Source organism: Ruditapes philippinarum, unplaced genomic scaffold (genome assembly GCF_026571515.1).
Source record: "Ruditapes philippinarum isolate M1 unplaced genomic scaffold, ASM2657151v2 ctg4191_1_1_1_1, whole genome shotgun sequence".
Classification (NCBI taxonomy): Eukaryota; Metazoa; Mollusca; class Bivalvia; order Venerida; family Veneridae; genus Ruditapes; species Ruditapes philippinarum.
Window position 1 is genome coordinate 6,688 of NW_026862758.1, and position 64,793 is coordinate 71,480.

Consider the following 64,793-nt stretch of genomic DNA (forward strand, 5'->3'; position numbering starts at 1 on the left):
ATAATTAAATTGTTCTCTTTCCATATACTTGACTCTGTGTTTTCTATACAGTGAAATAGAACTGTTTTACACATGAAACTTGATATATTGATTTCCCCGTGAGGATTGAGGAAGGATTTAAGAACCATTTTCAATAAAACATAGCACCTTATTTGCGTTATATTTAGATTGAACGTAAGGCATCTTTCTGCCAATGTTGTAGATATTCTCCATTCCAGGTCAGGATATTTACTGACCTTACTTCCAGTTGGAACAACGAAACACCCAGTACTGGCTATATATCTTCTCATGTCTTGTGTTGGCCATCTGCCAATACCTTGTCTATCTAACCAACCTGATGCTGATTGAGGCCAGGATTTACAAGAAAAAGCTGGCACAGTGTCTGTATCACACATTCCATGCCCTCCTTGTACAGGATATGATGGTCCATGTTTGAAAATACACTGACCGGAAGGTCCATGTTTTAAAAAACCCTGACCGGAACCATTAAATATTGTGTTTTTTAACAATATTCTTCCTCTTCTATTATTGATATGGTGTTCTTTAGGAATGACAGTGGCAGGACGAGGTTCGTAACAATGGAGCAGTTGTAGGAAACAATAACCAGGGGTAGTATTCTCATCCTGTATCATGAGATAGTTTTTCTTGCCATGTTCCCACTCTGACCAGTCTTGTATTATATTGAAATCATGCACACAGACTAGTATATCAATGTCTGAATTAAGTCCAATAGTAGTTGAACCTTCAGTCTGGCTCCCTAGATGATATTCAGTAAGTTTTAGATCAATTGACCTGTTTCTGATGTTACTCATAGTCTCTTTCAACATGTACCTTCTTCTCCTTCTCATCACCATTCTTTCATTGACACCAATGTCATCTAAAACCTCTGATAACATCAATGATAGGTTTTCTCTGTAGTCAGGTTCTTGAAACATTCTGTAACAATTAGTAAAGGGGAAAATTGTTTTATTCAGCAACCAAGTTTATTTCGTCATGTTACTTAACTGTCCTTGATGTCCTAGAACAGAACAGCACCGGATAGCCAGTACAGGATAGCAAATTTTGAAATTTTACATAATTTTAGGTAGATATCAATAAATAAATGAAATTGTAGATTTGTTTTCCTTTTATCTATTTGTTTTGTTATTTTTCTATTTCATTTCATGAACATTTTGATGTCTTAGTGTCTTAATAGATGAGTGGATGTGTGATTTATTAATTTCTTAATACTGAATATTAAAGTTAATCCTGGCAAAATATAACTGAATGTCTTTTTACCATGGTGGATTTTCTTTCAGTCTATTTTGTGTTACAACTTTTCCAGTATCAATTTATTAAAAAAGTTTCTTACTTTCAATTTTGTTTAAAAAAAAAACTTTATGAAAAATAAATAAATAACTTACCAATATTTTATCAATAGTAAATTGAACTAGTTCTTTAAAATAGTGAAACATTTTTGATTTCCAGAGTTACATTAATTTTATACTATTTTTTTTAATCAATACATAGTTATAAATTTGATTAAATTTTGTGTAAAAATTACATTATATTAAATTGTATTAACTTGAAGCAGAAGCTAAGACAAGGATACTTGAATTTAATATAAACATTTGGCATTAAATTCTTACATAATTAAATTTTCAATGAAATACTTTGTTAAAATATTATTAATTAATAATGTAATAAATGTTGAAATATGTGTACAAAAATAAATCACAAACTTACTTTGAAAAGATGATTTCGTACTATGTCACGAAAAAATCAAGAAATTATATTATTCTGTTTCGCAAGATCGAAAGAAATTTTGCTACTTTTACTTCCTCTGATGATGTGAGGAGGGAAATAACGCATTTTATCATCCTACTGTTTTATAAGAAAATTTTATTGTTTCCTCTGTTGAAAAAAAAACAACAACAAAACATTAACAACATACATGAAACTATAAGGACTATAAGGACTTAAATATAAAGTACTATCTATTAAAGCAATAAAGAAATTATTAAGACAACATATGAATTAAAATTATGTAAAGAATATTGCATGTACAAACATGCTTTCAGAGATTAGGTATATAAAAATGTTTTACAGACATGCCTAATTAAGATTTTAAGATTATTGAAAACACAATAAATTTAGAGAGAAATGCGTTATTATTTAAATAACTGACAGAGTATTCATCAAGCTAACTTAGATATGAATATGGTACAATGTATTATTGTTTATAAATTGAAAAATAGAAATACCAAAAAAAAAAAAATGAAGAAAGATAATGACTATTTTTTTTTTGTAATAAAACTCAGTATTTTCATGAGAAAACACATATACCACTCTTGTGGCTGAGGGGTTGCCTTTAAGGGTTGAGGCATCAAAATTGCAGCCACCGTTTATCCCTGTGTGATCATAAAGGGGGGCTAAATGGGTTTGAATTACTGCACTCTCTGCATCTATAATAGCTCCAGCTGGTAAGGTGGTTATGACCCCTGGTGTTGCTTCAAGTTTGAAACATTTAGGGTAATATCCAAATTCATCTTTCCTTTTTCAGCACAATATGACTTAGCTGGTTGGTGCCCTGTAAAACCAAACCAAACAAAAACTAAACAAAACAAAACTATATAGGTATACAAAATAATATTATGGCAATAGATCTTCTAATAAAATATTGTCCTATATGTTATAAGTTCCCTACTAGTTAAACTGGAGGGGACTTTTAGGTGTACAAACATGTAGATACTTAAAGGGCTATGGGAAGGGTAAATTTCCTTTGATGCTTTTCATTCAGTAAGCTCTTTGGTGGCTAATTTTTCTCTTACTTGGCTAAAAGAACAATAGAGAGAACAAAAGAGTGGCAACTTATATACCAGACTTTGAGCACGTCCATTCAAACCATCTGTCCGTCCGTCCGCCCATACTTCCATCCACAAAACTGGATCCCTTGATAACGCAAAAAGTACTGAAAATATTTTAGTGAAACTTGAAATATGGATAGATGGCAGTCTGAAGATAATGCATACATTTTTCTTTTCTCCCTATGTTGAAACATTTGGTTGTTATGATAACAAATAGATTTAAAACATGGCAAATGTAATACAAAAACTAGATCCCGGGATAACGCAAAAAGTACTGAATTTTTTTTTTAGAAACTTAAAATATGGATAGATGGCAGTCTGGAGATTGTGCACATCTATGTTGAAAAATTTGGTTGCTTTGGCAACAAATGGACTTAAAATATGGCAAATATAACAATACATGTAGGTCTAATTGTGATAACTTAAAAATTACTGAAAATATTTTTAAAAACTTGCAATATGGATAGATATGGAGAGGTTCACAAATCTAACACTAAAATTATTAGATTTACCTCCCCTTATCTTAGAAAAAAATGTTGTTTTTGTATAACTTCTTTATTTCTTAATGCATCTATTTCAAATATGTGGCAATAGTTTCATATCACTTATCAGAATTATCATCCTTAATTGAACTCGGGAAATTTCATGAAAAAATGTGGTTTTCTATAACTTCTTTATTTCTAAAGATGTCTACTTCAAACTTCAAGTACATTTATATGTTCCTTATTTTGACTCAAATCATGTGTGAGAAGATTCAATACCCTAGCTTGACTATTTCCAGCATTGTGCGCCCCCTTTTTTCTATAAATGATTATTTTTTCCTCATTTCTAACAGGATTTACTTCAAACTGCAAATTCCCAGATAATTGTAATATGACAAGGTCTTTATACATGTATCTGCTGTCCACATTTCCAGAATAAACTTCCCTGTCAACTTTGATTTTCCCTTTTTAGCTCAGGGTGAGCTTTTAGAATCGTTGAATGTCAGTCATCCGTCCACATTTGTTCGTTAACACTCTAGCTAGCGGTCACATTTTTGCCTCAATCGCCATCAAACTTTGTCAGGATGCTTGTCTTGGTAATAGCTCATGGGACATCTTGGATGAAAAACAGGAGCTAAAAATAGAGAACACTTGTTAACACTCTACTGGTCACATTTTTTACTCAATTGTCATCAAACTTGGTCAGAATGCTTGGATGAGTTTGATGGGTCAGGTGAGCGATCTAGGGCCATAATGACCTTCTTGTTTAGTATTTGTAGAGTTATTGCCCTTGACTTAATTTTTTTTGCAATTTTCAACTTGTGTCGCATGTAGCTCAAAAAGTATTTGACCTAGAGACATGAAACTTGTGCACCTGGGGTTTCGCTTGCGGATTTATTCTGTTTTGTCAGAGTTATTGCCCTTGACTTAGTAAAAACTATCCATTATGTTGCGATATTTGTTCCTTCAGTGCTTGAGCTAGAATCAACCAACTTTACAGGAATAATGATAAACATCACTGTGAAGCTATGCACGTTGGGTCTTGCATGTGGAATTTTTCAAGTTTTGTTTGAATTATTGACCTTGACTTAGTATAAATTTGCAATTTTCAACTTGTTCATGCATAGCTCAAATTTTTTTGACCTGTAAGCCTGAAAAATTCAAAAATTTTGGTCAGCATGTGTACGTACATATTTTTGGGTTTGCTTGTGGATTTGTTCAGTATTTGTAAAGTTCTTGCCCTTTTCTTAGTACAAATTTTTTAGTTTTCAACTTGTGGCACATGTAGCTCAAAAAATTTGACCTAGAGTCATAAGATTGACAAAACAGTGGCCGGAGTGTGGGGGCACCCGTGCCCTATGGACACATTTCCAGTTATTTATTAAGATGTGTTTGGTATACACTTTTTTAAGGTCTAATGTAATATTCAGGAGGCCTACATGAGTCATAAAATTTATGCCTATATCATTTGGTAAGATTTGTGTGAAAACTTTGTTATAAAATTGCTGCACACAACCTTTACGGTCACAATGACCTAGCGACTAGTCATGACAGGTAGATATTGTTTTGTCACTAGGTCAAAAGTCAGCCACAATAACCTAGCCACTTGACTAATTGACTGCTGATACTGGGCATACATGTTTTACAAAGATTTATCTATGCTCTTTAATGTACTGAGTGAATGAAAGTTGTGTTGCTGGCGTTGTATAAAGCTGTTATTTATGAATGAATGGTCTTAAATTCATACTTGAGCATTACTACTTTAAGGACAACGTCTTAAAAAAAGATCAAACTCAGTTGACATTGACCTATAAATAGCCTTTACCTTGAAGATCAAATTATAGTAATTTCATATTTTTAAGCCACTGCAGCATCTGCGATGCAGTGGCATGTAGCGATTCACGTGTGTGTGTGTGCGTGCGTGTTATATAGATTATATATGAACTTGAAAAATCTTCTTGTTAAAAACCACTGGTCCAATTTCAACCAAACTTGGCAGGATTAATCCTAGGGTGAAGGGCTTCCAAAGTTGTTTCATAAAGCACTTCATTCATTGCAGAAATCTGGTTGCCATGGCAAACACAAGGAATTAGAAAAATAAATCTAAAAATCTTCTTGTAAAGACCCACAAGGCCTAGAGCTTAGATATTTTGCATAAGGCATTGTTTGGTAGACCTCTACCAAGATTGTTCAAATTATAGCCCTGGGGTCAAAATTGGCCCCGCCCCGGGGGTCATTGATTTTCACTATATGTACATATAGTAAAAACTTAAAAAATCATCTTCTCGAAATTGACAAAGGCTAGAGATAAGATATTTTGCACGAAATATTGTGTAGTGAACCTCTAGCAAGATTGTTTAAATTATAGCCCTGGGGTTAAAATTGGCCCTGCCTCGGGGGTCATTGATTTTTCACTATGTTCATATATTAGAACATTAAAAAATCTTATTGTCTGAAGGTACAAGGCTTAGAGCTTTGATATTTGGTATATGATATTATTTATAGGCACTCTACCAATGTTGTTAAAATTTTGCCTCTAGCGTCAAAATTAGCCCAGCCCCAGGGGTCATAGGTTTTCTTTACATGTATATAGTAAAAACTTTAAAAATCATCTTCTCTTATTTACAAAGGCTAGAGGTTAGATATTTTGCATGAAACATTGTGTTGTGAACCTCTAGCAAGATTGTTCAAATTATAGCCCGGGGGTCAAAATTGGCCTTGCCCCGGGGGTCATGATTTTTCAGTCACTATATCATAAAGTAAAACATTAAAGATCTTCTTGTCTAAAGGTACTTATCTGATAATAACAATTTGATAGGTCAGTAATCTATGCATTATGGCAATCTTCAATTGTATAGAAACTATTACTATATAGTGTTGTATTAATGCGGTGGCATAGCATCTTTCACAAATGCAATCTTGTTTTTGCTATAATTGGCTTAAACTGCAATAAATGTGCACACCAGTCTTAAGTTGACCTTCACCTTAATTTGACGTTGATCAAATAACAATTAGCCATAGCTATTTACTTACATATGTGGTTCATACCTTGGACAAAAAACTTTAAAACACGACAAAAGCGACATTATTCTGAAATTACATTAACCAATCATTATTAACTGTCAAGGTCAAACTATTGAAATTTGCTTAAATTGTCGTAGCTTAGTTATTTACTTACCGATTTGATTTATACATGTACTTGGACAAAAGAACACATGAGAAAACCAATACATGTTGAATATTCAGAAAAATAACGTTAAAAAAAACACATGTACACAAAAACAATTTTATTCGGAGAAACTTGATTCTACAGTAGATCTAGTGAACTTTGTAAGTTTGCATATACTTAGCAAAGCAACTTTATATAAGTAACTGTACTTTTACAGTATGGAGACATGAATTTCAACAACATAAATATCAAAGTAGAACTTATTGGATATACAGCTAAGGAGTATCAAGTGTATTAAAGACATTAACCCATTACTTCATATAGAAGTCTGTTCACGCCTTTTCACTCCCTTTTTGAGGCCTCATGCCCTATTTAGACCCCAAACACTTTGTTTTGTTTAGAAATGGTGTTAAAAAATCACTTTTTCGACGCCATCCCCTATCAAATTGATACATCAAGGGGTGCCAGAGAGGGGATGAGTGGGCGGCGTCCACTTTTTGTCCGGAGTATATTTCCTATATTTTTCGCGCACAAAATTTAGGTCCCTGCGGCCCAAGTAGAGGTCATACATAGGGGTCAAAGTTCAGATAAAAATATGAAAATGTGTATTGGGACCATTTAGTCATCATTTATTGAGGGATTGAAACACAAATGGTCATTATCATGACTACTTGTGTGAAACATGTAATTTAGATTAATATATGCAAGGTCAAGGTCACTAAAGATGATTGCCAAGGTCACTAAAGATGATAAAATATAGAGATTTTGTCCAGAGCATATCTCCTACACATACGGAGAGATTAAAATGAAACTTCATACAAATGTTCACCACTATAAGAAGCAGTGTCCCGTGCATGAACCAAGTCTATAGGTCAAAGATCAAGGTCACACTTAGAGGTCATTGCAAAAGGCTTGTCCGGAGCAAAACTTCTACATACATAGAGGGATTTCAATATGACTTGGCACAAATGTTCACTATTGTGAGGCGGAGTGTCGCGCGCAAAATTTAGGTCCCTGCGGCTAAGGTCAAGGTCACACATAGGGTCAAAGTTCAGATTAAAAAAATCACTAGAGATGATAGTATATCCGGATATTTTCAAGATATTGCCGAGAGCATATCTCCTACATATCTGTAATGCCCACATCATTCTCAAAGGCTTCTGCGACGGGCGTATATTGCGACAATGTTGCCCTTGTTTACAGTTTCATTGCAATTTTCAATGAAAACAGCCATTTTTAACAAAATACTAATGATGAAATTGGATAATGCCATTATCACCGTACGGCCGTACTCTTCCGTGTATACCGCCATCACGGCGTTTAATAACCGCGAGGAACGCGCAATACATGGTCTTTCAAATTACTATTTGAAAGACCCTGCGCAATATAAGAGTACAACATTTTAGTACATTTTTTTAGAAACAATAAACAATTAATACACGACAGAGTAGGACCGGAAGGTGTGCGATAATTTTCTATATGTATGTTCTATATTTGAAAATATATACATGTGTATTGTATAAGTAAAAATATTTAATGTATACTGAAAAATATTTATTCGATAATGGGATAGAATCACACTTAGCCTATAAATTTTGCACGAATTTCAAAATAAAGCGTTATCATCCTTGATTAAACTAAGACCATAGTGTAGTGGAAATGTCACTTGTAAATAGTGCATAATTATGCTTGATCCTCCTTATAAATATATATGTATGTCTAAAAAATGGAAATAGATTTTAAAATATTCAGAACATAAATCGTACAATAATGTTGTTTTTTTCATTCATATGCCTAATAATTTAACCACGATATTAAACTATGTGAGGATATCACGTAAGATGACTAAGAGATCATCTACATGACATATACTCTAGGTTTTATAAAAGATGTATGAGAGGATAATGTAAGATGAGCAGAGGATCATTTACATATACATACACATTAGTTGTTATGGAACATACACGTATATGAGGGGTTACCTTAGATGAATAGGAGGTCTTTACGATGCATAAACATTCAAGTTCTTATAAAACATATATTCATAACGGATTAGGTAAGATGACCAGGGGATCATCTAGATGTAAATATACTCTTTTTTTATAATGGAAAATGTATGAGGGGGTCACGTAAATTGAGCAGGGGATCATCTATATGTAGATAAACATTAACACGATTTTTTGATGTACACATACTATATTTATTTGTAAAATATATAATTTAAGGGGATCACGTAAGATGACCAGGGGACTTTGAGATATAAATATACTCTAGTTAATCAACTTTTCAATCAATCAGTCGATCAATCAATCAATCAATCAATCAATCAATCAATCAATCAATCAATCAATCAATCAATCAATCAAACAAACAAACAAATAAATCAAAATACATATTGAACCAGAAATTATTGTTCATGTGCATTGAGACACGCGGTGATAATAATCAAACGTACAGCTAAAAATCTATCCATGCACTTCATTGATTCTCAACTGTATCATATATCATATAGGTGGAAAATTTCTTATACCTATTCAAAGAGACCATGTATTTAAACATAAACTCATCAAGTCAAGCCTCTAAACATGAAATAAAATGAAAGATATTTAGAAACTATGTCAATATTTTTTCTTTGCTTAACTGACATTTAAAATGCTGTAAAAAACAAATGAGAAGTTCAACAAAACACTGTCTGTTTCCTTTAAAATTGTTAACATTTGTGTGTATCTTTGCATGGTATCGTTGTTAAAACAAGCAATGTCTAAACCAAACAAACATCGGAGAATAAATTATTGGCAACTTGTAACTAGAACAGTTGCTTTTGTAAGTTATGTTGTTTTTGTCACTCTACTCTAGATAGGTCGAATATTTCACTATCGCTCACTTTCTTGAATATAAAGTGAGCTGTGAAGGGAGCGTATTGTCAGTAGAAAAAGAAAAGCAATAATATACAGTGCGCATTTGCATGAAACATGTGCAAAAAAAACCCACAAAAAATGATGATATTATGTTTTATTGTGTTCGACGAAGTATCAGTTGTATGGAGTCCATAGAGTAAAAAATATGTGTAATAACTAAAGAGATTTATTTTCAATTTGTGAAGCATAATGTTTTATTTGCAGTCTATTATAACATGGTAATAATACATGTAGTAAGACACACATTTTTTTTAAAAGAAAGTCCGAAATTGTGATAAAAATTTTAAATCATTTATAAACCACACATTTATAAGATTAAAATTGTACTTTCCTTTTCCTGTATCTGCAATATTGAACTCTAAATTCAGCAGAGGTACAAGGGCCATAAAAACTTTAACAATATGCTGAATTTAATTATTTGAAATTCACTATTTAACAAATATTTTCCTTTATATGCCCGGTGACATTTTTCGCCAAAAAGAAAAAATTACGATAAAACTGTTTCTGAAAAAGTAGCAAGTTGAGAAGGTATTTTGGAAAACATAATGTTATTATACCGTTTAAATCGGTTAAAATAGTTTATGTGATATTTAAATCTATTAAAATTTGCGTAATTTAACTTAATATAGACGTTGAACAATATAAGGGTATACTGTCAGAATTTTAAAAGACTGTGCCTTTTTCTGAAAGTTTCTTATTCTTTTTGGGAAAGCCCGTTTCAGTAAAATGGCCAAAGTTATTTTAACACGAAATACTTTATTTTTTCTCACTTTTAGACAAAAAAAACCCTCAGGGGCCCAAAAAGGATTTTAAAAATAAATTGTAATAAATGGGCCCAAAGATAACAGATAAAGCAATTTATTTCGTCACATAAATATCGCAAACACATACAAAGTTATTCCTTTAGGATTATACATAGTTTTTTTATGACATATGCAAAGTGAAAACTGTTAGTATATAGTGTAATCCAATGCTTACGAATATCCTGTATGCTGTAATCAAGGATGCAACAAACAGTTAAGTGAAGTTTTATATAGCATAATAGGTATATATTATTCTTCTTAAACAATTTCAAAACAGGCAATATTATGTTAAATACAACAAATATTTATTCACATAATAATTTAAAGTTAGAATTAATGCATTCATTTTTGAATTTAAAAAAAAACTGGCTTAGACTTTAACGAAAATCAATTTGTAATAATGCTTTTTGAAAATTACAATATTGATAAATCTTCATTTGAGCATCATATTTATGTTATAAAACGATAAAAAATTTCTTAAACTTAAATACACGTCTGTTTTGTTATGTCCCGTAAGGTCAATCTGCAGACAAGTATCGTCATTTTCTTTCTGTCCTTTTCAATGCTATCTTCTGTGTTTACTGCAATTTGTTGTTTTCTGTCTTCCCATGTAATGTTTTGTACTTTCCGTTCAGCATATGTTGCCTGTGCTATTTTTTGCTATTGGACTATTGTTGTATGTTCCCTTATGTTTATGTTGTCGTATGATACGTATCTATCGTCTTGTTGACGGTTCAATTCAGCGTATTTTACGTTACGTAATTGTTGTTGTAAGTTACGTATTTGTTACGTAAATGTTGTATGTATTTCTCGTTTCCTGTTTCGTTGTCCGTATCTTCCGTTTTGTGTTCCTTTCAGCGTCTTTGTGCTTGCCAGTCAGATACAGTTGTGCCTTTTTGTCTGTCTTTTGCCGTTTGAAGGTCTACCGTTACTATTGTATGGTCTTCGGTATGTTCTTATAACTCGTTTTTCTGTTATTATTCCTTGTCCAATAACGTTATCTACCGTCAAGTGTATCGATCCTCGTGTCTGTCCTCCTGTTAGCAGTGCTCGTCTCCGTCCTTTGTTATCGGTAGACGCCTCCGTTTTTCTGTTATCAGTCCTAGCTTCCGTTCATTTGTTCTCAGGTCGTGTTTCCGTTGGTCTTGTAATCAATTCTCGTCTCCGTCCTTCTGTTATCAGTCCTCGTCTCCATCCTCCTGCTATCAATCTTCGTATCCGTTCTTCTGTTATCAGTTCTCGTCTCCGCCCGCCTGTTATCAGTCTTCGTCTCCGTCCTACTGAAATCAGTTTGTGTTTCCGTTCTTCTGTTATCAGTCCTCGTCTACGTTCTTCTGTTATTGGTCCTCGTCTCCGTTCTTCTGCTATAAGTCCTCGTCGATAATCCGTCTTCGTTCCATCTTCTGGTTTTGTTTGTCTTGTAGTCATTTTAGTCATTCGTTCAGTGGAGTAGCGGGGGATCGAACTCACGACCCCTTGATTGGTAGGCAGATAATGTTACCACTGCACCATAGCGCCCGCTCTGAATAATAACTGTTTTTGAAAGTCCTATATACATTATCACTTCAATGGCTATCAAATAATGTATTGCAATTAAATTTTAACACCTCTGCTGGTAGCCAAATCACGTGACTTTTCATATATCGTCAATTTACTCGATTTAAGTAATATTGTTGTAGATAACTTGCTGTTACTTTAAGATACCCTGGAAATTTAGCGGAGGGTACCTGGAATCCTTAGGTATATCAGATTGTGTGATAATCTTCTTGTGGAATTTTCCTAAAACGGAGACTGAATTCCGAAATTTTTAAGAACAGCTATGGTATCGCAAGAACCCGTACCAATCTCTCGATTTTAGACATTTAAAGCAAATAAACGGGCTCTTACGTGTAATGAAACGTTTCAAGTTCCATGAGAAACTTGTCGTTGAATAAAAGAGAATGATATGATCGGCAACATCAAAGCGATGAAAGAAGTGACTGCTACGGCTTAACTTAGGCTATTTATACTCAGATAAAAAATAAACGAATGCGACATTTAATTGTGTCATATTTAATTAGTGTCTTGTACACAAAATTGCATTTTAACCGCAAATTCTATTTGACATGAATATTTACACTGTACAACTTTATAATCTAAAACTTTCCAAAATACTTAACTCGTTGACATACTGCTAGCTTTTAAAGGATGGTACATGCCACTAAACTTTGAGAAAAATTTATCTTATTACAAAATATGTTAAAAACATCGAAAACTTCGTCTGTGACGTACAAATCTTATTTGATGTACTGTTCCTGACAGAAAAACTTGACTTTTTTAGGTGGTTAGGTCTTATTAAAGAGGCAAGCATCTTAAAGGTGTGATGATTACTATGGAGGGGAATATCCGCCAAAATTATATGTATTTTGTTAACATGCTCACATCTGAATGATATCGATACAACCCATGTGTGTTGATTGCATTCTTAATAATACATGTTCAGTTTGTCCAATATGGATAAATACAAGAATGCTAAATTTCAAAGGTATGCATGCCATTGTAAGGAATAGTAAAGAAGATTGGTAATGCATAAATTGTATCATTCCTTATGGCATGTTAAACGTTGCAAAATTCAATTAATATATTTTTGGTCTATATCCAACTCTAATTTTATATTGTATACCATAAAATATTTATTCAATCCTACTGAATACTTGTCCAACATAAAAATATTTGTATGCGATAATTTTCTATATATATGTTCTATATTTGAAAATATATATTGTATAATTATATATATTTATTGTAGTCATACTGAAAAATATTTATTCGATAATTTGAATCATGGGATAGAACACTTAACATATTAAGCCCAGCCTATAAACTAAGCGCGAATTTCTGATAAAGCATCGGCAGAAGATTTGAAGACTGGGGACGGCGAAAAAGATCGGAACTTGTGCTGCGGACCAGCTGCCGATGTCCTGACTAAGCCGAGGGGAGTGGCCCTACAAAGTAGGCTTCGGGTCGACGAGGATGGTGTGCTAGTGTGCGCGAGCCCCTAGCACGGTTAGACGGCTTGAACGACAGGCCTTTTGCTGGCACCAACAACCCTTTTCAGGACTACTCTTTCATATTGTCTCAGGTTACAGTACATTTAGGTTTTCATTAAATAAATATTATAGTATACAACATAAAATTAGAGTTTTACAATTTAAATATTGGATATAGACCAAAAAATAGACTTTTTGAATTTTGCAACTTTTAAAATGCCTTAGATCTCAGCAAGTATACACTTCTATTAATTGTGACTGTACATGTAGGTCATTTTTTATGATTACATGTACATAAAGTCATTGTTTAACTTTATCGAACCATACATTGTGCGTTATCCAAAATTACATGTACAGTAAAAACTCTCAATTAAGACCACCATTGGGACTGAAAGAAAGTAATCTTAATTGTAGGATGGTCTTAATTGTGAATATTCTTATCATAGCTTGCATGGTCTATTTTAGTCATTTTGTATGAACAAACAATATGTATCTTAACCTGCAAATACAATATAAAAGTGTGTTATAATATTTAATCTGATAAGAGGAAAACATATTTCTGAAGAAATTTGACATTAAATTCTTTTTGGTCTGATTTTAAATCTATTATATGATTTTACTATATAATAATGTACACTATTCAGCTATAAAATAAGAAATTAAATCTTCACAAAATAAATATGCTGAAAGCAATATTAAACCACTCTTCATTACAAAAAAAAACCCCAATAATTAACAGTTTTTGGCATCTTGGGATATCAAGTGTCATACCTAAGAGCATTCAAGCAGATGATAACAACAAATTTAAGAATTAGGTAGGTGTTGACTTTATTATCAGTGATCTCAATAGTAGGGTCAAATAAAGAATAAAACAAAGAATTGGGACTGAATCTGGTACTATTAAAAGTGGATAAGCGGGGTGGGCTTAATTCTGAATTATGTAACCAATGGCATAAAGAACAGAAAATTCCGTTCTCTTAAAAAATGGTCTCTACAGCGGGATGGTCTTGAGTAGGATTTTACTGTACAAAGTAACCAGTGAATTTAACATGCGCTTAACATAATCATGTATGACACATTCACCCGAAATCAAGTCAATGTGTGTGTGTGTGTTCAGTTTGGCGTGACTTGAAATAGCTCGGTTTATTTACCCTCATCAATAGGTGTAAACACGCATTTGACAAATTTGTAAACTTGATAAAATATATTTGATTTGATCTGCGTTATATATGCAATATTTATGCTCTTGGCGAGCTACGCAATATTTTTTATAGTGCACGGATATGAGTTACGATTAATGTTTATGGAACAAAGGTAAGTGTGTACACTATGTATAAATATTCTTCAAAAAAGTCATTTAGTTATCAAAAGGTAGAAGTTTATTGTGACGTGTATATGCTACACTTACACGAAATAGCCAAACTATTTTGACGTGCCATATAGCTAGATTCTGGGATATATTTGTTCTGGGGTGGAATATCTCTTCTACTGCCCACAATATCTCAACGCACAGTACAATTAGTTAGATCATAGGAGATTGACAAACGGACACACAGTGATTACAATTAACGTCCTAGTTATTTACCCAGGTTCATTGAAGATTAAATTGAAAATTCAAATATGAAGAACATAGGCATTTCAGAGTTCAGCAGTTTTATTGCAAAATAGATTTAAGATAATATGTTTCTATGTCAAAATATTCAATTGATTTCTTAAAATGTCACGAAATAAAATATAAGTTACATAAAGAACTTCATAGGGAAAATAGAGATAAATGACCAAGTCAGGCGATAATAGGTATACGCTACCTTTTGCATATGTAGACAAGGCAATGAAATGACCGAAAATACTGGCTTATATAGCCACTTCTCTCTGCAATCACACAATTCATGAAAAAGGCATGACTTGAAAATAAGTAACAAAAAGAGGAATGTTACAAAATATTAAGTTAACAATATCGAGAATCAATATTCTGCTTTAAAATGTATTGAAGTGTATTAAGTTAAATTTAATGAACAACCCTCTATTGGATAAAAACCTTACATAAGATATGAATAGCATGAATATCATGAAATAATGCATTAAGTTATATATGCTTACTGTTACTATAGTTTGAAAAGATACTAAATGTATAAATAAGGCTAAGGAAAAATATTCATTGTTTAGATATTATTCTGAAAATAAGATTATATCAGTAAAATGTAATGATAGGCTGTCCTGCTACAAATAATTGAAAAATGTAAGCAAATAATTGAAAAATAACGGGAAATATACCCCTCTATACTATAAACAAACAATAAATAAATTTACATATATTTAGCAGTTGATTGGATTGACGAAACGGGCCAAGTGCCGCCTTTTAACGATTGTAAATCTGTACATGTGCGACGTTGACAGCGGCACCGACACTGCAAGTGAAACCAAACTAGAAAATGATTCTGTATTGGTGTAATATGTCAAAATCAGTATAATGATTTAATGGTTATTGAAGACAAAATGTAAATAAAAGAAACAAAGACAATAGGAAAATACTGATAATTAAAAAGAAACTTATGCATCAATACACATGTCGGTCCAAGTACGACTCGAATACAAGTAGCCAAAAATACTGATATTGCTAAAGAATGTCACCCCACGTTGCTTTGAATCTGTGTCCTTAACCAACCTACAATGAAAGATTCAAGTTCAAGTTTATGTTAGTTAAGTGAACTTGCTAGCTGCCATAGGTGAATATCTAACGTTTGTAATGCAAACAGTATGATCGCTTGATCCAATTGATATGTTTCTTTCGGTATTCATCCAAAATGTAAATTAATCACGTAAAAGAACTTGTAATTTGATTGCCTGGCCGGTCATTTTCAAACTGACATCGATTTATTGCAGATGGTGACACCGCTTTTATCGTACCCTGGTCATCAGATTGCTTAAAAGAAAACAGTTGAGGCAACCTTGCTAAGTAAAGAAAATAGCCCTGTTATTACATACCAGTAAGTTGTATTTTTACATTTTGACAGATAATAAATATGTGACTGATCTCCTGATTTTGTATAAGAACTTGTATTTATTAGATACCCGTGCCACATTTGCGACTCTGTAAAAAATGGTATTGCACGGCCGTATATATTATTAGTTATAAAGATCGTTGACAGGTTATATGGCGCTATATAAACGGCTATTTGTAAATATAACCCGAGCCGTTTATATACGGCCGTATAACCTGTCAACAATCTTTATAACGAATTTATAATACAGCAAGCATCATTTTTAGAGAAAAAAAAATAAGATTTCTTCATGAATCGACAGCAGCCGTGTATATAAAACTATATAAACGTCACGATTATCCAATGAAAAATGACGTTACAAACGTGCAGTATTATAAAATTATTTTGACGCGCTAAATATTAAATTCGTGTAAGTTCATTACTCAATTTATTGAACTCGTTAAATAAAATATTCAAATAGGCTCACCAGAGGCTCGTATGATATAATTTTAGTCTCGTTCAATAAATTCTGTATTAAAGTCCAACATGTATGCTACAATTATTGTAAAGGTATGAAAACATATGAGCCGTGTCACGACAAAACCAACATAATGGGTTTGCGACCAGCATGGATCCAGACCAGCCTGCGCATCCGCGCAGTCTGATCAGGATCCATGCTGTTCGCTTACCAACTCTATTACAAGTAGAGAAACTGACAGCGAACAGCATGGATCCTGATCAGACTGCCCGAATGCGCAGGCTGGTCTGGATCCATGCTGGTCGCAAACGCACTATGTTGGTTTTGTCGTGACGCGGCTCATATATGATACACTGATCAATTAACGGTTTTATAATACATGTATAATGGAAACCACGTGCTGCTGATTGAAATGTTAAGTTAACGCGCGTGTGTGTATTCTAATGACAGTGTATTGATTTTGGATGACGGGTAAAAATAGAAAACTGTTCTTGTTAGATCAATGAATTTATAATGTTTCATGTGTTACATTTTTTTAAATGGATATTGTAGAAAATCAGCAATGCAAAGTCAAAGAAGAAAGGTGTTTACTTTGTACTGTATCTGCGTATTGGCAATCATGATACTCGTTGTCCTGGAGACCGTTTGGAGAGAATTTGGTGAGTCAATTTTCTAATTTATCTTTGTTTGAGTTTTACGATTGCAGGTCATTTCAGTTTTTCTGATCGAAGAAGACCTCATGACCCCGTGCATTATTTCAGAGCACGACGAACTGCTTGACAGTTTCTTTACATGAGGAAATCCAAAGTCCGTGGCTGGATTCGGACCCACAGTAATAGGGCACAAATGGTTTAAAGTCAACGATCTTAACCGCTTGACCAGAGACGCCCCTCAATTTTTTATTAAAATAATAGATTTTGGATAAATTACCACAATTCCTACTCTATGTACATTAAATAGATCGAGTATCAGGTCATTGACTTTTCATACAAAAGGAACATGCTTCCGATTTGTATGTTGGAATTATGGACGTTGTTAAACACCCTATTTTTATGAACGCTTCAAAGTAATTGTGTATATTTTATGTTTGGAAGACAACCGAAAATTCCGGAAACGTAAAAGGGGAAGCTAATGACCAAGATATACCAGGATTTGTTTCCCTTCATAAACTTTAATTGTATTCTGACAGGCCCATGATTCCAGCTGACCAGATGACTTCTTTGAAAAATATTGTATTTCTTTCTTTGTTCTCAATATTTCTTTAGCATACAAAAGTTGCAGCAACGAACAAGTATATCTAATACCAGTTAACAATTATTGAAATATATTACTGCATCATCAACACTACATTTTACTTTTTATGAAAGAAGACTTCGGTGGATTAGTGTCTGTGATTAAGGTAGCATAATCGTCACTTGCTAATTACCATTGTAGTTTCGTTTCATAGATTAGGAACTAGTTAATCGTACCGTGTGAGGAAACTTATATATAGTGTTTAGTGGGTAAATTTACCTAAATACACGGTGCCTATATCACGTGACAATTTATGGTTTGAGTGGTGCAGTAAAATAATACAATTGACGGATTATTTCTATATAATGGAATTGGTTTAAACATATTTATTTAAGCTCGATTAAGAAACAAGTTCTTGGAACATTAAGCACTTTTGAATCCGCTTAATTCCTGGAACCAGCCAGTACTGGTGTCATAAAGAAGAATCATTGTCGTGACCCGAGTAGGGCTCGAAACCATGAACTCTGGGTTGAGAGGCAGACACTTTAACCACTAGGCCACCGCTCCCCTTAAATAATGGAATCAAGTGTAGAGTCGGCTCCATAAAGTCAGTAATACACTTCAGGATAGTATATAACTCGCCAGAGACACGCTTTTTTGGCCCGAAGAGTATTGATCTAAAGACTGCTAACATTTTTTAGAACAAACTTGTGAGCATTGGTCAGAATTCAAGAATTTCTTATGAAACTGCCCGCCGGTAATTACATGATTACTTTGCCATTGATTGCCCTGTGTTTTGATCGGTTTTGTTTTTCTTTTCTCGCGTATGCGCAATTTGTGTAATGCTGGCCCCACCCTTATGTCTTAGATGAATAATGAAAAGCTCACTGAATACTGTTGCAAACTGATTCTTCAACCGAACTTTGCGTCAACTAAATGAATAAATGAATACGTCTTCATTATGGTAAAAGATATAAATATTAAATTCATTTTTCTTTTTTACTTTTAAGGACACGTTGAGGAGAAAGATTCTGATATTCAGTCGATAATAGGGGAAAGGTCTGATTATTTTGAGGCTAATCAATCCAGCAACGCGTTATGGACTCCTAGTTCAAGCCTTAAATATAGAGCTCTAGTCTACACGGCAAACTCCACATTTCTGTTACCAAATCTTACAGTTTTGAACAACAGAAATAATAGCGAAAAGAATAAACCGTTATATTTAAAGGATATATTTCCTCACTTGAAATATCCGCCATTTCAACCAGCCGCGGTTTCGGATTTTCCAACGACGGTTGGACAACAGCCGAGAATTCCGCATGTAATCCATCAGACGTTTAGATCGGAAAGTCTGCCACTTAAATACGCCAGATATGCGAAGATGATGTATGAGATGAATCCAACATGGACGTACTACTTTTGGACTGATGATTCAGCGCGCAAACTGATTAAAGACAAGTACCCTGAGCTGCTAAATGACTGGGACTCTTTTAACAAAAGTATTAGCAAAGGTGATTTCCTCCGCTATGTTGTCTTATATGAATTCGGAGGCGCCTACATTGACTTAGATGTGGAACCTTTAAGACCGTTAGACAACGTGACAAGGAAGTACGCATGCGTCATTCCGACCGAACCATTTGAGCATAACGTGCTTATTTATGACAATCAAATCTTCATGAACAATGCCATAATGTTTTGTAGACCGAAACATCCGTTTTTTAAACAAATGGTTTATCAAATTAAAGATACACTTAAATATGATGATACGACCGACGGAACTGGTCCGGGCTTTGTTACAAGGAATTTTATTAGGTATAACAACATTGAGGAAAATGACGAAAATAGAACGAAAACTGAATTCACGAGTAATTCGCCATATTTCTATAGGGGTGTACTACCGGAGATCCATGACGATGCTATTTATGTGCCTAATACTCATTATTTCACAGATCAGATAGATGTACGTAACCGTAAAAGGTCATTCAAAAGAACTTGCAGTAATTTTGCGGAACAGCCATTTATAACCAAAAGAGTTTGCATAGAAATGAGAAGGAGGGGTATGGTTAGGAAGGATAAACGGTTTTCATTTTTACGACATCGATGGCACCATTTCTGGATGAACTCGGATAATTATAAAAAGCAGTTTCATATAAATATAAAGCAGATTGCCCCGAAACGTATTATATATGGTGAAACTGACAGCATTCTAAAAAGAATTGACATTAAAGACACTCCAATGGACAAACCTAAAGTACTTGTAAGTGACTCGTATAAAAATGTACCGCTTTATTATTCCGATACGAATGCGAGACCATACCGTGTTTCAAATCCTAGATCTACTTTGTTGAAGAAATGAAATGAAAAAAAAATGTTTTGAAACACATGTAACATATTTATTTTGTCATTTTATTATATTAAGAAATGGAAGCGATCTTTTTCTGTAATAGTATTGGTCACAATAATCTTTTTCTGTTATAGTATTGGTCACAATAATCTTTTTCTGTAATAGTATTGGTCACAATAATCTTTTTCTGTAATAGTATTGGTCACAATAATCTTTTTCTGTAATAGTATTGGTCACAATAATCTTTTTCTGTAATAGTATTGGTCACAATAATCTTTTTCTGTAATAGTATTGGTCACAATAAAAACTTGTAAATGTCCACTTCATCAAATATATTATTTAGAAATAATATATCTTTTTTATAATGAAAGCACAATTTTTACATTTTTTATCTCTGGAATGGACGCTCAACTTATATTACATTAAACTGAAATTAGGCATTAATTCGTCCTTGCCCGTGATCCTCGTGCAAAAATTTGCAAATCGTGCTGATTGTCTTCCGCTGTCCATTGTGATGGTAAAATATCATTTCACTTGAAAAAGTTGATAGCGTGTTATATGTGCATCTTTACAATTTCAAATTTATTTTGTATTTTAAATCGGTACATAGAATATCGTCTTTGAAAATAAATTATATGAATTATATTTTGTAAATTTGATATTTGAGAAGTGTTAGAAAAAATTTGAAACTAGATAGGATAATTTCCGCGTAAACAAATGAAGTTTTGGTGTCACGTACATATAGAAGCTTTAGAAATTATTATAATTATTTATAATATTATCCATACCAAAACGCCATTGCAGTCAATTGGTTTAATATTTTGCTGAACATGTACAAGTTAGCTCTAATTTCGTTCTGAAGCTGTATGTGTTTGTTTTATGCGTTTCCTATAAAAGCAGCAAAAAGCATTATAAATGAATGATCTGGTGTAAATGCTGTATGTTGTAAAGTAGGACTTGTAACACCCGGACGATGAAACAGATGTTCATAAAATGGATATGTTCGGAATAGTCTAGAAACCTGCTGAGATGTAAATCATGTCAAATGAAAAGAAGAAGAAGAAGAAAAAAAAACGGTGCCGTATTTGAAAAGACGTAGTGACGTCAATGAAGTCTACCTCACACAATTTTATAGATACGTCATTTAAGTTAACGTTTCATGAGAAACTGTCACACGGACCTTGAAGTTGCACAAAAAAAGATGAACGTTTAAAGCAAGTCATCGTTGAAACAAGCGATTGATATTCTATCATATTTTGTTTTGATAATATATAAATATATCTTTCATCTTTTTTGTGTAACTTCAAGGTCCGTGTGACAGTTTCTCATGAAATGTTAACTTAAATGACGTATCTGTAAAAGTATCCATGCTTGTATAAAATAGCTTAACTTAATAACTTAAGTTATTTTATACAAGCATGGATACTAACAACATTTATTTAATATTTGTTCCTGTACTAAAAGGTTAAATTTATAAAAATGAGACTGTAATAAATAAAAAGATGTTTAAAAGTGTTTTGAAGAATACAAAATAAATTAATTAAATCATGTTCTGCTCAAGTGGTAGGTCATTAAATATATATTTTGTTGGGAGTCAAGTTTCAAACAGCTCGTCTGATATAGTTTGTCCGGAGTCAAAAACAGCTCGTCCGATATAGTTTGCCCGGAGACAAGTAACAGCTGGTCCAATATAGTTTATCTGTGGTCAAGTTACAAACAGCTTGTCCGATATACTTTGTCCGGGGACAATTAACAGCTCGTCTAATATAGTTTGTCCGTAGTCAAAATAACAGCTCGTCCAATATAGTTTGTCTTGGGTCAAGTTACAAACAGGTCGTGCGATATGGTTTGTCCGGAGACAAGAAACAGCTCATCCAATACAGTTTGTCTGGGGTCAAGTTACAAACAGGCCGTGCGATATGGTTTGTCCGGAGACAAGAAACAGCTCGTCCAATATAGTTTGTCTGGGGTCAAGTTACAAACAGGTCGTGCGATATGGTTTGTCCGGAGACAAGAAACAGCTCGTCCAATATAGTTTGTCTGGGGTCAAGTTACAAACAGGTCGTCCAATATAGTTTGTCTGGGGTCAAGTTACAAACAGGTCGTCCGATATAGTTTGTCTAGAGTCAATTTACAAACAACTCGTCCGATGAAGTTTGTCCGGAGTCAAATGACAGCTTGTCCAATATATATTTTGTCTGGACTTAAGTGACAGCTCGTCCAATAAAGTATTCCAAACTCAGTTAATAGTTTGTCCTGTATAGTCTGTCTGGACTCCAATGACAGCTCATTCAGTGTAGATTTTCCGGACTGATGTTATAATACAGTTTAACTGGACTGAAAGCTCGTTCAATATAGTTTGTCCAAATTCGACAGGTCGTCCAATATAGTTTGTCTGTCATATACTCGTCAAAATAAATGATTCCCGTATTGTATTAAATTCTAATCTTATTGATGATTCCAAATATTAATGTGTTTATGTACAAAGTCGTATTCTAAAAACGTAGATGAAGAAAATGTTTTTGAGCTGAAGTTCGTCCTGTATTACCGTTCAACGTGTACCTGACACATGGTTTTAGCCAAGAATTCTATTATGTCAAGCAAAGAATACATTTTTACACTTCTATTGAGATAAAATATTCCTAGAACCGTCATATTACCTAGACTGTAAAATAAATTCCTTAAATGATTGTGTTTGAATTTATCCTCCAACTTATCCGGGGAAACGATAAGTAGTCCATGTGTAAGATTATTTTCGACAAGTTTGTCTAGACATTTCAATCAGAAAGTGAGATTTTCAATTTTAAGGTCGCCCACTTGTTTCGCCGATGTTCCTCAAACATTACTTTGAACAAATTGTTTTTGACTTTTTTTTCTGAAAAAAAAAATAAGATAATCTGTTACGCGAGAAAGACAAAAGAGACAATATATAGGAATCGACAATGTTTAATTTACATAAAACATAAATTTTGTTTCCCGAAAAGGTATCTTAATGTTAATATTTAACTTTTCGTAAATTGAAAGTACATGGTTTTAAAGTATAAACATTATTAACGTTAGAGCAAGATGATTATTGAAACACCAGCGCATTTGGTATGATTCTTTAAACAGTATCAATGATAAGGACCATTTAGGAACATAGTTTAAGAATTCACAGTTACTAGAAAAATAATCTCTGACCGACGTATGCTTTCTATTGAAATGAAATATGGCAACAGTGAATTGGTATATTTAACTTTAACATGATGTTAAGACGAACCCCTGTACCACTCATTGATGAAACGCAATCGTATGTTAAAAGTTACAACTGTCTTGGTCAATGCACGTTGTGAATGTACAATCAAGAAAGACTTGCCAGTGTTTATTTTTTGTTAACTTTATTTCTCTTTTGATCAGGTTGCATATATATGACCTGTCGATAACAAAATTATCTAGTATATGGTAATAATCATTTCTTTAACAGCATTGTTATCAATTCATTTGGCCTACATACATTCCGCCCTTATCTTTATAATATATGAGCCGCGTCACGACAAAACCAACATAATGGGTTTGCGACCAGCCTGGATCCAGACCAGTCTGCGCATCCGCGCAGTCTGATCAGGATCCATGCTGCTCGCTTACAAACCCTATTACAAGTAGAGAAACTGATAGCGAACAGCATGGATCCTGATCAGACTGCGCGGATGCGCAGGCTGGTCTGGATCCATGCTGCTCGCTTACAAACCCTATTACAAGTAGAGAAACTGATAGCGAACAGCATGGATCCTGATCAGACTGCGCGGATGCGCAGGCTGGTCTGGATCCATACTGGTCGCAAACCCATTATGTTGGTTTTGTCGTGACGCGGCTCATATGTCAATCAACTACATACATTCAACAAACATACTAGTCTTACAATAACTTTACAATGGAACTGTTAAATTATTTGATATTGTTAGTTGTGTTAAATTTGTGTCCCGCTGCCGTTGCTAGGAAAGGTAGTCAAAGCAACCATCAGCTCCTACAAAGACTTGAAAATCTTGAGAGCTCTCAGAGGTAGGTAACTAAATTTAACACATTTGAAAGACTGCTCAATTTAAATATTTTGACATTCAAGTCACCCATAAAACAATATTGTAACTTTGGATTTTAGCTCGACTATACGGAGTATATGGAGAGCTGTCCTTCTCGCCCGGCGTCGGCGGTGGCGTCCGCGTCCGCGTCCAGATTTCAGATTAAAGTTTTGGTGCAGTAAAATATTTTTCACTAGAACTTTTTATTTCTTAAGGTATCAACTTCAAACTTCAAATGTATGTTTCTTATCATCAACCATATCTTATGTGTCAAGGTTCATAATTCTAGCAATAATATTTTCAGATTATTCTCCCCTTGAACTTATAATTTTCCTTTAAAATATTATTTTTTACTGTTACTTCTTTGTTTCCTAAGGGATCAACTTCATACTTCAAGTATATGTTCCTTATCATCATCTTATGTGACAAGGTTCATAACTCTAGCACCAATATTTTCAGATTTATCTCCCCTTGAACCTTGAATTTTCCTTAAAAAATATTATTTTTTAATGTAACTTCTTTATTTCTTAAGGGATCAGCTTCATACTTCAAATATATGTTCCTCATCATCAACCACATCTTATGTGACAAGGTTCATAACTCTAGCACCAATATTTTCGGAGTTGTTTCCCCTTGAACTTTGAATTTTCCTTAAAATATATTATTTTTTACTGTAACTCCTTTATTTCCTAAGGGATCAACTTCATACTTCAAGTATATGTTCCTTATCATCAACCACATCTTATGTGACAAGGTTCATAACTCTAGTACCAATATTTTCAGATTTATCTCCACTTGAACTTAGAAATTTCTTTAAAAAATATTATTTTTTAACTGTTTCTTCTTTATTTCTTAAGGGATCAACTTCATACTTCAAGAATATGTTCCTTAGCATCAACCACATCTTATGTGACAAGGTTTATAACTCTTGCACCAATACTGCAAGAATTATCTCCCCATTAACTTAGATTTTTTTACTTGAAAAATGTCATTTTTTACTATAACTTATTTAGTTTTAAAGGTATCTCCCTCAAACTTCAAATACATATTCCTTATCATCAACCAGATCTTATGTGACAAGGTTCTTAACTCTTGAAGCAGTATATATACAACTTCTTTACTTTTTAAGGCATCTACTTCAAACTTCAAATATATATTTCTTATCATTTACACACATGTTGTGTGACAAGGTCCATAACTCAAGTGTGACTATTTCCAGAACTTTTCCCCCTTGAAATTGGATTTTATGTTTACAACTATAACTTCTTGTCATATGAATGTCATATGTAATTTATATCATAATTGATTTTTCTTTCATTGTTTTATATTCTTTTCTGCATCCAGTTTTTAATAAGTCGAGCTTCGCTGTCTCATGTGACAGCTCTTGTTAACTAGTATTGTACACTTTACCGTAATAACTTACGACTTTATATCTTATTTCTTTTTCAATTATAAATTATTTTATCTTGAAGTCAAATAAATAAATTCTTATGTCACATCGTTAATAACTACCACAGTCACACCTGTTAGATTTTTAAACTAAACTTTGCAATTGAAAACTTTTTGTAGATTTAATACCAACAAAATAACTAGACTTGAACACGATTTTAACGCACAGACTAGTACTATAGAGGAACAAAAGAAAGCAATCCACCACTTAGAAGGAACAGTGCGTCAACTTACCGCTACACTTGATAGAACAAACCGTCTTGCTCGGAGAAATCGGCGAAAATACTCGTCAATTAGAAGTTTTATACTTAATAAAGGTTTGAAAGAATGGACTGACATGAATACAAAGAATAATCAAAAGAGCCAGCTTTCATCAAGTCATAATCACAAAAAAAGCAACGACAATCACCACAAGGCTTATAAGAACCATGATAAAGAATTGATCGCATCAAATATCAATCTGCATGGACAATATTCTAAAAATCGTAAATCAAACAAATCAAGTTATCATCAACACAATCAGCACCAAACTGAAAGCTTAAGTACAATTAATAATAGAAATAACAACAAAACCAGTGGTGGGCATTCTTACCATCATAATCACCATGTCAATCACAAATCAAACAAAACAAATACGCACCATAACTCTAATCATCAACACCACAAGTCTGACGACTCTAGCAGTCACGGTCAATCTCGTAAACAGAATCACAGAATGGACTCCAATAAACATACCGGCCATTCCAACCACAGAAATCAAAACAAAAACAGTCATGATCATAAAGTGAACGGTCACATAGGCAAAGAAACACACCATATTAAAACGTCTACGAACGCACATGCCAACAAAAGTAAGACATTGGTTTCAAATGGACCATTGCTGAGTGGATCAAACTCAGCTTACCGCCATGCAAGTCATTCCAAACACACCAACGTTACCGAAATAAATTCCAATGATTTTGAGGACACACACGGCAGTCGTATTGATCACGAACAACAGAAGAAACCAGACTTCTCTAACCGCAAAAATCACGATGAAAACCAAAAAACACGACATTTGAAATCAAATGAAACGCCAGAGCGGCGAAGGAATTTGGTGTCCCCAAGACAGTGTCAGTATCAATTATTTTTACGTTACAATTATGTTTACTTTATGAATTGATACCATGTAATTTTGGTTATACGATGATGTTGTCTCTAAGTTGTTTAATCCGTATTGTTCTTAAAATATTTACTTGACTATTTACAATCAATGCAGATTTCTGCATTCAGTCCCACGAAACATTTTGAAATTGGAATATATCTTCGATTTGCTTTATTGTTTGTTCACAATTAAAATAAATGTTCGAGTAATTGATATAATGACATAAATTTATCACGAATCAAAAGATGAATGCTTTGCAAGAATTTTGAAATTTTATTCATGTAAATTCATTGTTTAATGGATCAACAACATGTTACATGTCTGAGGGTACAGCCTGTGTGGATTCAGGCTTATTTTGTTTTATTTACTTAAAATTGCAACATCTTAATTTTTCAGCATTCGGTGGAATAGCATTTTCTGTCTATCTGGACCATGATGCCACCATTTCCCAACACGAGACGGTCAAATTTAATAAGGTAAACACATTCTTTTGTGTTCTCATGATCTACGTGTTTTCTGTTTCTTAACGTCAAAGTAAAGTATGACTTATTCGACATTATCTGTATTTATAAGACAGATTATTTTTTTCCTTTGACATTTAATTTATATACATATACATCTAGATGTGTTGTTAGAATTCTTCATCAATTTACATAATATTGTATTATTCCCTTGTGGTTGTGAAACAGTCTCTAGTTAAAGATACATCTTTGAACCGCAACTTTTTGTATCTGAAGAATATTAATAGAAGGAGTGGTCTTACGAACTATTTCTTTTATTAATGTATCTACGTGACATTGATTTTACTATATTCCATTAGGACGGGCATTCTTCTGTCTAGAATTTTATGAAAAATTCAAAATTTAAAAAAAGAGCAATATCATGATGAAGAAGGAAATGTGGCTCAGAAAATAAAATTTATTTTCGAGTACTTAATAATCACAGTAGCAGGAAGTATTCTTAAATGAAAATGAAATATCGAATTGAATATAAATCTAAGAGAAAATCAAATCCAAATTTACAGATAATCACAAACGACGGAGGCGGATATAGTGCGCAAACTGGAGTTTTCACGTGCTCTGAAGGAGGGGTTTACATGTTCACGTTTTCTATTGGTCAAAGAGACCAGGATCATTACATGTGGGCGGAACTTATGGTAAACAGTATGAACATGATAGATGCGGTTGTTGATACATATCACCCATCCCAGGTAACTGTTATAACAAACTATGTTATATTTTGTTATATTGTACTTGAATTTGAATATAAAGGTTGACAGATTAAATGTATTTATTATCCTCACATCATTATAAGTTATCACATTATGGTAAATGTTAAAACAATCGGCCTTCCCTGCATTTCGAACAAGTTCTTTATGGACTTACACTAAAGAGTTAAAATAACAATAACACAATCCAAATCTATCGGATACATGTATATTCAAACCAAAGGTAAACTATTTTATAAAGTTTTGTGTCATTTCACAAAACTGCCACAAAAATGCAAACAAGTTTGGCATGAGAACTATAAACGATTCGTGACCACTGCTTATTACGTGGCATTACATATTATGTTATATATTCTTCTAGTTCTTTCTCATTCTGATATTTTTAGGACCTACAGGGTGGTAATACAGTAATTGTTCGGCTCAAGCAAGGGGACCGAGTTTGGATCGATGCCACACATAACGGTAGTCATTTAGAAGGTAGTGGCAGCCTAAGACTTACCACGTTCTCTGGATTGTTCCTTTATGCTTAATATTTATATGTATATGCATTTATACATTTTCAATAAACCATCTTTTCCTCTACCTTATTTTATTTTCTTTGTCAATGTCTTGGTATAATTAGAAATGGTAATATTTTGGTTTAAACATATTTATTCCCAATAGAATATATAATGTGCATACAAAGAATCAACAAACAAATTTTTTTTACATAATGGAAAATAGATAAGAACGAAAGACGAGTCATAAAGAATTTTTCCCTTTTGGCGAACTATATAGTTTGTCTGAAATTAATTAAATATCTACAAAGGAAAAAAAGTATGACATAAAAAACTTGTATAGAGTAGATTAACAGTCAATATTTTGATGTGTGTATATAAGTAAAGTTCTAGTAAGACGTAATCTGCTTAAGCCGGTGTGAGAGGGGTGTGGAGGCATGCAAAATAATTTGCATTTATCACTGTGGTCCATGAATAGCCTCAATCAAATTCAACTGCAATATTTTCAATTTTGCCGTTTGTCGACCTTCAAAGGTTCCCACTTTACATATCTAAATACCCTTTTCGGTTTTTTTTGTGAAACATCGTAAATCATCATAAATAAACATTGACATTGCTGTAAACTGTTGTTGGGTTAAATAAGCCAAATATAAAACATATGGCTTTTGACTTTGTTGTCTGAGACACTATCCACTTGACAGATTCGTCTGATCTTATATAAGTTAATGTGGTCAGGTACCATTATTATTTGTCTTAATCTAAGTTGACTTTGCAAAATAAGTCTTTGGTGTGAACATCTTTCATTTTGATAGCTGCGTCTCAACTTCAAGCACGCCGGTGCCATTTTTAATATCAAATTTGATTTGCAATATAAGTCTTTGGTGTTATCATCGTGTTATTTCAACTCAAACAATGCCGTAGAAAAGTCATGTTTCTGTTGAACTTATTCAATCCTAACACAACGCGAAGAGGCCCTACCTGATATCAACGATTTTCCAGACATTGGTGATATGATAATTACATGTATTTGTGATAATATAACTATCTTAGTTTTTATTTTGAGATTAATTTATTCCAACATAACTTATGTTATATATCAGTTGAAATCTTGCTCAATCAGAAAGTTGTGGCCTGGATGGCTGTCTCGTAACCAAGGGATCCTGTGCTCGAGCCCTGCTCGGGTCCCGACTATAATTATTTATATGACAACACCAAGAAATGGTCTCTGAAATGTGATTGATATAATTTGCAAGCATTTTTACAATCGAGCTAACTTTTATATATCAAAACTTAACTTAGTGAAATTGTCCTTGATTGACCATATTCATGATTTTATTCAAATGAAATATAATAGCATTCTGCTCATACAATTATTGTTGTTATTTGATTAATCATTGCATGCCACTTTGCTCCTAAAATACACATTTAGAACTTCACTTGGGACCAATAGCATAAAACATTAAATTCGAATTTCTTACATGAACCAACTTGGGCACTTTAAACGGAAAGGTATGCAATAGATGAAAACGAAATATAATCAGAAATGATTTTTTAAAATATTTTTTTATTATCTTTTGTGACGTTCTTATCACGATATAAGTTAAAAAAAAGTTTAAAAAAAGTCTTTCGACGCTTTTCTTTTTTTTTGGGCATTTTTTTTTCACAATTAAAATATTGTATATAATAATAAAAAAATTATATAGAGTGAGTGAATGATATGAAAATTTGCATAGTAGCTATTGGTCGAGACCGTTATCAAATGGTATATGAACCTTAAAAGAGTCCCTCTAAAGATTTATAGCTAAAATGAAAGGAAATAACTGTTGAACTATTATAACATGCTTCAACGCACTATTCATTGTTTTTCTCATCAAACGCCGTACACCATTGTATACTGAAGTGTTAAAAAAAAATAAAATATTCAAGTTCCATTTAAACTTATATTGATTTACCGTGTTTACTTCAATGAATATATTTAACGAATAATAGGTCTTTATAAACAATTTGCATAGCCTAGTTATAAAAATAAAAGCTTGTTTAGTTTGACGTATAAACATAACTCTTTGCTAGTATTATTGATATCTGATTACCTTATTTCTATATACCATCATGTTATTACAGTTGAAGGAAAATTCAAGCTTCAAAGGTTAGATAGAAAAAATTAAAAATCTTGTCTATATCTTATTCGTACTGAAATATTAAGAAATAATTAACATATTAATATAAATCTATTTCCATTTAATTAAGCTATTATCAGATTTCGAACCAGTCAGTATCAGTTCATAAGCTATTAGCAGTGGACATTATCATAACACAGTAGAGGTCATATTTCCTGTTTTCTTGGTGAAGGAGGACCAAAGGTGTCCTACCGTGCATTATTTCAGACACGAACGGACATCTGAGTAGAATCACAAACGTTCCGAAAGCTAGTTGATAGCTTCCTCACATGAAGGAATCATAGTCCATGTCGGGATTCAGCGGTGAGGGGCAAGTGGTTTGAAGTCAACGACACTAATCAATCGTCCACGGACGCGCCCTATAATAATAATAATAATAATAATAATAATAATAATAATAATAATAATAATAATAATAATAATAATAAATAATATTATAATAAAAATAATAGTAATAGTAATAATAATAATAATTATTATAATTAAAATTGATGGTAATAATGAAAAAAATAAAGTTATTGGTGATTATGATATGAGTATTTTTATCATCATCATCATCATCATCATCATCATTATCATTATTATCGTAAATGATAATACTGATTATTATAATGGTGATGTTGATGATGAAAATTACAATAAAATTGATGATTATCAATGAAAAAAATGAAGTTTATGTAAGTAAAATAATATGATGTGACAATTTGGCATCATCATCATCATCACCATAATCGTCATCGTGATCATTATTGTGTTGGATGACGATCTGTTAATTACAGTCTAATACAATTACAGGTTACTGTCATCGTAAATGATATTACAACTTTTACTGTTGTTACTACTGCTGCTGATAATGATAATTATATTGATGATGATGATGATGATGGTGATGATGGTACTAAATAACGATGAATTAATCATTGTTAGGAAACTTTACGAAAGCTTAAAATTTGGTCTGCTAGAATATTCAGAGAATTGTTGGCTGATTACGCAAGACTACACTGACTTTTCTCATATAATATTTGAGTGGCTATTTAACACTTGCATGTGTGTTTTTGATCTTGTTATTATAATAACAAAACTTAACTTATCTGCCTATTAATATGAACAATTACAACCAGTTGTCCAAATAGATATTTGTTTACTCCTATTTATTTTCAATACAAATAAATCAACAGAAACGTTTTTTTATCAATGAATACAGGTGGGTGATTTAAATTATTCATACACGGGTCTAAGTGGATAAATTAACACTGTATTTATGCGCGCGCACGCTATTGTTGTGTATCAATCGATATTATACATCAATACAGAAGTAAAATGACTAGCACGCTTACAAAATAACACAGGTATAGTCTGTAATATTCTATACAATATTGTCAACATCGATCTCGACAGGAAGTGTATTACAGACGTGGATTACTTTAAATTACACGGATAGTTAACAAAACAAAGGTAATACCTTTTTTTTCTTAAAATAGATAAACAGCGTCTTATTAAAAAACAACAACAGAACCTAGCATACAATAGGGAAAAAAAAAGATTCAACAATACCTATGCTGATAAAACAATAGAAAACAATATATTGTTATAATGATTGTATTTGACGAGTGCAAATGCATTGATTAACTCATGAGGACTTTAAATAATGAATAATGTTATGTAATGAACTGTTGCGTATTTAATAGAGAAATTACGCGACCGATTTCAAATAACATGACACTGACATAAAAAATGATCTTGACAAAGAAAATAAAAAATCACTTCTTTGTAATGGATACCCACTTAAGAAATGTTTGTGAAAAATTGACAACAGAATATTACAACAACGAATCAGGTGGATAAGGAATAAAAGGTACACACATATGACAAGGCCTGTATGATTTTCAATTTGCGAAATAACACGTGCTCTAATTTGATTCACCGAACGCCTAAAAGAAGAATACGCTGTCACGCTGCTAGACAAAACTCACACCTTGGGTAGATACTTAGGAACACCTCTGTTAATAGATAGTTTGATCTCACAGCAGATGTTACCCAAGAATCACTAATTACTTGTCCATTTCTCGTGTGAATCTATTGTATTTTACATGTATGTATTATACATATATTCTGAAAACAGCTGTTACGTTGATTAAATATGTCAGGGAAGAAAATGGATAGATCTATGTGATTTAGTGTTGACAACAAGTGAGATATCAAATTTTGCCATACGATATCTCATAATCTGTATCGCCCACTTATATCACTAATAAGATATAAATAAAAATATATTTGTAATTTATTGATAAAGAAATGATATAAATTGTATTGATTTCATTCGTTCCTCGCGATCCTGTAAACATTTTGAAATTGTTCAAAGTTTACAATCAGATGACGCCCAGTTTCGCCAGCAAATGAGCGAAATACTCGTGCCTTTAACTTAATAAGCTGCTCAAAAGTACAGAACGCGTACAAGTGCGTTATTAGATTCTCTTTCATGTCGTAGAACGAAAATGTAAAGCAGTCGCAAAAGTCGGTAGGTGTGAATGTCAGCATGACTTTTGCAATATTGCCTATCCTTAACACCATCTTCTAAAGTTATTTAAGACTTTATTATATATACATGACACATATAACGTACAACCAAAATAATATGCAACCATTCACAAAATGTTATTTAGAGACTCCAAAATTGTACAATTCATTATAAAACAGTCTCAACTAATGCTAATCTGCGCTTCTTTTTACATGAGAGAAAAAAAATCATCTGTAGACAATATTCATCATAAAAAAATATGTTTCATAAGAAATATCACTTAATTAGTAACAGTCATTTACATGCAGTTAATCTAAATGTAACGTAGGCTACAAAGTTTATACTTGTTTATTATTACCAGCTCGCTACAATCTCATATTTCCCTAATAGATCAACTACCATCTAAATATTCTCACAAAACAACAACAACAAAAACAACGACAACAACAACAAAAAAAAAAAAAAAAATAAAAAACAAACAAAAACCAACAACAACAACAACAAACCAATTAAGATTTTCAAATTATACCTAAAACCATATCAAAGAGGCGGACTATGGCTTCACAAATAGGTTATACGTACTATTAACCAACGAGACAACACGTATAAAAATAATATTGAACTATGTCTGACGTAGTTAAATAATGTTTGACTAAATAAGTATATCAATCTAACGTTAAATTTGCTCTAATTCCCGTTTTTTTTTCGTTCATAAGATGTTGACTTCGATCAAGTAGGAAATAAATGAGCCGCGTCACGACAAAACCAACATAATGCACGGTGATAGGGCGATTACCACAACTTTTCCGCGCAACGTCAAAATATCATCCTTCTGACCGAGACACCGTATATTTCTGGACAAAATATTAATGGCGGGATAAACAAATTCCAGGTAATAGCTTACAAAATATCTTACTGCTGGACATTGCAAGATTATTCCAATTGTTTAAGTATTCCATCAAATTTTTGAGACAATTTATTGTTAATCTAGCACAATACAGTTCACACAAAAACACATACTTCGAAGAAATAGTGTTTACAAAAGATCGTGTGTACCTCAACATGACTCGTACTTGACATAAAAACATGAGTTATAACGACGATGTCTTTGTTCTATGACCTAACGAGCTTGTATATTTATTATGGTTAACCCTAAGTTCAAGTTCCATACAAAATTGTGTGTTTCTATCGTAAATTTCAAGGAATATTTGTTGAAAAAAGGCCTACTGACCCGAATATTGGAGCACCGTACAACACTGAATTCAAACACCGCATTCTTTTTCCGTTAGACAGATAAATACTGGAACCGTCTTCTTTTGAATTATACAATAATCTTACAAATATGTTTTATAATAACTTTTATTTGATGAAAGTTTGATGAAAGATTATTTACTTGCTGTTATGTTATGTTGCTGATGTATCATACGTTATGTTATGGAAAATTTCTGAAGATCTGATCTGTGTTAATACTACCAATTAGAAAAGTGCAATGGTATCTATATATAGATAAGGATGTGTTTTCCTTTTCGAACTTATTCAAACTGATAAACCCCACATGGAAAGATTGAAGTTCTTGGCAGACTATACCATCAAACAACATCGAGAAACAAAAGGAATGAACTATTTGTTAATGGGAATTTCTTATTGCATACTAATTTGATAAAGTTGCAAAAGTCATAACACAAATTTTCATGGTGTAGTTTTTGCAGGAACCCGGGCAATATTTCCATAATCTCTTCAGTCATCGTCTCCAATGTGCTTTTTTTAAACAATCTTTTGCGAAAGTTTGACTTCATATTCTTTTTCTTATGTGGTGCGTTACGCATATCGTCCTGAAATACAGGGAGGCGCTGATCCATTGGCGTACTGCTGATATCAGAAGACTTAGTTGGGCGCTCACCAGTTGCTGCAGTATCTGCAGCTTTGCGTATTTTGCACGTTGCTTTGGCTTGTTCAGACATAGGTTTGAACGTCTTCTTTTTCTAAAAGCAAACATTAATATCAACAATCAACGCTGCTAAAAAGACAGCAAAATGCGGTGACTTTAAGGAGGAACAATGCGGTGCCCTAATCTTATGATTGACGAAGTTGTGCGGTGCCTTAAAATACACACGTGGAAACATAAAAATCATACCAAATATACAAAAAACGGGTTATTTATGTATTGTAACTTGTTCATACGACAAGAATGTACATATTTATATTGTATTTTGACCAGTTATATGAACTGAACGAACTAGAAATACGTTATAATTCGTAATCAAAAAAGATTTTTTTCAGTATGCCCTAAATGTTTTCACTATCTTGACTTAATTAATGAAGCATTTTGCATGTAGTAAAGATAAATAAGTTTCAAATTAAATGGCACATTCGATGAAAAAGAAAAAAAATGACGATTTTACCTTGTTTTGAGCAAATTATATGCTGTTTTCGTCTCGGTTACAGGCTTGCTATCCATTTTGTACCACAGAAATATACGGTGTCTCGGACAGAAGTAAGATATTTTGACGTTGCGCGGAAAAGTTGTGGTAATCGCCCTATCACCGTGTAATGGGTTTGCGACCAGCATGGATCCAGACCAGCCTGCGCATCCGCGCAGTCTGATCAGGATTCATGTTGTTCGCTATCAGTTTCTCTACTTGTAATAGGGTTGGTAAGCGAACATCATGGATCCTGATCAGACGCAAATCCATTATGTTGGTTTTGTCATGACGCGGCTCAAATGTATTGTAATTGATTAGTTATTGAATCGTAATTGATTGATTTTATTAGATGTTGCTTGGTTTGACACGTAGCTCAAAACAAGGCCTCTTTCTTTTCTGTACACGAACAATGTACGTTTTTATTACATGTATTCATAATTGGTAGCTTTATTAAAAAAAAAAACAAACAAATGTCAATGTTTCATCGATGTTAGATAAAAATCTTTAATTACAATTTTTATATAAGAGCTAAAAGTTTTTACACAAATATTTTTTTTTTACTCCTGCACAGTTCAAAATGTCAAACACACTTTAAAAATGCATGAGTCATCTTGAAACATAAACAAAATGCTATTTAAGGTCATCAACACTCGTTCGTAAATGACAATAAAATAAAAAAATCAAAAGATAGCGTTATAAATAAGATCAAATTAAGATAAGTTTCAATAAAAACTACACACTTCATTTCCTATGTAATGGATTTAGACGACTATTAAAACATCAGTAAATTCACGGACAATTAAACGTTCTTTCATCCATGAAATATACCTCTTCTACTTTATTCACATTTGTTGACAATTTTGACACTGTTAAGAGTGGACAATGCTACTATCGATTCTAACTGGGTCTTTAAATTTACTAAGATTACCATCACAAACCAGATTTATTTAGTTAACAGAATCTCGTAGATTTTTACTCATTTTTTATTCATATCGTATATGTTTTTAAGTTGATTTATGACATTTTTTATGTTGGAATTGTGTAGCTCTAAATCGATTTAACGTCATGTTTTATTATAGTGTCTGGGCTATCTTAATAAATTATTATGACAGTACACTGAGATGTTGGAAATAAGTTTGTCTAGCGGTAAAAATTATGATTTGAGCCGCGTCACAACAAAACCAACATAGTGCGTTTGGACCAGCATAGATCCAGACCAGCCTGCGCATCCGCGCAGTCTGATCAGGATCCATGCTGTTCGCTATCAGTTTCTCTACTTGTAATAGGATTGGTAAGCGGACAGCATGGATGCTGATCAGACTGCGCGGATGCGCAGGCTGGTCTGGATCCATGCTGGTCGCAAACCCATTATGTTGGTTTTGTCGTGACGCGGCTCATATTTTTTTCATAAGAGAGCGAGACGTCATCTTATTCATACGTAATTACATTTCCAAATAAACTTCATGTCAGGATCTGAATGTTATTTCTTATATAAGATAACATAGATGATAGCTTAACATGCTGAATCGGAGCAAAGAATTTTACCTGCGTTGACTACCAACAGTATAGAGCCTGGCCATACTACCGGATGTGAAGGCTTGCCAGGCTTTATCATGTTGGCAAAGCAAATTACTTTCGGGTCCAATAAGTTAAGGGGTAACACTTTTGTCACGGTTGGAGTGATTGCAGATTCTGTTTTGTGATTGGAATAATTGGATTAATTCTTTAAACAAAATGATGGTCATACTTTTTAATGCCATTCAAGTTTGAACCTCTCGAAGATAGGGATTAATATACAAATACAATACAAATACTTTTATTGCAAATAAAACATTATTACAATGTTTATAGCAAAAACAAAACATATATATACATTCATGAAAATGAGATCTGACATGGAATGAAAAAAATAATAATAACACTATTTCCTGAAAGGTCTTAAAATACTTAGGAAATAGCAGGTTGCACAAAATGTCTTAAATGTGATATTGATACTACATCTAGATGTTAATATGATATTAATTAATACTACATCATCAAGATATTCTATCTTTATTTGCAAAATATAAAAACTTCGAAAGGTTGTTTAGCTCTATTTTCGATTTAGAATTTAATAAAGACTCAAATTTATTAATTGTTGGCCACCTACAGAAATATCCCTTTAAAAACTTTTTTCTAAGCTCTCTATATCTAGGACACACCATCAAAAAGTGAAACTCTGTTTCAACTCTGTTCATATTACAGGACTTACATAACCGTTGCTCTCGCGGAATATTCGTATATCTTCCGGATTCTATAAATAGCTTATGTGCAGATACCCGAAATTTTGATAAAGTTGTCATATATTTTCTATCTTGTATACAATCAATATACGCCTCGCGTTCAAAAGTGTGTTTAAATAAACTATAGCTTTGTAATCGCGGAGAATTATTTATTTCTGCATACCATGACTGCTTATAATTATCCAAGATTCTACGCTTTATCATATCAAAGGTAACATTATCTAGAACTTGGTTGTGCCATACGTAACCGAAACCATGCTCTTCGAGTATAGTTTTTACATGTGAAGCCCAATTTTTGTTTCTATACGTGACATTGTTATCCGCGTCAAATTTTAGGACACTGTATGTTTTGAACGTAAGCGATAAGTTGTCATGCGAAATAAGTTTTCTCCAATATTTCAAAATAGTTATTTTTCGATAAATATTTAAAGGGACTCTACCAAGCTCCCCATACAAAGCTGATAAATTTGTTGATTTACGTACCCCTAGGATATACCTCAGAAACTTTAAGTGTATCATTTCAATATCAGTGGCTCTATGTGTACCCCATATTTCTGAGCAAAAATTCAGCACGGATCCAACTAACACATCAAATAAATGAATCTTTTTTGCGTTAGGCAATTCAATTTGTCGAAAAATAGAAAACAAGTTATGCAATGAAAACGAGGCATGGTCGGCAATTTGTTTCTGTGTGCGTGCCCAGTTACCATTTTTGAAAAAATTTACACCGAGATATTTAAAGGAGTTCACCAGTTCAATTTTTTGACCGTATATATAGAAATCTGCTAACGTACTTCTTCCATTTTCAAAAACCATGGCCTTCGTTTTGTTAACATTTATTTTCATACCCCATGTAGAGCAGTAATTCTCGATATCGTTAAGCATAGACTGAAGAGATTTTTGTGATGTAGCAAATAAAGCCATGTCATCCGCGTATAATATCAAAAATAGTTTGACGTCATCAATTGTTATGACATCATCTAAATCACTGTTAATGTTTTGTGTAATGTCGTTTACGAAAAACATAAACATAAGAGGCGAACTGGGTCTCCCTGTTTTTAATCCAATGTCAGAAGAAAGAAAGTCAGAGACTTCTGAATTATAACGCACGCATGACTTCACCGCAGTATACATGGATCTTAACGCCATGACAAATTTACTACTTACGTTTTCATTTATCAACTTTTGCCACAAAAATTGCCTGTCGATTTTATCGAAACACTGCTCGTAATCGATGAAATACAATAGAGTTTTTGCTTGGAATTTAGTATCTTAGATATGACGGCGTTTAATATAAAGATACAGTCAGTGATAGATTTTCCTTTTGAAAACCAAATTGGTTGTTTGACAATTTATCATGTTCTTTCGACCATTTACTCAAACGATTCAGTAATATTTGCGAATATATTTTCGCTATTATATTAATCAGTGTTATCCCGCGATAGTTCTTAGCAACGTTTATATCACCCTTTTTAAATACAGGGGTTATAATTCCTTGTCCCCATGCGGTGGGATATTCATGGTCATTAAAAATCTTGTTGTATAATTTATTGAGAAAGGGAGAGATTATGTCAAATGTCGATTTAAAAATTTCAGCGGGAAGATTATCTAATCCCGGAGCTTTATTACTATTTTGCATGAAAACAGCGTCACGGATTTCTGTATTAGATATTTCCAAATCCAACGAAATATTATTAGAATTCGAATTTTCGGGGATATGTTGGTCGTTATCGTTTGTTAAACCGCCGCCGAACATTTCTTGGAAATGTCTTTTTAGCTCATCAATTGTCAGAGAGCTTGCGATTGGAGTTTTCTTTTTATATGACTTCTTAATAGATTTCCAAAAGTCACGCGGTTGAGAAGATGCCAAGCTACTAATTCTACGACCTTCTTGTATTCTATAATTACGACGCGCTTTCTTTTTTACTTTATTATAACTAGTTCTCGCGCTAACATAGGCGCAACGGTTATCGTTGTTTTTATTTCTGTTATAATTATTTCGGCATGCACTAAACGTTCGTTTGGCTGTAAAACAGCTGTCATCAAACCATTTTTTATTTGAGAAGTCACATTTATTTTTGTTTACAGTAACTCGTTGTGTTTTCCCGAACACATCGTATGTTTGCATTTTCATGAAACTACAAAATTCGTTTACAGTACAGTCAATCGGTTGAGTGCATACTTCATTCGTTAGGCGGCTAAGTATGTCATGATTATTCATGAGTTTATCACGGAACAGCGGTATTTTACCTGTATCCCAGACAATTCGATTAATTTCATTACCTGAATTAATTTCCTTATTTTTGTCAATATTTGTGTGAACGATTCTGAATTCGAAAGATATACAAGCATGATCCGAAAATTCATTAAAATCATGAACCGTAAAATTAAAAACATTATCAAAATCTTGGTATTTCAATAACAGGTAGTCAACTAAACTTGCACCTAGTCGGGAGGTAAAAGTAACAGCCCCGATACCTAAATCACTGTCAAGCCTACCATTGGCTATCAAATAATTTGTCGCAATGCACATTGCTAGCAAACTCCGCCCACTATGATCTAGCACGTGGTCTTGACTTATTCTTAGCGGGATAGATGTAGTGTCAATAAATGGCTGATCACTATCTAAATATTTATCAAAAGTCAAAAAATCACAGCTATCGCTGGAACGAGCATTAAAGTCTCCAGAAATGAAGACTTTACCTAACAATTCGTACTTTAAAATACCCTTTTCTACCTCGTCATAAAAATCAAAATCATTAGTTTTTAAAATTTTGGAATCTGACGGGGGTATGTAAACATGGCAAATATAAACATCTGTTTTAAAATTAAACAACTGACCTGATATTCTTATCCACAATATTCCGTTATCAATACTTTCAACTATTGAAACATATTTTGCTATTTCAGTCTTAAAATACACAGATATTCCACCACTAAAACGTCCTCTAGAGTTTTGTTTAACCTTAGTTCCATATATATGATATGCCTTATAACCAGTAATATCTAAATTTAATGTTTCTTTCTTAGAAATCCAAGTTTCATTTAAGAAAAACAAATCAAATGAATCGATAAATTCTATAAAGTCACTGTCTGTAATGTTCCGTTTAAGTCCATTTATATTCCAAAATGCAACCTTAAGTGATTCCCTCTCATGACTTCCCTACTTTGTGGTTGGTAGTTTGAATTCCTCACCGTCGATGAAGAGTTTGGAACCAACAAATTTCACTGCTTTGTTGGCTTTTTTGGCGTCGTTCATAGCCGGGTATAAAGGTTTCCTTGCCTCTCTAATTCGTTTTGGCAGCTGGGCTCCTACGCCATATCCCAAGGCTTTTAATGCGGTGTTCTTGTTGAAGGCAGACTTTCGAACGAGCTCGCGTTCCTTAGGGTAGTGAAACTTCACTACAATGGGTCTTACTTTTTTGTTGTGCTGCGGCCCAATCCGGTGTGCACGATCGATTGTCACATTGTCCGGAATATCCAGAATGTCCGAGATAATAGATTTCACCAGGGTTTCACTGTCCTCGTTTTTGCCCTTTTCACATTCTGCTATGCCATAGAATAGCAAGTTATCCCTCATATCTCTCATTTCTAGTTCCGAAAGTTTATCGTCGAGATCCATTTCTTTTTCAAATAACTTTTTTGAATTGTGCTCAAAATTGTCGCAGGACTTTTTCAGATTCTTAATCTCCGATTTTGCGAATTTAAGCTCGTCTCGGTGCCTATCAAATTCCGTTGTCAGGAAACTACATGATTTTTCTGTTTCAGTCACTCTTAGGTCAATCATTTTTAGACTTTCTTCCATGTCGGTGACCTTAACATTTATAACATTCACGGTTTTATCTACTGTTGTTAATTTTTCCTTGATAAGTTTCATTTCTTCTAATATTTCACATGCCCACGGAGGCGGCTGTACCGGCTGTACCGGGTTACTAAAACCGGGTGGGGTTGTGTTCATAAGTCCAACAAAACCTCCGTGTTGAGAATAAGGAGAAAAAGACATACCACAACTTGTGTAATCCTCGAAGTTAAACCGCTTGTTAGTAGTATTCGTGTAGTCCGAATCACGATTTACCTGACTGATTTCACTTGTATTTTTACACGTGTCCAAAGGTGATATTACTTTTCGCTTATTTTTCTTCTTTTTGCCTGCACTATTTTGGCTATTTGCTATTCCAGACATAAATAATAATGTTTATACACTGGATTAGAACAAAAATTCCAAGAAGCGCTCGATATTTCACGTAAATAATTAAATTTTACTCAGAGCTAAAAAATCCATGTCCATCTCAAAATCATGACCTTGACCTTAAATTAATATAAGATATGTTATATTTCCTTGCTTTACAATTTATTATTTTCGGAAACATGTGCCTTTATTTGTTACTTTGGATTGACAGTTGTGTTAAAAAAGATACACATTGCAAACGCAAAAGTACCAATGATATGGTTGTACTCAAAGTGCGTTGTATTTAAATTGTTTAATAAATACGTACCTGCATGCATATTTTACACATAATAATTAACTGTTGAAAACTGAAATGTTTCTGGTATAACACTAAATATCCAATATGTTTTTTAACCGTATATATAGCAATATAAATCATACGGTTTCCAATAATATAAGGAGTGCTACTACGAATTTGTTTACGCAATTAAGTTTCTATTAATCAACACTATTAACATTAATGTTTAAATGAAATGATTTTCTATAATATGCAATATTTTACATTTCAGGCAAAGAAAGACACATTATTTCTTAAGTAGCAAGACATTAATAAACCATTAGATGTATGTGATTAAAAAGTGGTGCGACATGAATCATAACGAGGAAAAGGCGACAAGGAAGAAACACATCACCACTGCATAAGGAGAGAAACAAATTAAATATCTAATGTCTTGAAATACGTGTTTGTAGTCGGCACAAAATTAATAACATAGAGGAAGGAAAAGGGTATTAATAAGCCTAATATAGTTTGATTTTTAATACCATATATGAACAAAGAGAACAGATAGGCTTTACCAGCAGGGGCATATGGACACAATAAACTAATCTATATTTGACACTTGCCATCTCGATATATCTGTGACTTGTTTGATACTTTGAAACATTCAGAAAACAGGCCTCTTATTAATGGGAAAGTTCTTAACAACAATTGTTTTTAGAGTAGCAGCACGTGTCGGTAACGAAGTAATGTTGTCCCGTGAGGTTGTCTAATGAAATAAACATACTCTATGTGAATTTGTGTTGCTCTGAATAATTAATTAATGTGTTCGTTCGATTATTGTGCTTGATTATAGAATTGACGAGGAGCACTGGAAAAAAGATGTTACTGCAGATAAAAGGTAATTAAAAGGGAGACTGGCATCGGCGTTTGATGACGATAAGGATATATTACATAGATAGGAAGGATTTCTTTGAAGAGTTTATTGCTAGATAGTTTACATAAATATACAGTTAAGTTTACTACCTTCTGACTGGATTTGGGCATTTGATTACTCGAGAGTTATTGACAGTAGTCTGTCATATAAATTGTTGATCAAATTTCAAGAAGTAGTGAATATTTATTGTGATGTGTAGACTTCTTATGGGAATAATATAATTACAGTCCTGCAAGAGAAATCTTCAATTATCTAGAATATGAAGACTTAAATTGTAAAAAGACAGCAGAAAAAAGTTTTATATTACAAATATAATAATGTATGAGAGTGAATGAAGAGTATGAAAAGGTAGGAAGATAGTTTTTACAGCTATAAAACCTATGATGGTGACACCAGGGAGACAAATCTCCTCGTAGTTATCATGATTACTTTACCCGATACTTTAAATGCAGAATAAAATAAGGCGTGAATGTCGCCCGCTACGTTTTGTGAAGTAGCTGTGAACGCCGATAAGCTTATCTATATTTATGTGACAAGACGGATTGACAGTAAAACAGATTCATACAATACGGTAGGCGCGGTCAGCTTAACGTGCATAAAGTTACTTAAATTATATCACTGTGAAAAAAAAACAACTTATTAGCAGAGACTGTTTGGTGGTGTCCAAAGTCCTAAGAAAAGGATCACACAAGCTTTTGAGAGGAGAAAATCCCGATTGATTATCGATCTCAAGCTAAAGATTCAGATTTCATTTTTACACCATCCTGTCGTCTAATTGTTATAAATCCAATACTTCATGTGGTTAATATAATTGCAAAGGTAATTCGGATTTTACAGCGATGTCCTTTTCGTTTATTTTGTAACAAACCTGTTTGATTAACCAATAAACTATTACAGAGGGAGGATTATTGGAAATTATAAACGAGCAACGGGAAACACTGGTGATGCAATACCTGATGAACACGGAAAGCTACAAAAAGCTTTATGACCCTTAAAAGCAGACTGACATGTCCCGAAATAAGCAAACTGGGAGATATAAAACCACAATCAACATTCTTTCGGCAATACGTGGATCAATATCGACAAATGAGTCTAACTAATCTATTCAGTGAAACTGATTACAAAAAAGAGATAAAAGAAATAACAAAGTTGAACACGATCGTTTGATGATAATATAAAGGAATAATATCTAGAAAAAAAAAAAGAAATTGAACGGATTAATGCTGTCTACCATTCCTGTGTCTAAAAAGAAAATTATTTCTGTTAAGGAATTGAATAAATAACAAACCGTCTAGAAAACTTATAAGACACGTTTGATTGACAATTTGTGAATAATCCTGTCAATACTAATATTTAAACGAACATAGAAGAAATGATAAATTGTAAACAAACTTAACAAATGTGATAACATGTTCTGTGAAATTTGACCACTCTGCTGTAGGTACTGCTGTATTTCCATGGAAACAATAAAACGATGTTAACAGACTAGATATAGTTCAAAGAGTAGATCGATAAGGGCAAGATGTTACTATATTAAATATTGAAACAGACGGACTCTGTGGGCATCGGCCAAATTTGGTATAATTCATAGACACGCTATAAAAATGATGATGTGAGACCATGTCGGGATAGAGAGAAAATGAACTGCTTAGACGTTGGCAGACGGTCGTGTAGATAAATGTTGAACTTATTTGGAAGACGTCACTGTTGTTCAAGATGGGAATAAATTGAAAGCAAACTTTGCGTGCGTGTAAATAAGGCAGACAATTTAAATTATATTTCGTCATGCTTGCCTATAAATCAGTTGTCTAAGAATGACACTGGGATATAACTGCACGAAGTTTCCATGGTTTTTCTGAGACAACCGTAATCAATACTCTGTTGCATGAACGACAATTAATATCTTCAAAAAACATTTGGAATATTTGGAATTTGAGCTTCAAATAACATGTTACGTGTTAACAAGAAATCAAGCAAATTGTCATGAAAATGGAATCAAAATTTAAAGCGGTTTAATTTAATTCTCAATCTCAAATCGAGAATTATTTTTATATCCTTCTAAAGTTTCCGGATTATTAAAATTTTGATTTATTACCGAAAGTTAATAATCGACATTATTGAATATGCGATGCAACTTATTGCGTATTTAATCTTAAGAGAAAACGAAATTTTGCTTCGTCACGTATTGGAAATTATGCATCTATTGGATCCCGTGAAAGGGGTTTAATGGTTATTTCGAAATCTACTAGAGATTTTATGTAAATGATTCTTCTACATAAAATTTTAGAAGATATTGGATTTGTAAAGAGGTATTGATTGAGTATCACTCTTACATAACACAATATAAAATAATGGTGGACCGTCTTATAATGTGTTGCTATCTTGTCTTATTAATGGAGGCACCATATCCGATTTAATAATGCTAAATTAATTTCTTAAACTTGGATAACATTGGGCGTTGTTTACATGTGAAGAAATTCGCAATGCTGTGGTAAAGTATGGCGAGTGTCAAAACATTTCGTTCAAAATAAATATTTATTTTTAGCACGTGATGTGACATAAAGAATAATTGTTATTTTATAAAAGTGACTTATTTATTTTTGAATGAAAGTTGTAAAAATTTAATTAATATTTGAAGGACAAAATGATTGACTTTGGTATTGCACTAACATGGATGATTATTTCGCCACTTGCTTTTGTTACGGATATATTTGCTATTGTTGTGATCACACATTACTTTCCTTTCTTTCACGGAACTGACGTCACGTTAATATCCATTCTTACGGCTATGGCGGGAAACGCTGTGTTTGTATTACCGATCCCAGCCTTTCTTGAATTAACAGACAGAAGATGGAACCCTAGTTTATGCACTGGGTATCTATGGTGTGTTTTGACATTTCGGTTATCGCAAATTTTAAGCCTAATGGTGATAAGTATACATTGGTCTACTTTACTGAAAATGTCCGCTCAAAAGAAGAAATATTTTTCGACGAAATTCTTAAAAATAACAATTGTGTTCATTTGGATATGTTCGGCGATATTTGGAATGCTACCACTTATTGGAGTCGCAGAAGACGATTTTAATGAGAAGGACACGTGCAAATTTCTTGCCTTTAACATTGGCGGTGGATACGGATTATTTTTTCTTATAATTATATTCACAGCCATGTTTGTCGCCATATTATGTGCTTCAGATGCTATGATATTAATAAAACATATGAAAGTGGTCGCGAAAACTAAGTACCAAGCCGGACGATTCCACATTCCAGACAGGAGGTCGGATTTACCTTTACATGGGAACAGTTCATTAGCGGAAAGGTACCACAGACTCCAGTTTGCATGGGACCTCAGTAAATTTGCATTAGTTTTCGTGATATTGTCCTTCACCATCAACCAGTTTCCGTATGCGGTAAGTACGCATGTTTTATTGCATTCAATTTCAGTCTTTTGCCTCAGAAGAAAAATGGGATTATTAAGAACCTCAACAACACGCTTTCAAATGCTTTTAGAATTTGACAAGATGTAATTAAAATACTCTAGTCATGTTTAAGTCGGTGAACAAGTCTCTGAATAAAGCAATACCTTAAAAGCCTTTTAGAAGTCTTAACAATAAAATAAAGAGTGCTTGTTAATTTTAAAGCATTATATATGTCTTTGATGATCGATTTTAGTATTTAATTTGATAGGTTTGATAAGGACTCACTCTGAATAAAGACCTATTTAACCTATTTAAAGTTTTATGACTGTTTTAAGTATGTCGTTATAAAATCGTTTTAAGGCCAAAGTTGTTACGTCAATAACATTGACATAAAATAGAAAAAAATCAAATCACAGACATATAAAGACGTTATGGTTATGGTTTAATTAAAAAATGGGTGCCGTTTCCTGTCCTCGGAATTAGGGGACAAAAGTAAGTTTTTATAAGTTTTGTGCATGAAAGAATATTATCTCATTCTGATACTGAATGGGACAGTGAATAAGTTCTAAGTGTAGTAAAATAAAATATAAAATTTCATATGAGAAAACACACCCTTCCCCTCCCAAAACACACTCCTCCCCACAAAACACACTCCTCCCCACAAAACACACACGCACAAAAAAAAAATAGAGCGTAAAGTGAAAGAAATTCCACCTCACCCCCACTTCACCGTTTATATTCTTTATGAAAATGACATTTCGATCATCTAGTGAACTGGTCTAGGTTTTCATATAAATGTCATTGAATTAAAACTTGTAGATTTGTTTCCCTGCTCTCTGTTTCCTAGTGTTTCGTTTTCGCACTAGGGTTAGAGGGAAGTCTAAATCATATACAAGCATTTTTCCCCGTCTTAATTCTTACTCAGTGCTTTACTTTTCAGTTAGGGGCAAATCATATAATTGTGCTGTCCAATGAATACATTTTATAGATTACTTGCATTTGTTTATCTATATTCTGCCTTGTAATGTATATATCACATTTGTATACTTATTGTGTCTGTAGTTATGTAAAAACTGGTTGTGTAATTGTTCAAATCTTCATGTATTATGGAGGATAATAAATAAATAATAATAATAGTACTGAAATATTAATAAAATACTTAAATGTCCCCATTTGTCAACGTAATATCTAAGAGATTGAATTTATTTGAAGTAACAGTAGCGCAAAAAATGACAATGCAAACATTTTTTTTTAATGCAAACATTTGAAATTCTATAATGCTATGCTCTATTCATCATAGAATCTGTTGTTTTTTTTCTCATTCATTTATGTCTTCTGACATTAATACCACGCATTCTATTATGCACGGTGTTAATAATTAAACTATAGTGAAATAACTGACTGAGTGGTGGTAATATTCCTTTATGCTTGTTAGCGGAAATGGCAAATATAATATGTATTCTATTTCATATTTGATATTACTCAGCAATTTTCTAGATATCTCAGAGTAAAAAGGAGTGTATACATGTATAAGATCTGGCTCTGTTAAATATGTAGTACAAGTATTGTATATCAATATGTTAGTTTATTTAGAGCATAAATAAATAAATAAATAAATAAATAAAAACAATACAAAGAATTTGAAATCACACGTGCCATACTAGTTTTCTCTGGAAAATCATAATAAGTACACGTTATTACACGAAAAATTAATACAGAGGCTATTATTTCACACTTTTATTAACTGCCAGGTTTCTTGTATGTAACAATTGATAAAGATCAAATACAGTTAGGGATAATATTACATAATTCTAAAAATAAAAGACACCAAAGCGTCAAGCAAGTATCTCATAGTCAATAAACCATTAAATCCAATTCAACTAATGTAATATCTTATTTTTTTCTATGATAAAAATATCAGGAAAAATTAACCGATCACTGTTGGTGCCAAGATGATGATGGTAAATGTTAACATCGATTTGTTTACGTCTGCTGACATATTCTACACAAACAATCTTCAGTTTCTCAATAATTGTATTTGAAGTTTTATTGATCACAATATATCTCTAGTGATGTAAAGGCTTCAGTGGCGAAACATAGCATTTAAATTATCAAATAAACATGTACAAACATATTGTTTACATACCCTCATGGACCCCCAAAACAACCCCTACCCCCATTAAAAAATGCATAATGCAAAATGTTCTGTTGCTATTTAAATCCTTAAGATCTGTACAGGCCAGTATTAGGCGGCATGTCCATGCTGTCTGAGTTGCATCGTTTGCTATCCAGTCAGTACCAATTTTGATTTATTTTCCTAAAATTTTGATTGGTTAACTGGGAATTTTTTTTAAAGAAATTTAGAATAGTGTGTGTTCCAAAAGGTTATCAATTACAGTTATTTAGTGAAGTGTGATCGCTGTAAAAATTTCCCATTTACTTTATCCCAGCATTGATACAAATGCTTTTAGTACTTTTTTTGACTACTGCTCTTCAACCGGTGCTAGGGGGGGGGGGCATTGCACGTTCTAGGAGGAGGGGGGGGGGGGGGCATTGCACGTTGAATCATCTCTCACGAACAGACTGAATAAAGTCAATAAAGTTGAATTTGAAAATTATATCTTACTGATTTTGTTTCTTTCCTACTGTTCTCGAGGGACCTCTCTTTTTTCAAATAAATTTTCAAGCAATGGTTTCTCGGATGTACTGTCTGCTATCAGAAATGTTCAAGTCAGTTTGTTCCATTTAAGTATATAGCTGTACTATGCTCATAGAGTAGAATAATTTTATCGCAGAAATTTATTGAAATCTATAAAATTCTTTCTGAATATGTCTGATTTGAATAAAATAATGAATAAACTATGTGTGGGAAGCAGCATTCACTAATACAGGTCAAGTAAACTTGGTCTTTTCTGAACAAAAAATGCCAGTTTCTTTAATAACACTATATGATTCATATTGTGTCAACCTATACAGTAGTGTGAAGAGTTTAAAACATGACATATTTACTTTGTGTGTTGTCAAAAATAATGTTTATTGTATATAAACAAAGAGACTGTGTAGCGATGATCAATATTTTGAAACATCAAATCATTATCATATCATATCATATCATATCCTATCATATACATCATATCATATCATATCAATCGTACATCTTGGTATATCTGTAATACTCTTGCTGTGATAAAAACAAATGTTTTAACTAATATCAGTTTCTGCCAAGCAATATAACTTTAGACCATTCATCATTTATTTCTATAATCTATAATTGTCATTTTAATAGTTTCCATAACATTCAAAGTATATTTGTACTATGTGTCTAAATTAGGACTGTAGATGATAATATGAAGTCAAAGCATATAATTAAATAAAGGTTTTATGAACCGGTTGCCATGGCTTTGATTGATTTTTATCACAGCATAGGAAGGGCGTATACTTGAATGAGAACATAGTAGAGAAATGTTATAATCGAACTTTATTATCATTATAATTTAACTTTGTACTTATCTTTACATGTACATGTATTCATTAATCGATTAAAGTTAGGTAAGATGCTATCAGGGTAACATGTAAAATTTCAGCCGGTTTTTGTTAAAAAATGCATTTATTCTACTTGATACAGTGCAAATTTGAATTGTAGTTAACTTTTTGGGTTCCAGACCATATATGACTGCAAAGAAAATCTACGATACGTTAACAAAATCAACACCATTCCTCCCCCGAAAAAATAATAAAAACAACAACAAACCCCCCCCCCCCCCAAAAAAAAAAAAACACAACAAAAAAAAAAAAAAACAAATAAAAAAAAAAAACCAAAAAACAACAACAACCCCAACAGCAACAACAAAATAAAACCAAACAACTACTCCACAAAAAATCAACAACAAAAAACAAACAAACAAAAGAAGAAAAAACAACAACAAACAAACAAATTAAAAGACAAAAACAACAAAACAAAAAACAAAAGACTATTCGTTTTGTTTCAGTAAATGATCGAAATATATTTCCGGAGGAGATACCAGTATGATGTTTTATTTTCATATTTTGCGTGACTTGAGAGGAGATACAACAGCTGGTATACACCGGTGAAATATAAATTGATGCATGTACATCAAACAAAATTAATGTTCTATTTATTTCATGCTATTGTATTGGTTTTCATGCGCTTAAAATTACTAATTCTGTAATTCTGCAGCGCATCGTTATGCGTTCTCCGCGATTAAGACATAAAAATAATTCTGTGAAGTTTTTTGAAATTTTATTACGCTCATGTGTTTGCATTAATCATGTACATTTAACGATGGATGTCATTTTTTCTGAAAGTTCGATGAAATTATAAGATATGCAGTTCATCTGCTGTCGGAAAAAAACTTCGGCTAAGGTGGAAATATAGTTTCTATAATCCAACCGTGAAATTATCAAATTGTGATATAATATAACGTTTATATCGTTATTTACAGTTTCAGTTTCAGTTTTTATTAAACCAAGGCATATAATACCATCTTAATTAGTACGCGCTATCAGTAAAAATCAGATGCGTAATGATTTCTAAAGCTAAAGATATCGTTAAAACAACAACAACAACCATTGCAAAAGCAACAGCACCCACTCCAAAAACCCCCAAAAAACCCCAACCCCCCAAAAATACCCCTAAAACCCAACAAAAACAAAACAAACAAAGGAACAAGCAAACAAACAAAAGTAAAAAATCACACCCCCTCCCCCCAAAACAAAAACAAAAACAAAAACAAAAAAACAAGCAAACAAACAACAACACCCCCCCCCCAAAAAAAAAAAAAAAAAAAAAAAAAAAAAAAAACAACAAAAAACAACAACAAAACACAACCAAACAAACAAAAACAAACAAACAAACAAGAAACTACAAAAATCCACAAACAAACAAAAGAAAACAGCAAAAAACAACAACAATACATCAAAACAATGGATTTTGAGTTAATTGAACAAAAAATCATCATGATGGCTCTATGAATATTTCTAATAACAACTGTATGAGCATTAGGAAGAATAAATGTACTTTATAAAATCAAACAGTTTTTTTTGTGTGTGAAATACCAGTTATATATACACGCGCACATTAAAACAATGTATTCAATGTTGAAATTTTAACAGAAAGAATGCTTGTCAGTTAAAAAGTCATAGTACTTCACATGTATTGACTAATGAAAATACACCTAACAATCAAGTCGCTAATGCTGCTAATCATGTGCAAAAAGCCTTCCAGAAAGTGCCAAGTAATACCAGCAGTCTGTCTAACCGCATCTATACAAACTGAGACTAGTTGATCGTATCTTAAATTGTACACACAGAGTGACATTTATTCTATTTTATTAGCAACCTGTCTCTATTTTCCCCTGAAGCAAATTCAGTTATTATTGTGCTGCATTCGCCGCTCTGAATCCATACAAAAGTGATTGGCGTCGAATCGGATTTCCTTATAAGTGATGAATGTCACCGAACGTTCCATATGCTGGAAATAAATCCATTATTGAATGTTAATCTACTGTATCAAATCTGTGAATAGAGCATGGTTTTACTTAAATGATTGTTAAGGACTGCTCACTAATACCATGCCTAACTTTATGATCCAAGTAAAGGTAGTAGAAAAAAAACACAACAAAAACAAAAACAAAAACTCACAAATATAAAAAAAAATGCAAATTGATCAGAAATCGCAGTACTTTTTGTCTTGAAGCAAAGAATACCTTTAAAGTATTTGATTTTGTTTAACCCTGATCTGTTCACATCTTTTGAAAGGCGATCTATCATTTGCGTCTTTTGTATAACGATTCTTAACATTATATCCAGTGATTTTTTTTTCTTGTAAATCTATGAGATTGAACTCAGATATCAACGTAAGAAAACTAATACCCCCTCTGAAAAAATAATTTGCAACCATAAACCTTAAGCTCCCAAAAAATGCTTATTGGCAGCTTAATGACGTGCAATAAATAGATGGAAATATTCAAACGGATTGAAATATGATTGGTCTCTATATCAAATAAAGTGTATTCTATAAAATTAGTTATTAGGGGAACTAATTAGTAATGAACTATGTAATTGATTGATATTTGATCTGTTAAAGAGCTAGCGAATACAAGTAATAGGGAAGAGTCGTGTAACATATTTACCAAAATTAATTTATTGGAATTATCGCTTTTTCGTATCCATTACTGTACATTTTCGGAGATAAAATAGATAGCAACACCTTTGCAAGTAAGCTTACTTGACTATATTAAAAGTAACTTCCATAATAAATATCTTACCGTATGTTAGTGTTTAGTTCTGTTAAGTTTCTATTAATAAAAGTGGACAGGTCTTCAGTGGGCACATTTTCCACTAGTATTTCAAATATTGTTGAAAAGAATAGAAATGTTTTATTCGGATTTTGTTATATGAAATGGTGCTTGACAAAAAAAATTGATAAAGTTTTAAGTGATTTAGATTATACTGTTTATCTGATGAATTATGATATATTGTTCTAGAACACTTTACTATCTGCTTTAAAAATATATGAGCCGCGTCACGACAAAACCAACATAGTGCGTTTGCGACCAGCATTGATCCAGATCTGATCAGGATCCATGCTGTTCGCTATCAGTTTCTCTACTTGTAATAGGGTTAGTTAGCGAACAGCATGGATCCTGATCAGACTGCGCGGATGCGCAGGCTGGTCTGGATCCATGCTGGTCGCAAACCCATTATGTTGGTTTTGTCATGGTACGGCTCAAATGTTATATCGTATCATGTGTCTCACACTTGCCAACAACTTCCATTGTGGTTTGTTGTTATGTCTGCTACTTAGTACTATCAACATAATTATTCATTGTATTACACACCTTCCATTATAGACCAGTTCACTTTAAGAAATGTTATTGATGTTGATGGAATATTTAAATTGTATAGAAATGCATGTCCGAATTCCAAGAAATGCAAACATGTCTTTAATCAACTGTTCCATTTAATATTCACCCGAAACGGTTTGTGAATTATTCCGTGGAAATTAGAGTAAAGAAATGCGCAAACAATGTTTAAATCATGTTCATGTAACGCTGTATGAAACCATGACAATAGGAAATTCACCGATTAAATCACCAGAATACAATAGCATCTCTGTGTCTGCAAATTCGGTTCGAACAAAATAATGTATTGATCTTAAAATTGCAGAGGAGAAACGAGTTGATTACAAAATTACCGAAAGAGAATATATAAATGGTTAATAAACAAAAAAAAAAAAAAAAAAAAAAAAAAAAAAAAAAAAAAAAAAAAAAAAACAACAACAACAAAAATCAAACAAACAAACAAAACCGCAAAACGTTTAACTTGTTTAATGTGTATTATGCCATAATTTATGTAATTGCTCCATTATTTAACAGAGTAATGTTAAACACATTGTTGAGTCCAATACTGAATTCTATTGAACGAGTAACATAACATATATTGGACGAGGCGCTAGCAGATCCCAACATAGATTTTGCATCTGTGTACGAGTCCAATAAAATCAGTATGGTTCTCATCTGTCCAGGGTATTGAAAGTATGTGATGTAAGGACTTTGTATAAAAAAGAGATGCTTTCTTGAAAAGAAATGAAAAAAACCTATGTATTGAATAAACAAAGGAACACATGTATATGCTGCATGTTTTATGATTATTGACATTCATCGGATTTTCTTAATTCAACTTGTAATCAAACAAATAACCTGGTAGTATAAAATGTCAAATAAGAACAGACATACGAGTACTAGTCAACAATAACAGACATACCGGTCAAATATGCTCAACAACACTAAAGACCAGAATCAAAGAGGCTGTCTAATGATTGAGGTCATATAACGTCCAAAACAACCACAAAAGTATATCATAAAATGAAAAATTCACTTAACAGTTATCTTGGAAGAAATGTCAGAATGACAGATATTATCTCACCAAATTGAAACATTTACTATTACGGTCACTTATACAATTACTGTTTTAGTGTCGATGTATATGCCATTTTTTTATCTATTAACCCTAAACCTCCTGGATTTCTTAGTTTATAAAGAAATTATTTTAGTTAGATTGTAGATAGAGCTATAAACTTACAGACAAACTCTCGAATCAGTTTCTTGAACCATCCAGTATCTGAATTTCTTAAAACACTGGTCAATGTTTTATTTAGATTATCAGTATTGAAAGTATCAATATAAAAATTGTAAATTGATTAACCAACAGTTATGGCATGTTTAGACTCCACAAGACGGGTTGTTCTGGCTCTATACTGGTGGCAAAGGCTCATCACTTTCGCTATTCGCAGGGTATGGGTTAAAGGCACATGATTCCTGCTTATGTTAACAAAAAATTAAAATTTGTATTTAAAAGTAAAATATTGTTAAGGTAACAAAGACAATTATTTACACAATGGAAACAGCACTAACAAGTTAACAACCAATGTAAATTATCAAAAGGAGGTCAAAATATGCAAAAATAGCCCTTACTGCGCTAGTAACGCAGAAGAAATATGATGAAAAATACTGCCAAATCGATCATATATATTGCACATAACATTGGTATTATTACTTTTATCTTGAATTATTTACTATTTCTAAAAGTTCTGTACATTTTTCTAAAATATGATTTTCTTGAAATATTTGGCTCATTTGGAGCCATTTACCTTTAAGGCATAATAATAATGGATTATGGATTGTCAATGGTACATTTAATATGGGCACATATGTGACTTACGGTTTATTTTGTCGTCTATAACATTTAACATGCTGGATACTGGAATACTCGTAGTATACAAAATCGTTACTCGACCGACATTTGGCGTCGGCGGTCCATTATTCATTTCTTTTGCAAAACAACTTGGAATTAATGATAAATCTGTTATAATTCAAAGTGAAACATTACATTTGAGCATTGTTTAGGTTTTAGACAAATGTAACAGAGAATCTCGTCGTGGATACTTACATTTACTCTCATACTTAGTTTTGTATTGTGACCATCCTTATAACAGAACTAGAGGTTATACCAATGCTTACTGCTTAGTTTAGGTATATAACTTGAATGAAATATATAAATATGTTATTGGCATGAAATATAAAAAGTTACGACGTTTTATACTGATGGAATGTAAGCTTAATTTCTACTCAATCAAACCGAGCCTGCTACACTTTCAATTTTTCCGTTTTGTTTTTCTATCTCTATTTTATTAGGTCCATAATCACATACCGGTTACACTATTTATATCTGGTCTAAACTTTATGGAATAAACTATCATAATTAAAGTTGATTAGAATAAATAGGCAAGAAAATAATAACTACATACTATAAAATGTTATATGATGAACGGCCATGTTTTTGACAAAAGTACTACATACTAGATATTTCATTTAATATCCGTCAGATTAAACAAAACATAAAATAAATTGTCATTTTTATCTATTACACAAACAGCCATCCATATTTCTTTAGTTTGAACTTTATAAAAGGGAAGAAAAATAATTAAATAAGTTAATTCTATATCTAACAAAACTATTTATACTGCCTATTGTTCGATTTTATTTTTAATCTAAGTTTTCTTAAAATTCATAATTTGTTATAACACAAAAAGAATTTCCTCTCGTATAACATTCACTGAAATACACTTTTTTTATTTTGCAAATGTATTATTCAGTTAACGCAACAATAATACATACAAAAACAAATAATCAAGAGAAAATTTTTCAAATATTTGACAAGTTCAACGTGCTCACTTTAAACATCGGTGTAGAATTAGTAATCAGCTACACTATTCGTCAGACTTTGAGCCAAGTCGCTCAATGATATCATCAATACGTTTCTGCAGAAACAAAAAAACCAATGAAATTTTTTTTGAGCTAAGCTTATAGGAAAAATACTTGTTACATCTTCAAATTGCTTACTGTCAGTGAACTGTGATATTTAAGCTTGCAAGTCCCTAAAATACGGTACAGTTTATTTTGAAATTCATTTGGCAGGCACCTGAATTCATTAAATCATCGGCCAGACAGCATAGTTTGACAGGTTAAGGCATGCCTGGTACAATCTAACTTTAAACCTAACAATTAAAAGATAAACCGTGTTACTTTTTAAAATAATTTTATACTAAATTAAATATGTATTTTTGTCTTTACAATATTTCTCATACCTTAATATATATGGACACTTTTTTTACTTTTTCAGTTAATGCAAGGTGTTCAGACATTTACGAAGATTGATCGTGGCACACTAGAGGTAATCTCGCTATATATGATTGGTTTTGAAGCATTGCTACTACCTCACACCCTTTGGCTACTGAGCAGACGATACAGGCACGCGCTGACGTACCAGTGGCAGGTGCACGTGCTGAAGAACAAAGACAAGGAAGAAGATGGTGAGACATAATATATATACTGATAATGCTCGTAGATATGACTAAATGTGAACTTCTTGCAAATAAATCTAAATTTTTTTAATATTAATCGTTCCTAAAAATATATAACAATACATAATGCTCACAGTGAGAAACTATTTGACTATTATACAAATATATACTGTATACCTAGTAACTTTAAATCCGACAGCCTTGTTGGAATAAGACAAGTTAAACAATTTATTTATATATTCATAACGTAAATGACTGTTGTGAGGCAAGAATACACGTGATGTTATATTTGTTATATAAGTTTTTACTGTTTCATATGACATTATCTTATTACTAATTTTTCTTTTGTAGATGCATGTTCTGTGTTAATATATTAATATAAAACATTATTATTTCAGAGCCTTATTCTTGTACATTACAATCTTACACCCAACGGGAAAGAGACCGTGTATCCGTGGTTCCGTCACGACCATCAAGTATTGGCCGTGCTGGAGGGGCCAGTGCCACAGGGACAATGCGATCCAACAAGTCAGAGACATTACATAGAGACCATGTTCATGTAAACGGACAGACACGTATTCAAACCCTCTTCAATGAAGGAAGTAGAGGTAATTCCCCAAATCCACAGGAGGCTCGTGTAAATGGTGTCATACGAGGAGAAGTGCACGTAGAACGTCCACCATCAATTTATGATGAACGACCAGTAGATATACAAAACTTAGAAGTACTACAGAAGAAGCATGACGCTTTAAGAAATGAGGCTAATATGAGACTAACGCCTGCTCAAGCAAATAGCAATGCAACATTATCAAAACAAACTGCATTTGTACATCGTCACGATGTAGCACGCACCTCCTCTGGAAAGTCAAACAAAGATATTAATGAACTTATCCGTAAAAAGAACCTGCCGCCAATATTTGTTAATCAAGGTTTTGAAAAATCTCCCACAGTTGAAGAAGAATCTGTTAAAACGGTCGCAAGAAGCGTTCCGGCAAATATCAGTGGGAATTCTCTCCATTTTTATATGTCTAGTGATTACCATCCAGATTATTTAACAGAAAGTTTACCAAGACATAAATTTAATCAGGTTCCCTCAACCGAAAGTGAAGCAGGTGAAACATATACTAATGATGATATTGACGAAGTACTGGACGATGAATCAATAACTGATATTCAAATAGTGAAAGCGAGAGCTGCCTATGTTTATAACAATGAACCTAGTGGCAATACCTTAAGCACATTTAAAAATACAGAAGAACAATCTGTAGGAAACAAGCATGTAGGTAAAGGAGTTTACAGTACATTTGATGATTTATGTCAAATGTATCTAAGAGATGAAAATGAGATCGAATTTAATGATAACGCTATTCCGTTAGACGATATAAGCGACGGGTACACCTCTGTTGACAGTGCTGTGCCATATGGAAGTAAAGTTAAATCTACAAGATACGGTATACAAACTTTGCAATTTTCTAGTTTTAAACCAAGTTCTAATTCAAATGACGTGAGAACAAATGTTTCTCAAAAAGAAAATGAAATCAATGTCAGGACTAATCCATTTGCAAAAAGAAGAGATTTACAGTTTGATAGCACTTCTTTCACCACATCTTTAAAAAGAAGTGATTCTGGACAAGGATATTGGTTCGAAAAACCTTTACCTAGAATGGAAAATCCTCATTTACCTTTAGATAAACCTAATCCTCAAAACATTAACTTATCAACTGTTAATAAAAATCCTAAATTCACAATGTTCAATGTGAGTCCAATGTTTGATTATCGTTTAAATGATGAATTTGGCGATAGTGATAGAGACACGAGGATAAGCTTAGGAGATTCTACAGGCTTTTCTGTTACAGGTGTTGATAGCATTTCTGTCAAAACTGAAAAAAGTGAAGAAAATGTTGTTCAGAAACAAACTAATAGTATAGATGACGAAAACGCAAGCTCCGGCAGTAATAGCAGTGTAACTGTTAGCCCATATCAGGAAGAAACTAGAAGACGGCCATGGATGGATGAATTAGATTTCCAGACTGAAGAAAATTCGGAAATTCGAGAACCCCTTGTCCAAGATTCTGATACAGATACATTAAAAGAATCACATGACAGTTCTGAGCTACGATTTGGATATACATTTGATTCTAGATATGCAGCGTCACCACATAGCGAGTTATCGACCCCGGTTTCATCAATTTTTGATGAGGACACAGACAGGGGATTTGAAGAGGCACTTGAACAACATATCAATCCTGGAGCTAACGTATATGGAGGTGTAGGTCTTTGTTTTGAGTCAATTAAGGAGGAACCAGAGGACCTTACAAGTTCAGGTTCTAATCCATTTCTTGACAACATATCAAATGGTGACGAGGAATTCAGGACCCAAGCAGTTGTCTCTCGTAATTCAAACTCTAGGACGTCAAGTAGTACGAGTCTAAGTGATACTCAGTTAACAAACAGTCCAGGGCGATCTAAAATTCAAGTAAATTTTAATGTAAGTAAACCAACTGGTGTTATGTATAAAGCACCGACTATAATAACAACGGATGCAGAAGCAGAGTTCGGTGATTCAGGGTTTACATCAGGATTAGAAAAAGGAAATATGAGTGACTCATCTGGTCAACAAGAATTTACTCCACGTGGTAGAAGTAGCCCTTGGCCAGATGAGGAGAAAGAAAACTTAGACCTCTCATTTGAAACAAATTTTTGTGAAAATGAAAATGATGATTCAAAAACTGATCACTCTGAATTGTCAAAAGGGATTAAGAATGGTAGCTTTAAAACCGATGAGATTAAAAAGCCAGTGCATAAAGCTGTAGAAAGTGTTAGATCTGACAACAGACCACATCCAGTGCGGGTAAAGTCTCTAGAAAGAACTTCACCAGCATCTACGCGAAAGCTTCCAAAAAGGGGCCATTCCTTTGATGGATTAAGAATGGACGTTAAACCAGCTTTCTTTTAGTGTTATGTGTTTGAGATATTTGCACTGTCTATTATCATTTATTTTCACAAAATATTAAAAAAAAACTGTCAAAATAAAATTTTAAAATAAAAATTGTTTATACTTAAGAAGAAAATATGAGATCCATTGTATTGAAAATTGCTATTTACTTATTGCCTGTGGTATTAATTATTAATTTATCAATTTATTCATATTGCATGATTTTGGTGCGGGAAACCTATTACTATTTATTACTTTATATATGAATAGTCCTAAAAGAAGAACAAGCTAGAAAAGGGCAGATAAATGTTGATTTTGAAATTGTCTAACAAATATTCATAAGCAGCGCCTTTTCGATTTTTAGTGACAAATCGAATTTGAATAACGGCGGACATGAACACGCAAGCTAAATCTTTGAACTACAGCAAACAATTAATGCAGACAAGAAAGACCTGAACAAGTAAAATGGTTTCCTGCGGGAAACATTTTTAATGATATAAAGATATTTTATTTAACTATTTTCAACATTGTTTGGGGAAAAATAAATAAACGTTTGTATCAGAAATATAGTTTACAATAATCGATCAATAGAGGAAGGTATATGGAGACTGGTGACCGTTGAAGACCGGAGACCGGAGAGAAGGTCGAATATAAAACAATTATTTCGTTTTAAGAAAATGATTAAATACCATTGTATGAATAATTCCGTGCAAAAAATAAAGTTAACACATAAGTTTACGCAGAAAATATCTCTATTTATTATGGCAGATGCCACTACGAATGTTTTTATTTTGTAGATTTTCACTTTAAACAATTTATTGTTTGTAAAATTTGAGATAGATATTAAAGAAATATTGATAATAATTATTTTCAAACACATCATGCAAGTTTTTCTACCTTAAACGGTAAAATAATTATAGAAAATTAGAAATATCACGTAATAGTTTTATGTTCTTAATTAGGTGTTATTCGGACTAATTCCCCAGAGGTAAATCCGTAACGTACCGGCAAACGGTATTTAGCTAGGTTTTCGAAAAGGTCAATTAACCAATCATGTACGGTTTATAGATCACATGCTCCTCCATGTACCGAAAACAGGTCACGCGCTCCTCCATGCATCAAAAATTAAACGCGTACCAATACCCTGCGGGCTCCGGCCCGCAGGGAATAAGTTTGTAATGTATCGTTTAGCACTGTATATTCATTCATTGTTTTCCTAATAACATCATCATTTTACTGTTTAAATTTCCGTTACCGTCATGAAAATGCAAATTCAATATCAGAGTTTGATATAATTACATTCTATCGCCTTGGTTTGCGATCTGTATATATTGTTCATTTTTAGAAACAATAAATGAACCATTTACCTTCATGCGACTCATATTATTGAAAGAATACATAATTGTTCACGCCCTATCGATTAAATTCTTTGTAAATACATTAACCTAAAAAAAGTAATATATGAGAGAAAAGAAATACTATTTGTAAGTTGTATAGAAAAACGTGTTTGCATATCCGAAAAAGTACTAAGGGTTCATTGTAGCTATTTCCATTTGAATTACGACTGTAATGGCATCTAAACAGTTGCTTATAATGTTTGCAATAAGCAACAATCTCTCTCCGGCGTCACTGGTATTTTGAAGAAAATGCAAAGTACAAGGAAACAAATATTAACATTTGATTGTGTCTTTTTCTTATTCACAATGTCATTTTTCCTCCCGAAGCTGTAAATGCAGTATTTTCCTCGTATTCGCTCTTTCCTTAATCCATTTTAATAAGATTGGCATAGAATCGGATTTCCTAACAAGTGACAAACGTCAATGAACGTTCATTATGCTTGAAACAAATCTCCTATTATTGAATGCTGAAGCTAAGAGATCTGCTAATTTGAAATGAGAGATGAAAGGAACTTTTTTTATCGTGATAACTGATACATATTTTGTACAATTATTTACTTATCGAAATACTTCTTTTGTTCTAAACTAGTAAGTATATTTGGGTTTACCACATGTTTTGGTGGAAAAGTTTCCGTCATTTTATAGAAAAAAGCATCTTTTCATCTCACAAACTTTCCATTGTTATTGATTGCAATAATTTACTAATTGGGATATCTTTCATAAAACCTTAAATGAAAAAAGAACATAAGTAAACATATATTGCCACGTCGCGTCCGAATTAAAGAAACGTGTATTTCAGTTACAAAATTGGAATAGATATCTTCTCATTTTATAACACATACAACGTTGTTTTCCATTTAATATTCATATAAATATCATTAATCAATTATTCCCCTGAAAATCAAATAATTGATTGAAACAAACAGGAATCAGAAGGAAACCTGAATTCTCCTATCAAATGAACGCTTATTTGTGCGGAACGTGCTTCGCTATTTACTTACTACTTGATGTAAATCAATTACAATATAGCAGTCAGGGAACCATTCTGCTGAAAGAGAATGCTTCCTGTGAGTATATGTGATAGCAATAAATCATAGTCTAAGACAATCAACAATAGACAATACATTGATCGAAATAAAGCTATATATTTAGATGGTTGGAACAAACAGTTGCGTTTTGTACGCTTTTAAATCGAAGGAAAAATAAGGACACATCAAAAAAGGTAATTTTGTAAAATGTCCCTGTTTAACAACAGAGACACGTGTTTCCAGATCAATTATTTTCTTTAATAAAACATTTTTAAATTCAACATTGAGACAGTATACTCGTAGTGTACATATTGTAAAATTTACTACAAAACATTTCAATACACCCAGGCGCTTATACAACCCTTCAAAGGCAGAAGTTCTAAACACATTTAATCAAAACACAGATCCTTTTTAAATTTTTTTATTTTAATCACAATGTTTTGTGCAAATATCAGTTTGGTAATTATCATAACTTTAATTAAATCTTATTTATGTGATCCACGCTAATGAAAAGATAATAACATTGTATCACGGATTATTTAATATTTTAAATATTTACAAAAAGATCGGGACATCCGCACTACAAAAGAAGGCAGAATTAGAATTCCGAAAATAGGCAAATTTAGAATCCCGGAAAAAGAGGCAAATTTAGAATCTTGGAAAGAGAGGCAATTTACTTAATTTGTATTAAGATGTTATTAATTGATGTAATAGTCACAAACCGTTTCAGTTTATAAAAATGTTAAAACAGATTGATAGACAGACAATGCTAGCCTATCATGTGGTTCGACCTTTACTCAGAATATCCATAATAGAAACAAGACTATTTATGGATATTTTCAATTGTGATATTTAGTAGAATTAGATTGACCACACAATAATGTACTGGTACGATAACCATCCTCTATTAGAAGCAAATGTTTATCAGGCGGAAAGCGCAGTGATAGTTTGAAAACATCTATACTCCATTTAATGATTTGTAGGGGACCTCTTTTCTGCAAACGGCGTTGCATGTAATCCTTTTATCCTTTTACTTTGAAATTAAAGCCTGTATCATAATAATAATCTAATTCAACGAAGCTACAACATTTACAAGATTTATCACTTCTACCTGTGTTGAATGAATATTGTCAGTTGTACGGAATACTAAATCTAAATGCGTTGTTAAGTATTTTAATTAGTATCTAACATTCAAATCTATATCAAAATATTCTCAGAAACTTATAGTATTACACAATCTAGACAACAATTAATTGGTATGGCATTTGTGATAATTATCACTTATATGTAGATTATATCATTTATCACAGTAGTTAAATGTCAAATTATAACAGTTACTTTAATCCATTCATTGGACCTTGTCACCCATTCAAAGATTTTATTCACAGAAATTTGCAATATTCCTATGAATGGTGACTACTTTGTTTCCATGTTAGACAGACACATGTTTTCATTGCATTACATTAAATGGTCAGTATCTATTGTAAAGGAAGCTACGTAAAAGGGGGCATTTCCGTTAGATGATAAGATGTATTTAGTATGGCCGTTAACCTGGAAGATATTACTACTAACACAGTTGTTCTACAACAAATGCAATATGAAATCAAAGATAAACAAAGAAGGGCAGTATTCAATGTACGCATCTCCAAACACAATCCAGCAAGGCAGTACAACGGGCAAGGAGCCCAACAGGGCCCAAAACTAACACAAATGAGGGCACAACGGCAAAACACTTACTGGGCTTCATTATAAATAAAAATACAGTAATCATAGAAACCATTCTGATACATACGCATCAAACATAAAACAGAAATCGATTGCATCTTCTATTGTAACAACAGAAAGAGGAAAATATTATTCTAGTTTATCAGCAACAATTGTCTAGTTTTCTCTGCAAGTAAATGCTGTAATTATTGTTTCACATTCGCTATTTCTTAACCCATATTCATATGATTGGCATGTAATCGGATTTCCTTACAAAATAAACATTAAACGTTCTTTATCCCTGAAATAAATATCAAATTATAGACTTTTTAAAATCACTGAAAGATGTTATTGTCAATAGTGACACATGATTGCTTCGAATCGAGGAAAATCGCATGCTAAAGTAGCTTTAAATTAAGAAAATGTAAAGATTTTACATGAACCGTTGCTAATAATTTTAAAAAAATAAAAGTTGAGTAAAAATTTTTA

General features: G+C 32.7%; 4 protein-coding genes across 5 annotated transcripts in view; 3 read left to right on the forward strand and 1 right to left on the reverse strand.

Moving 5' to 3' along the window:
• LOC132720116 (uncharacterized) overlaps window positions 1-1,849 on the reverse strand; it is a 2,215-nt gene extending 366 nt beyond the window's left edge. The window contains exons 1-2 of the mRNA XM_060704110.1: window positions 1,726-1,849; window positions 1-936 (exon numbers count right to left, since the gene is read on the reverse strand). The exon at window positions 1-936 is cut by the window's left edge and continues 366 nt beyond it. Coding sequence (XP_060560093.1) covers window positions 1-935 — 935 coding nt within the window. The 5' untranslated portion in view covers window position 936; window positions 1,726-1,849. The remainder of the gene's footprint in view (window positions 937-1,725) is intronic.
• A 12,517-nt stretch (window positions 1,850-14,366) lies between these two features.
• On the forward strand, window positions 14,367-20,333 carry LOC132720117 (uncharacterized). 2 transcript variants are annotated; one of them, XM_060704112.1, is made up of 4 exons: window positions 14,368-14,561; window positions 16,131-16,234; window positions 17,259-17,365; window positions 18,950-20,333. In XM_060704112.1, exons 3-4 carry the CDS (start codon window positions 17,269-17,271, stop codon window positions 20,293-20,295), a joined length of 1,443 nt encoding a protein of 480 aa, XP_060560095.1. In that variant the 5' UTR covers window positions 14,368-14,561; window positions 16,131-16,234; window positions 17,259-17,268; the 3' UTR covers window positions 20,296-20,333. The 2 variants fall into 2 exon arrangements, with proteins under 2 accessions (XP_060560094.1, XP_060560095.1); XM_060704111.1 differs by lacking the exon at window positions 16,131-16,234 and having other exon boundaries at window positions 14,367-14,561.
• A 3,797-nt stretch (window positions 20,334-24,130) lies between these two features.
• LOC132720115 (GATA zinc finger domain-containing protein 14-like) lies at window positions 24,131-28,741 on the forward strand. Its single transcript, XM_060704109.1, has 5 exons — window positions 24,131-24,321; window positions 25,908-26,899; window positions 27,328-27,407; window positions 27,956-28,141; window positions 28,546-28,741. Exons 1-5 carry the CDS (start codon window positions 24,194-24,196, stop codon window positions 28,687-28,689), a joined length of 1,530 nt encoding a protein of 509 aa, XP_060560092.1. The 5' UTR covers window positions 24,131-24,193; the 3' UTR covers window positions 28,690-28,741.
• Window positions 28,742-32,141: 3,400 nt separating this feature from the next.
• On the forward strand, window positions 32,142-60,631 carry LOC132720118 (uncharacterized). The gene is made up of 4 exons (XM_060704113.1): window positions 32,142-32,288; window positions 42,794-46,847; window positions 57,060-57,249; window positions 57,639-60,631. Exons 2-4 carry the CDS (start codon window positions 46,083-46,085, stop codon window positions 60,194-60,196), a joined length of 3,513 nt encoding a protein of 1,170 aa, XP_060560096.1. The 5' UTR covers window positions 32,142-32,288; window positions 42,794-46,082; the 3' UTR covers window positions 60,197-60,631.
• Window positions 60,632-64,793: the final 4,162 nt, after the last annotated feature.

Coding starts and splice junctions, on each gene's coding strand:
- LOC132720117 (XM_060704111.1), top strand. CDS start 14,488: ATGCTCTTGGCGAGCTACGCAATATTTTTTATAGTGCACGGATATGAG. Junction 14,562..17,258: donor TTAATGTTTATGGAACAAAG/GTAAGTGTGTAC, acceptor TGGATATTGTAG/AAAATCAGCAATGCAAAGTC. Junction 17,366..18,949: donor GACCGTTTGGAGAGAATTTG/GTGAGTCAATTT, acceptor TTTACTTTTAAG/GACACGTTGAGGAGAAAGAT.
- LOC132720118 (XM_060704113.1), top strand. CDS start 46,083: ATGATTGACTTTGGTATTGCACTAACATGGATGATTATTTCGCCACTT. Junction 46,848..57,059: donor TCAACCAGTTTCCGTATGCG/GTAAGTACGCAT, acceptor TTACTTTTTCAG/TTAATGCAAGGTGTTCAGAC. Junction 57,250..57,638: donor CAAAGACAAGGAAGAAGATG/GTGAGACATAAT, acceptor TTATTATTTCAG/AGCCTTATTCTTGTACATTA.
- LOC132720115 (XM_060704109.1), top strand. CDS start 24,194: ATGGAACTGTTAAATTATTTGATATTGTTAGTTGTGTTAAATTTGTGT. Junction 27,408..27,955: donor AGACGGTCAAATTTAATAAG/GTAAACACATTC, acceptor CCAAATTTACAG/ATAATCACAAACGACGGAGG. Junction 28,142..28,545: donor ATACATATCACCCATCCCAG/GTAACTGTTATA, acceptor TGATATTTTTAG/GACCTACAGGGTGGTAATAC.